The sequence below is a fragment of the Myxocyprinus asiaticus genome, chromosome 3 (genome assembly GCF_019703515.2).
Source record: "Myxocyprinus asiaticus isolate MX2 ecotype Aquarium Trade chromosome 3, UBuf_Myxa_2, whole genome shotgun sequence".
Classification (NCBI taxonomy): domain Eukaryota; kingdom Metazoa; phylum Chordata; class Actinopteri; order Cypriniformes; family Catostomidae; genus Myxocyprinus; species Myxocyprinus asiaticus.
In genome coordinates this window covers 13,111,384-13,183,472 of record NC_059346.1, presented here as the reverse complement: position 1 = coordinate 13,183,472, position 72,089 = coordinate 13,111,384, and positions in this window count along the sequence as shown.

The window sequence follows — 72,089 nt, the reverse complement described above, 5'->3', positions numbered from 1 at the left end:
CTGGATACTTACGGTTTTGTTTTCTGGTTCAATAGTGTTTTTAAATACCCCATCTTTCAATAACAGTTCCTTTGCTAAGCTTGAATCATATTGTGACTGTTCGCAAGCAGTCCACACTGATATGTTCCAAACACACATAATACATGCTGAAATGAGCCAAACACATATAATCTGTGGTGAAATGTGGCAAACACACATAATACAACCCATGTTGAACCATGCCACACACACATTATCTAGGGTGACCATACATCTTATTTTTCTCGGACATGTCCTCTTTGGCCAAAAATGTCCGGGATTAGGCTTTGTCTTCATATTGATGTGCTCTCTACAGTTAGGACTATCATACATTCTGTGTATTTGATACTGCACTAGGGGGAGGGGCGGATCAGTCCTAAATTATTGATATTTCCAATGCTGATGTTGTATCAAGAATATCGATCATCACATAAACAAAATCGAGTCTAAAGGCAATATTGGCCTTGTATCGGATAAATAAGAAAATAATGGTCGAAAGTAAGTATCGCCCATCCCTATACTGCGCATCAGTTTTCATGTGTTTACGTGTTCTTACGTGATTATTCTGGCTTAGAGCGGCAGAACGTGCACTCTTTCAAAGTATTTTTAAATGGCCACTACAGAACCTTCAGCTTTTTCTGCTGTAACCACTGGAGGGTCAACTTGGCCATGTGCTTAGGGTTATTGTCATGCTGGAAAGTCCAAGAGCATCCCATGTGCAGCTTTTGTGCAGAAGAATGCAAATTGTCTGCCAGTATTTTATGATAACATGCTACATTCATCTTGCCATTAATTTTCACAAGTATTTTTAAAGCATGCACGCTATATATGAGTGCGCAAGAGAGAATGCCAGAGTGCTTTGCCACTTAGCCAGAAAAATCAATAACGTAAGTACACTTTTAAAAGTAGTCTGAAAATTATTATATTTGTAGGGCTTTACTGGTTGTTTAGATCAGTGTTACTATCAGAAATAATTAATAATTATTTCTGTAGTTATTAATCAATATTTAAATTAATTAATTGGATCTAACTCATTAAAACCTCATATGGGACTCCAGTAAATGTAGTGTGCTACGTTTAGGAGCAAGTTTGGTTATTAGCAATAATTAATAATTATCAAAGATAATTATTAATTACAAAAATCAATAGAACATTGATGAGAATCAATGTTAGCTTTTTTTAATCCTTTAAAATCAACACTTATCAAAGATAATCGTTAATTGTTAACATCGATGAAACATTAATTACAATTAACACTAGCTTATTGATCATTCAAATTCAATCAAAGATAATTATCAATTATCAAAAATCAATAGAATATTAATAAGGATTAACATTGACGGGGCACCACCCTGGAATCAGTGACTAATAACCGAATATTAAAACAGTCTCAATATTAGATTGTTTTCTTAGGAAAATCGACACCCGAAGAATATCGATTTTCGGGAAAAAACAATGAATGAAGGTTTGAATCCGAGCACTGACATCCCATCAGCATGACACAGGCGTATGCAAAACAAACCAAAACACTTCTCTTTGTAATATAAACAAAGTTTATTTATGCAGTAATATCAATTAATAATTAATACAATGCAGTCAATAAACTTCCGACTTACAACTACAAACTAAACAGTGATATGATTAGATATGGAAATAAAAATAATCCTATAACACATAAGGTGTGTGTGTGTCAGTGTGGTTAGTGAGAGAGAGAGAGAGAGATTATTAAGTGACATCCCGAAAGCTGATTTCGCGATAGCTGGAGATAAAGCAGCCGTGTTCATCACTCAGAGACGCGGTTTTACAAGCGGGGCTCGTAAAAGTCCCTTGTTATTTGACTCTAATGGATGAACTCAGTTGCTGTCTCACCCGCGATGGCGAAAATGCACAACAGTCCAATTTGGTTGGACCACAATACAGCAAAACAAATTTGTGATAATTAATACCCTGAGTATTAATAATGAGCGGACATGGCGGTCCGTAAACTATACAAGCAAAAAACCTTGAAACACAAGAATAACACGCTATAATATTCTATCTCTGCCCAGACGTAACCTCTTACTTGAATCGCATGAGGACACAGGTAGAATGTGTTTTCCTCCGTCCTTTAACTTTGACCCGGTTCCTTGAGGCTCGGGTGATGACGGGAGGCCGTTTTCTCGCGCTGTCGGCGGGCGGTACGGCTGTTGATTGTCGGCGGGTGGTACGGCTGTTGATTCTCGGCGGGCTGGCGGAGAACTCAGAAATGTCGACTTGACTGAAGATGGAAGAGAAATCTTTAATCTCTTCACTTCTGTAGGCCAACGGATGAAGATGCGAATTGCTCGGCGGTCTCCTTCGGATCCGTTAGTGTTTGGTTGAACACAGAGTAATCTCAACTCGTCCAGCGAGATGGAGATTGTATGGCTACAGTTTCAAGTCGGACATTACTTCCTTAAGAAGAACACAGGCCATGTGAGGGGAGAAACAAGCCCTGCATTTCTACTATTCATACTAAATATTATGTGACAAGCACAAAACGTCAGCCAAAGTATAGTTTGTCATAAAAATTTGATCTTCAGGAAAGTATACCTGGGCACAGCAGGAGGACTGAAAAGTGTGAAGTGTGAAGTTATTTTTTAATGGAATCTGATCTTTTCTGTTTTTATTTTCTGTTGTTATATTTTATTTTATGGCCATTATTAAATGTATTAATGTTACTATTCATTAAAAGTGTTAAATACATTTAATAAATAATACAACCCCGGTCCACAGTGACCTCTTTCTGGACAACCACAACATGGTCACCCTACACAATCCTGCTCTGACGTGATCAGGAATTTCAGTCGCTCTGTCCTAATGTTGGGGTGCTTCAACAGAGGCCAAAGCAGAGTCGCTGGTCTTCACAGCCGCAACATCTCACACCTTCCATGTCTGTTTACACAAGGACGAGATGCGGATCTCGCAGCCAGCGGCAGCAGTGGAATGCAGCAGAATGAGATGAGAACTTGTTTCGCTCTTAAAATGTGGTGCACATCGCTGGAAACGCATCAAAGTGGTCAAAGAGGTCCATCTAGTGCATCTTTACATAGACCAACAATTAAAAATAGCGCAGATGGGCGCAAGAATGCATCCAGGTTGCTTTATCCTCAAAACACCAAAATGCTAATCAACAGAATTAAACAAAATGGGGGTGTCATTTTAAGAGTTATAACTTGAAACAGCATCTTTTAAAATCACTTAAAGACATCTGTCTAATGCATGTTTATATAAAAAAAATTATTTAAAAATTGTCCAGATGGGCACAAGAACATTTCTCCTTTAGTGTGCAGGAATAGTAGTCATACCTGTTCTGCTCTCTCACCTTCATCTTTCCAACTGAGCATCAGTGGGCGGCCCAAGGGTGTGATGATCTAAAAGTAGACGTTGATGTCGTCTGTGGAGGCATGTATTGCATGTCATGCATTAATGAGTCCCCATGTGACGTAACAAAGTCGCAGAAGCAGAGAACAGTTCTGAAACTTACGTATGTTTTTATAGCACTCTGTACTCTTATATGTCAAAAGATCAAGGAAAATTTGATTCCTCATGTCATGACCCTTTGAGCAAAAGTCCCCATTTGCTGTCCATTTTATATTGTCATTGTTTAGGAAAAACAACTGAGATATAAAAGGGATCTCAATATTCTTACCATATGGGATGTAAGATTTTTTTTATGTCCAGATGCAGTGACGTTTTATTATAGCACATGTCAAAAACATGGCATCACCATGGATCATGTCTAAGAAAACATTGCAATACCATGGTACTTTTTTGTGAGAAAGATAACAAAATTATTTGTGATGAAGGTAATAAAAGAAAATGCTTAAATGCTGAAAAATAAAAAAATAAAATAATACAGTTGTGCTCAAAAGTTTGCATACCCTTGGAGAATTGGTAATATATGTACCATTTTTAAAGAAAACATGAGTGAGAAGGCAAAACACATTTCTTTTATTTCTTATGGGATTCATGTTCAACTGTAGGCTATAACAGAATGGCACAATCATAAAACAAAACATGGCAACAAAGAAAAAAATGAAATGACCCCTGTTTGCATACGCTTAGTTCTTAATACTGTGATGGCCACTCCAGAACCTTCAGCTTTTTCTGCTGTAACCACTGGAGGGTCAACTTGGCCATGTGCTTAGGGTTATTGTCATGCTGGAAAGTCCAAGAGCATCCCATGTGCAGCTTTTGTGCAGAAGAATGCAAATTGTCCGCCAGTATTTTATGATAACATGCTACATTCATCTTGCCATTAATTTTCACAAGATTCCCTGTGCCTTTAGAGCTCACACCCCCCCCAAAACATTAGTGAGCCACCACCATGCTTCACAGTGGGGATGGCATTCTTTTCACTATAGGCCTTGTTGACCCCTCTCCAAACATAGCACTTATGGTTGTGACCATAAAGCTCTATTTTGGTCTCGTCACTCCAAATTACAGTGTGCTGGAAGCTGTGAGGCGTGTCAAGGTGTTGTCGGGCATATTGTAACCGGGCTTTTTTGTGGCACTGGCACAGTAAAGGCTTCTTTCTGGCAACTTGACCATGCAGCTCATTTTTGTTTAAGTATCGTCGTATTGTGCTCCTTGAAACAACCACACCATCTTTTTCCAGAGCAGCCTGTATTTCTCCTGAGGTTACCTGTGGGTTTTTCTTTGTATCCCGAACAATTCTTCTAGCAGTTGTGGCTGAAATCTTTCTTGGTCTACCTGACCTTGGCTTTGTATCAAGAGATCCCCGAATTTTCTACTTCTTAATAAGTGATTGAACAGTACTGACTGGTATTTTCAAGGCTTTGGATATCTTTTTATATCCTTTTCCATCTTTATATAATTCCATTACCTTGTTACGCAGGTCTTTTGACAGTTCTTTTCTGCTCCCCATGGCTCAGTATCTAGCCTGCTCAGTGGATCCACGTGAGAGCAAACAAACTCATTGACTATTTATACACAGACACTAATTGCAATTTAAAAAGCCAAAGATGTGGGAAATTAACCTTTAATTGCCATTTAAACCTGTGTGTGTCACCTTGTGTGTCTGTAACAAGGCCAAACATTCAAGGGTATGTAAACTTTTGATCAGTGCCATTTGGGTGGTTTCTGTTATCATTTAAAAAGGAGCCAAACAACTATGTGATAATAAATGGCTTCATATGATCACTATCCTTAAATAAAAGACAGTTTTTTGCATGATCAGTCATATTTTCAAAATCAAATGCCAGAATTTCACAATTTCTGCCAGGGTATGCAAACTTTTGAGCACAACTGTATGTAGTACTACTCATTAAAAAAAAAAAAAAAAATCTATGCCCTTTTTAATATCCTTCCAGCCCTGTCTCTGCTGATGTCCAGATGTGAGTTTTTGTGCTTTGTTTTTTGACAAAAAGGTTTGGACCTACAGCGGGAACTTTTTATCAATTATGAATCTCGGCTGGTGCTCGGAGCAATAAATAATTAGAGCCATCTGCTGGGAGTTTGTGTCACTCTGCACTGCTAAATGCTGATCGCTGGATCCAGAAGCCTTTTGAAATTGCTTTTCCTTTCAACTGTCATGATGAAGCAGCTCAAAAGGGCTCCAATGCCGCTGGTACAAATTCAAAGCACTGCTTGGATTCATCAGGTAAATACAATTGTTGGAGAAACATGTTGGAGAAAGTCTGTCTCCATGAGTTATTAAACAGGAAATAGGGGGGCTGCAGCATAGAGGATATCACCAACAACATGTCCTTACATGGACAAATGTGTCAGTGGCAAGTTTCTTTTGTGTCTGTGGCAAAACTCATTCGGATTAAAACTTGAAAGTTATCTGTGTATAGGTTAAAATTATTTGAATTTCAAATTAAAATGCCTGATAAAGTGCTTTTTGACTGAATGGTCAGATTTAATGTTATCTGAGAATTTTAAGATTGCGCAACATTCTGTGTTTTCTTAGGGATCAGAGGTCAAGCTCCAGTCAAATGAGACAGTTATTTCCAACGAGTTGATCTAGCTAGCTAAATGGCAGCTAAATACACTTTTAATCCATCTCAGCAGGATTTTTTTTGTTTGTTTTTTGTGAGAGATAACAGGTTAATGGAGTCAGTAGCAGTTTGCTATCAAAGAAAAGGAGGCAAAAAATGGGTTAAGCAAAGTTAAGCTGATGTCTACTTTTGTCAGTAAAGAGAAAGTTGATCATGAACATTAGCATTTGGATTTGCCAAAACAAATGTACCATTTAGTGCAGGTGATCTACTTTCAGAGAAATTGCAAGTAAAATTGACCCAAAATACTCAAGGTGCACTTATTAATTTTTTTATTATTAAAAAAGTTATACTCATAAAGAAATGAATAGTGATTCTGAAGCATACTGTGTGCATAAAATCATGACCACACACATGAAGACTCCAGTCATATCAGTAACTTGATCAAATCTGTTTTATTTTACATGGACAGGGTTCCCTCATGGGGGTTGCTATGTTAGGATCACATAACTGCCCTGTTATTGGACACTTTAACTCATTGATTAATTTAATGATGGCAAAATGTGAAAAGTGAATTTCTACATTGGCATCTGCAACTGAAAACTGTTGAGTTTGATTGATGCTGCATCCACACCACTAGGTGTCAGTATAAGTGCAAAACGACATACATAAAAAAAAAAAATTGTGTGCACCTTTAACTTCATGGGACCCCACGTCCACATGCGTGGACATTGTATTTTGACTTTGATATATGCAACGTGTAATTTAATGAATAAAAACTGAATGAATACTGTTCACAAGACACTAGATTGTCATTTAAAGGGTTAAATGTCTGCCGCACCGAGTCACGTGACACAACAACATGCTGTTGATTTCCTTGAAGTGCTCCTACAGAAGCAGCGGCAACAAAAGTGCCTCTGGTCTGTTTGGTTGTAAAGAGGAGAGTCTCTAGTTTCATTTGATATGCCGCATTAAAAAATCTGTTCATTTTTTGCATGTCAGTGGCCTGATAAAAATTATGTCCACATATGTGGAAACTCGTTCCGCATTTCCTCAAAAGTAAAAAACAAAACAAAAACATATTAGTTATTTTGAATAACTTTAAACTCGAACACATCTGTGGGTCATTTAGCTTCATTTTAACATACATTTTGTTATATATTATTTTGTTATCACTGTGCAGTGTGATTCTATTCATTAACATTAGTTAATGCATTCCTATATACAGTATTTACTATGCATTTTCACACTGAGAATAAATGGGTTCATCCAAAAGCTGAAAAATTTTGCTTTCAGAGGCTTTAAATGGAGTTAGGATGAAAATAAGGTACAATTCAAACTGTTCTGAGACCAGTGAAGACAGACAGCATACTGGAAGTTAAGTCATTCAATAAACAGGGAGCATCCTATAGCTTTCTATGCAGCTAAGTACATTCACTCTTAAAATCTGACCAAAAGTTCAATTTCAGGCTGCAGATGATGTTTGGACCACTTAACATGTTTGGCAGACATGGGACAATGGTATTCAGTACATAGATTCGGAATTTTATAATACAACATTTTTAACATGGTTGGCAGTGATTGGATGATGCTGGACATTACTTTGAATAAGAATTATTTATTCAGCTTTACAGAAAATCAGCTGTAATGTCTGTAACGTCTCAAAACATGAATAACCAACACTCCTAGAAACATAAACAATTTGATGGAAAAAAAAAACGGACTTTCTATAGCTTAGTGTTTCACAACGTAGTCTCGCTGTCCACATACAGTATGTGGACATAGTTTTTTTTAGGAAAACTATTTGCTCTAGAATTGTTATTTTGTTTCTTTTATTTATTTTTTCTTTATTATTAGGTGCTACTAAACTCAAGTATGAAATGTCCTCTCACTTTCAACTGCTTTTATTTTCAGCAAACTTAACGTGTGAAAATATTTGTATGAACATAAAGATTCAATAACTAAGACATAAACTGAACAAGTTTGACAGACATGTGACTAACAGAAATGGAATAATGTGTCCCTGAACAAAAGGGGGGTCAAAATCAAAAGTAACAGTCAGTATCTGGTGTGGCCACCAGCTGCGAATGAAGTACTGCAGTGCATCTCCTCCTCATGGACATGCACCAGATTTGCCAGTTCTTGCTGTGAGATGTTACCTCACTCTTCCACCAAGGCACTTGCAATTTCCCGGACATGTCTGGTAAGGACCTGCCTTACAACAGGCCTACAAGCCCTCAGTCCAGCCTCTCTCAGCCTATTGCGGACAGTCTGAGCACTGATGGAGGGACTGTGCGTTCCTGGTGTAACTCCGGCAGTTGTTGTTGCCATCCTGTGCCTGTCCCGCAGGTGTGATATTCGGATGTACCAATCCTGTGCAGGTGTTGATACATGTGGTCTGCCACTGTGAGGACGATCAGCTGTCCTTCCTGTCTCCCTGTAGCGCTGTCTCAGGCGTCTCACAGTACGGACATTGTGATTTATTGCCCTGGCCACATCTGCAGTCCTCATGCCTCCATGAAGCATGCCTAAGGCTTGTTCACGCAGATGAGCAGGGACCCTGGGCATCTTTCCTTTGGTGTTTTTCAGAGTCAGTAGAAAGGTCTCTTTGGTGTCCTAAGTTTTTGTAACTGTGACCTTAATTGCCTACCGTCTGTAAGCTGTTAGTGTCTTAACGACCGTTCCACAGGTGCATGTTCATTAATTGTTTATGGTTCATTGAACAAGCATGGAAAACATTGTTTAAACCCTTTACTATAAAGATTTGTGAAGTTATTTGGATTTTTAAAAAATTATCTTTAAAATACAGTGTCCTGAAAAAGGGACGTTTCTTTTTTTTTTTGCTGAGTTTAGTTACAAATCAAAAAGGAAAAGTGAAAATGCACACAGCAGTCACATGGGGGTTTCAGGAGGTTAAATAACACAACTTCAGTTCACACTTCTGTCTGGTAATATCTTTATGTCCACTTTTCATGTGTCTTTGATAAAAATGGCTTTTTAACAAAAATGACACACTGATATGGTAATAACTGAGTTGGAAATGTAAGAATTTGAAACACTTTTCAGGGTCTGTCAGGATAGTGTGTCTCTTTATCTATATTTACTGTAGGTAAAATATGTAAATTGATTTAGTTGTCTTGAATAAATATTTTATACTTTAATTCAGCAATAGTTGAGATTCATGACTGACTGTGAATGTGACGGATGGACTAGTTACGACCTGTTTTTTTCTTTTTTTTTTTTTTTAATAGCTGATGCCTTGGAAATAGGTTATTTTATAGCTGTGACTTACTGGCTTTATTGGACCATGTTGAAGGATGAAACCTCCCTCACCTTCATTCCAATGTTTACCTTGACGCAGAGAGGTGATGTAGTTTTTTACACACAGTAAATTGGTATTTACAGCTTTATGTTGTAGTAAAATTGGTACAGTTACATGTAAATGTTGAGGAATGGTGTCTGTTTAATGATCTCATAGCTCAGTAAGGCAGTCGGAAGCTTGCCCCACAACACCAGAACTAATCTAGCATAAACCAGTAAACTGGGTCAGGGGGAATACCTTGGTAGTATCGAGTTTGTAAATTTGATTTAACCAAGGTTGTGTCCAAAATGAAAAGTGTACATCTAAACAATACTTCAATGGATAAAATAGAAGAAAGCACCATACCACAAAAGCTGTGCTGTGACTTTTTCAGTTTTCTGGCGATTGCTACTGTACAGAGGGCATATCAGTCTATCATGTTATTAAATGCCCTCTTAGCTAAATGAGTGGCCCTCTTTTTCAACTACTCAAGGTAAACAAACTTGCCGTTAGCTGGACAAAACGGTCTGATTGTAGACCTGCAGTGTGTAGCCAAGCTTAAAAAAAGAGACTATTCTTACATAATTGGGATCTTTTGAGAAAGGCTACTGCACAGGCGTGTAAGAAGACCAACTACCTAGGGAGTGTTACTGCTAAAAATGAATTCCACAGTGGTGTGCAAAAAATAATGCACAGGCCAAATCTATTAAAAATGGTAACATTGTTGCTAGGGAAGTTTTTTTTATTTTTTTATTATTTTATTTTTTTAAGATGTTTTTGTTTTTTTCGCTTTGAAAAAAAGTTTTATTCTGCACAGTATTTTGCTCACAACATCATTCTACAGAACATGCAGTTGTCGTGTAGTTGAGGGCATACATAAGCATTTGCCTTATGTCCACCTATTTTTCTAAGGATGTTGCGTATGTCACTGGGCATCAAATGCTCTCAGCCTATAACTGTTCACTATGAGAAACAAAGGTGTTCTTTTTTTTCAAGTTAATGACACGAGTCATGAAATGCAATTCAATTCTAAATTAGAGCTTACCATATAATATGTAAATACCACAGTTATTTACCTTTCCCTGTAATGCATATTTCACTCACTCAGGGGCTGGCTCTGATTATCACACAGTTAAGAGATTCCTACCCAAATATGTCTATACCATTCCCAGATTAAATGCATGAGTCTTAATTTAAATGAAATGTAGCAACGATTCATTAAGTTCATGATTTATGCAATGAATCTTTCTTTTTTAAATCCTTTTTTTCTCCCTCCAAAACCTTCTAATTTAGTAGAAAATGTATGAGACTATTACTTCTGGCCCCAGTGTTGTAACAACATCATTAATAAAGATGACTTTTCCACAGCAAATCATTAAATTACACAGCTTTTATTTTAACAAACAAAAATAAACTATTAAAATAACCATGTAAAAGAAAAATGCTAAGGCAAGCATTACTATTGCATATTATTGCACACACTTAGGGTCAAGGCAGGAGTGGCTAATCGGGAAGATCGGGAGAATTCCTGCTGGGCCGGTCAAAAATTGGGCCGGTTAGGTCCGCATGTTGATTGACAAACTTTCATCATATATCGCATAACAATTGCCAACAGTCCGTAACATCCGGTATTTAAAGGATCAGAACTGGGTTCTGTATTATAGCGGACGCAGTCTGTATTTTATCATCTCACACCCAAACAAATGAGAGAGTAGCCTGTGAGAGACGAAACTGATGTTGCGCCGCTTCACTTGACAGCGCGGGAAGGATCACGGAAGATCCATCGAGAACAGATAGGCTACTAATAGCTGAATGGATGAACGTGCTTCAGGTAGCCTACAAGATCATCACAAGTTTATTACTGACTGAAGTCTCACAATCTCAATCAATTAATCTCTGAAATCCTCTTCCCTAGCAGTGCAGAATGATAATAGCAAAATTATTTATTTTTTTGTGACAAAATAACAGAATACTTAAACGAATACAGATGCAACAGCACAACACGGTACGAAAATAATGGGACTTTACAGCTCTCAGAAGATTAAACTAAATGAAACAAAATGCAGAGAGTGCCTTCAATGTTGTATAATGCGATAAAACTCTCTTAAAGAGACAGTAACCATTTTGCCTTTGTCCTGAACATTTACATTCCAAGTAAAAGAAAAAGTACAAATGTGTTATTTTTAGTCTTTTATTTCACTCTTATCTTTGTAAAATGGCATGTTTTTGAATGGCATGTAAAAATGTAAAAACAATCACTCAACCTTCATTGTTTCACTGCATCTGTTGCTATTTTAATTATCTAAAATACAAAGCACTGACCATTTAAAGTGTGAGCCTGTACATCTTGAAATAGTTATAAACAGTTACAGTTCTACAGTGTTATGTGCCTTCAAAATAAACTTAGTTTACCCAAAAATGAAATTTCTCTCATCATTTACTCACTCTCATGCCATTCCAGATGTGTATGACCTTCTTTCTTCTGCTGAACACGAATTAAGCTTTTTAGAAGAATTGCTCAGTTCTGTTGGTCCTTTCAATGCAAGTGAATGGTGATCAGAACTCAGAAGGTACAAAAATCACATAAATGCAGCATAAAAGTAATCCATACAACTCCAGTGGTTTAATCTATGTCTTCAGAAGCGATATGATTGGTGTGGGTGAGAAACAGATCAATATTTAAGTCTTTTTTACTATAAATTCTCCTCCCTGTCCAATAGGGGGTGATATGCATATGTAAATCACCAAAAACAGAAGAAGAACTCTTAAGAGAGAAGAGCGCTTATGAAAGTGAAAGTGGAGATTTATAGTAAAAAATGACTTAATTATTGATCTGTTTCTCACCACTTCTCATTTACTTGCATTGAATGGACCAACAGAGCTGAGATATTCTTCTAAACATCTTCATTCATGTTCTGCAGAAGAAAGTCATACACAACTGGGATGGCATGAGGGTGAGGAAATGATCAAATATCCCTTTAACATTCACTTATTTTTACAACACATACAATGTAGTCTTATGACATAGTGAAAATCTTAGTGAATGCCGTTTGTGGTATAATGACATGGAGAGCTTAAATAATTTTCAAGTAATTGCATATGTTTGCTGTGATCTTGTTTTATTGTTATCATCTTCACCTCCAACCCCCCTTTTGGGTGTGGGCTGACTTGGACATGACATCCTGGGCTGAATATGAATCCCACTCTGGCCCTGCTTAGGGTAAAGGATATGAACAAACCACTGACTCAAACCGACACAAATACTATCCAATCTGGTCTCATAGAATCACATTACCTAGATTTTTGCAAAATTATTTTTATGTGGCTCGTTGTACATATGGCAGCAGTTCCCTTGTAAAATTAACACAACAGGTGCTTCATCAACAATGTCCTTTATTCACTTTCACACAAATCACGGGTAAAATGGCAGATTATTAATTAATAAACACTTACTTTTCGCCCTGTTTCTCACACGATGCTATCTTATGACATCAAAACACTTTTACTCACTAAAAGCCATATGACTTGTAATATATGATACATGACAAATGTGTTTTTCATGAAAAATGTGCTTTTTATTACACTATCGGTTAGGTTTAAGGTAGGGAGATCGGGTTTGTTGATTTAAAATTCGGTAGAGTATTAAATCTAAAAACCTCACCTGTTTGGAAGAAAATTTAACTAGCTTTTTGCACCACACAGTTGGGTTGCGTGTTATAGCTGAATTCGTACTAACGAAATATTGTGGTACCAAAATTTTTTTAAACAGTATGATATCATCTTGTTGCTAAATTTGGTACCATACTACAGTGTGGTGCTATTAGCAAAACTTTACGGGATGTGACATTTTTTAGAATAAATCAATGACAATTTGACAATTAATGAAATTCAAATCTTGATATGGCCAAGTGTGATCATTAAACAGCGGAAGGATGCCATTTAATTAAATAATATGCAGTCTGAACGCGCAGGAAGCTTCAGAATGAACGAGAGGTGCTGCTGTGCTCCGTGTCATACTTCACACACACATACGCAAACAGATCGCACTTGATGCACATCATGTGGTGTGTTTAATGTATGAGCCTCTGTGAACACTCACACAAACTCCTCCTGTGCTGTTGTAATGATCCTACTTCCCACTTCTGAAATGGTAATTACGAGTACGTCGTGTTCAACTGCTTTGTTATTGGAAAGAACAGGAAACATGGATGACGCCATGTTCATTCATACATATTTCTTGAGGAACTTTTATTTTGACCCCATAATACATATTACTCAGTTAGCTTGCTGACGATAATGGAATTTTGGTCAAATACAAGCAGTGTAAAAATGCACAATATGCATAGAATGCTTGCTGAAATACATAAATGAATATGACCAAAAATGCAAAGGCTAACTAGCTGTATTTAGAAATTTAACAAAACCTGTCATTCAGTACAGAAACTGTACTCAACTCCACCATGTTGAAAGTTTAGGACTCCTCCCATCTCAGAAACTCAGGTATCAAAATTATCTCCACAGCAGGAACTCATTGCTCCGTAAAAATACAATTTCCACCAAAATAAAAGCTCTGTTTAACTGGATGCATGAAATTGAAGACATTACGACAGAAAAATCTTACCATTGTGTAGAAAAGTGTAATATTCAAAGTAATTGCAATCATTATACTAATAACAATAATTTAATAATTAATGGTTTCATTATTATTATCCTAATTATTTATAATTATTATTATTACAAAAAAGTTTACTGAATATCAACACACTGTGATTCAGCCGTAGCAGCCTTGTACCACAGGTAATCAGATTTTTTTCATGAATGTTTTCGTTTATATTTTAAGCTCTGTTTTATTTGACAAAAAAAAAAAAAAAAAAATCCTATTTTTTGTGAAAAAAATATTTTATTTTATTTGATTAAAGCTATATTTATTTATTTTATTAAACACTGTTTTGATGATAACATTTAATTAAAACATAAGACATGGAAATTAAATTCAAAATGCAGAATTTGCAACTGCAAGACATTATGAAGTTCTATTCTGTGTGATTTCATCAGTAATTTGAGGCTATTTATTTGTTGCCGAAGTATCGATTTAGTATCTATACAGAGGTACTAGGGCTGGTATCGTTCCAAAGCAAAAAACGGAGCAACCCTACTAAACAGTGGACATTTAATCTTGGAACTGCCAAGCTACGAGTAAGAAACCACGTAATATCATTTTGCAAAAATGTTGCCACATAATTTTTTTTTCGTGGGATCTGGTTGATGATATCTCAAATAATGTGGCTTGTAGAGGAGAGGTGTGGCGTTACTTTTCTAAGTGATCAGAATTAAAACTTTCACCTGTCTGACTATAAAACGAGTGAAAACAAAATCCATAGACTTGCATTAAAGTAGTGACTCAAACCATATCTAGGTACCAGACAACCTTAGAGAACTGGGGTTGGGCTCTTTTGACTTGGCCCGTTAAGCAACCAACTAGCAACCACCCATAAGCCCTAGCAATCGCATAGCAATGCTTTGACAAGCACCCACAACACCCTAGCATCGTGGCAGCGAGTTTTGCACGGCCAAGTACCATTCACATTTTCTTAGGACAATGTAAAAAATATAGTTATATATTTAGTATTTATATGTGGCATATACAGATATCTTCCATCTCGAAGCATGCAGTGGAATTCATTTAAATGTCATCCGGGGAATACCTGAGAAAATCATAACCTGTACCTTGAACAGAAAAATTAGTTTTGACCTACTGATGTTATATAATAAATGCCATTTTCCTGCATTTCAGAAAGACGCCCCTGTTTCATGTGACCCAGTGCCTTACTGTGATCTTTTAAAACTATCTGTCTGTCTGTCAGAGAGAGAGAGAGAGAGAGAGAGATAGAGAGAAACAGAGCTTCAGATATCAGAGTGGATTTGGCATCTCCCTCCTCTGTCTTTATTCCTTCTGAGAAAGACAGAGAGCGAGAGATAAAGGTTAAGTGACAGGGCCAGTCTGCATAGATATTTCAATGAAAAAAGTGAATCAGAGAAATAGATGGGGGAAAAAACAGAAATCATTGGAATTCTTTGACCAGGACACAAGGCCGTAACAGTGCTGTTACGTGTGTGTGTTGAGGCTGGATAAGCATGAGATAGATGACGTGGTGAAGTGTGTGTGACAGGTTGGTAGGTGTGGGTCCGTCCACATATGTGTGTGCAGGAGAGTGAGACTTTTGTTTGAGCGGGTGCCGATCCCATCCATCTCACTTAGCGAGCACACATCCACATGTCATAGTCAGCGGTGTGGCAGTCTGCCCCAGAGGCCTTTGTGAGAATCTGATAAACACATCCGGTGGGGACCCACGCACCCACGTGTGTGCATCTGTCTGTCCTGCCAAAGTCATCAGGGCCACTAGAAAATAGCATTCAAATGGCATCAGATGAAACGTCTGTTCATGGAACGCTAGAATATTCATTCATTAGGCAGGTTTAAAATGATAAAAGACTTCCTGCAATTCAGACTTCTCAATCCCTGCAATCTATCTCTCATAGACCAAACATGTGATATCTTTATCATTAAAAACCAAATGAAATCAAAACTGGCAAAATGTACTTTTATAAGGAATACACTTTTAAAATGTGTAGTCTTTCTCCTCTGGGAAAATAGATTAAAAAAAAAAAATATTAATTACACATAATGCAGTACACAGATTTTTGTTCAGTTAATTGCTCCCTAGATTGAGAATTTATCTGCTCCTAATACCACCTGCAACAGTAAACAAGTCTATTGGATTTAAAAAAAAAAAAATTTACATTTAGAAACATACATCAACACAAGAAAAGAAAACTGTACCTGTCAAGTGACTTTATGGGGTTCTTTAATGGGGTTGTAAATACTGATCCAGTTTGGCTCGATACAACGTCATATAGAGTTTGACCGATTAATGCAATCATTTTCACCAAATAATCGGCACCAATAGCTGTTTTTGTAAATATAAAACACTTAATTTGGTGAATACTTACTTACTTGGACAGAGCATTGTAATGGAGCCAAGTCACCGTCACCGTCACTGTTTAGGTACTAATTCACAATTATTTATATGGGATCATATAAATGGTTATTTACATAACCTTTATTGATTGTTGAGTTGGTGTTGATTTTGACTGACTGTGTCTTTAGAGAAAAGGGAAAAAATCTGTTTTTATATAATACCAGAATACAGGACATTTATGACAAGTGATTGCTGATGTGATTGCTAAACTATTTTGATGAATGATGATCTACTGTTGAAGAATTACTGCTCATACTGCTTTTATTAACTCATACTGTATTATGTTTATTTATAGTGATTATATTGTAATACATTGTTGATGATTGTAAGAGTGCATATTTTGCTTCCTTTATGGGTTTTTTTGCTAACTGGAAGCACAGACATTTCAAAATAAGAGCCCCCCGGTATTTTTCAGTCTAGTTTTATGGTTAAAAAGTCCCTTGTTGTAAATCTCAGTGTTTTTTTGGTGATTATTGGGATTTTGGTTGCACAGTAAACTTTATTCATTTTGGATTCTATGTCTTTGCCCATCTCAGAAAGGAAAGATTATGAACATTTATTAACATGTAGTAAATAGATTTAAAGAGCACCTATTATGGTTTTTCAAATATTACCTTTCATGTAGTGTGTTATATAGCTGTTTGTGAATGTAAAAAAGTCTGCAAAGTTTAAAAAATCAAAGTGCACGACAAATGGAGTTATTGACTCGCAAAAGAAAGAACCAATTCTGAACACCTGAAACGAGTCGTCAGTAATTCCAGACTTACTTCCTGTACTAACCTATGTAATTTGGTAACAAAAAACCCGCTTCTGGTCTTAATTGGCTGCTCGCAAACAGCTTTGGCCCACCCTCAGACACTACACTAAGCGGTAGACCAATCACAACAGACAGGGACATCTGACCAATCAGAGCAGAGTAGGCTCTCTGAAAGGAGGATGAATCCTTTAGAACGGATCATTGAACGAGTCTTTTTTGACACTGGGAAAAAAAGGTAATGCTGCAATTTAAATTATGAGCAAATTAAAGAGTTTTTTGACCTTGGATGCATGTAAATCTATTGTATGAGACCTTTAAAACAAAATTAGGCACGTTTAAAAACCATAATAGGTGCTCTTTAAAAAAATCGGCCTGATTCATCAGCCTTTTCTGCCACCATAGATATTGGTATTGGCAAAACCCAATATCAGTGGATCTCTAACTACATGATCATCTTCAATTAAGCCGATCAGAGAAAGAGAAAAGCTGAGAGTGTGATTTTTTTTTTTTTTTACACATATGTATGTAATATGATGAACACACTCAAACTTTATGAAGGAGGATGCTAATTTCCTTCCTATTTGAAATACAAACACAATACATGCCACTAATTTACCATATTCCCAGCAATCTTATATGCATTTAGAGTCTGTGACAACTATGCTTATAGTTTAATAGCTGGCTATGCTGTAGATTAAACACTCACAGAGTAGAGACACATATTTGATACACCTACGCTATTTGCTTATCTGTTTGGATTGCATTAATACCCACAGATATTTTTATCTCTGATTGGCACTTGGTTTGTGTCAACAAAGTGCCATTAGTAATCAGCATGAAATGTTTGATGTTAAACAAACAAGTATGTTTCAGAATATTAAAAAAGATGTTCAGTGCTAGAGCTTCTCTAGGCTCCGGAAACCAGACATTTGACCACTGGCATAAAGTCTGCTCCACTTAGAACCAGAACCACCCACTAAGACAGGAAGAGAACATGACCACAGTTTTGTTTGACGTGTAAGGTAGATTGATCCTGAAATCAATGATACCATATTAATAGATCTGTGTGCAACAAAGCAATAACTCATTCATATAATGCCACAGAATTCTCAGTGAGTGGTTGTATAACACTAGAGAAATGCGGAAAATGTAGATTTTGTGATCAGAATTTCCGTCCATCCAAAAAGTTATAAGATATGCTCGAAGATACTGTTTAATTTCTAAGTGCCTCAAACAAATCTCTGTATCTACTGTATACAAGACTTGCCACAAACCTTGCAAACTTTGCCAAACCCAATGACCAGTTCTTCCTCAGACGTGCTCACTGAAGCAGCCCAGTACCTTGTAAAAAGGACTTTGTTTCCCCACAGACCAAAAAAAACCCACCTTGATTCCTGGAAAATGCATAGCAGCCAACCAATCAGAACAGAGCTTGCCAGATTTAGATAGATCTTGACATTGTTACGCAATACAGTGTACATAAAAAAACAAAAAACAAAGATTGTTTAACAGACTGTGGGTGGTCACCAGGGGCAGACTGGGAAGAGAAATCGGCCCTGGATTTTATATAGAAACCGGCCCAAAATTTGTTGAGCGAGGGGGGGGGTTTCTGCATATCGCGGTGCCATTCGGCATAACGTGGAATCCCGTTTCAGCTTATTGCCACCTGTTCGGCCCCATTTCGTGGTTGGCCCACTGGGAAAAGTCCCCGTTCTCCCTATGGCCAGTCTGCTCCTGCTGGTCACAGTAAAATTATCATATTAGTAGCATCACTTGTATTCGTCAGATGTATTTCAAAGCACTCTGTTGATTTGACTGGTTTTACCTGAGGTGCTCAGCATCCCCTGACTCCCTAATTTTCACTTCCTCACCATCTCCACACAACTTCCACAAACATCTACTGTACACTGGACCAGGAGCTCTCAAATAATGCCTCATCCTGTCCTAACCAGAGTAATTATGGTAGTTTTGAACTTGTTGAATAGGAAGGGTACAGCAGGGTAAAAGGCTCCTTAGATTTTATTTTCTCACTAAACACTAAATAGCAACAAAAACTACCTAAGCACTTTCCTAAACACCTGTTTGTCACAATGCACTGCAATTTTCCTGATCCATGAGATCTTTGTGTTTGTTGTCTGAAGCTTGAGTTTTAGGCAATTTGATCTAATTCTTTATATTTTTCTAAATGTTACAAATTTATGTATCTAATGAAAATCCCTGAAATTAACATATATTTTGAGACAAAATACATATTTATCATTTTAAGTTTGTTCAAGGTCATTAAAAAAAAAAAATAATAATTATAACTGTCCAGTAAGTGGACAGTTACTATAGGGGCTATAGGTATTGTTTTTTTGTTTTGTTTTTTAAGTGGGGGAATATATTTATTCTGAAAAATGCTCAAAGTGGGCTTTGTCACTCAACTGAGATTAATTGTTTATAGAATACTTGAGCTGTTACAAAATGCCAAATGTTTTTGAAATTAACAAGAACCCATGCACCCTTTTCTAAAGTAGTTATTTTGAGTAAGCATTATCTTAATTTGTTACTCAAAAAAGCAACTTGCTAATTCAAAATTATTTGCTTTAGTTGACAAATTTTGCCCCATAACTATTGCCCCATACCTACACAATATCACTTTAAACCTCCTAGGTGCCTTTTACCCCAAGTGTGTGGGCCTTTTTCTCCATTTGTGGGGTAAACGGCTCCCTCACCAAAAAACCAAAAAAAAAAAATAATAATAATTGTAATCAAAACAACCTTCAGTTATTATTTCTTTTTGCACAAATTATATTGCTCCATTAACATTCAATAATATATATATATATATATATATATATATATATATATATATATATATATATATATATATATATATATATATATATATATATATATATTTTTTTTTTATTATTTTTTTTTATTTTTTTTATCTGGATTCATTTTGTGACCTTAAAAAAGCAAAATCTGCCCCGTTGTTTCTGTTTGAGTTTTTCAGTATATTTAGCTTTTATTTTAGGTTTATTTTTAGTGTATTAGGGCAGCCAAATTCAATGTCTCATAGATAATTTGCCTGAGCTGGCAAAGTCGTAAGATATTTTTAGACTTAATTTGAAGGATTAAAATTTAAAATTGTGCTGTGTATCAAATATTAAAAGTAATTCATGGATATTTTTATTTGAGTTAGTTTCACTTTTTCTGATTTTCTTTCTTTTTTTTTTTTTTTTAGTTAACGAAAGTGTTTTCATTTAAGTTGTTTTCATTTACATTATGAACACAGGTTCTAAATGCCAACAACATCTAAAAAGCAACAACATCCAGCTCCAGCTTCTGGCCACTTTTATTGTAATTTCTCTCCTCTTCAATAAACGTCTCTTTGGGATACTTTCACTGCACTCACCATATTTCTTTATCCCCCGGCCACAATGAGTACAGCTGTGCCAAATGTCCTCCTCTATAACGTCACTAATTCCGTTCCCTCTTCTGCTAATCAGGAGATGAGAGTGTGTCAAACTGATTCGGTTTAATTGGTCTGACGGTAAATTTCTGATATGTCATGCCCAATTATTCCTTATTAATTTCCATTTTCAGTGACTCTGTGGTGCACAGCCCTCTCAGCAGCTGGTGTCAGAGTAAAATTGGACGGATTTAGAGATTTTCAGTCTTGTTACTCATCCCCTTATCAATATTTCATCTGGAGATTGGACACATCAGAACGACTTGAGGGGGAGAAATCATCTACTGCCATGTTTGCCTCACGTCAAACTCTGAGATTGGCTGTCTCAGATGCACAAATATTAAAACGTACAGAGTAGAAGAAATTATTGGAGTGTTGTGCTGTGGTTTTAATGAAGACTAATCCCTTTGTGATTATTTATCCCAATTCAATTGAGCTCAGCACAAAGGCTCAAAAAGACACCAAGAGATATCAAGATGTTGATGTGATGGAAGATTAACAATGATTTCTTTATTATCTACCTAATTGTGAGCACTGAACGCAATTAGATGGAATGGGTCTTAACACTGTACAGCAATCAATAGATAGCTCTGTTGCTAAATGCTGAAACTGTAGTTTGAGCATGTGGTTTGTGGGAAGAGTGCTGATTGGGGGTGGGGGTCTCTTGAGAATAAAATTATTGACACATTTTTGGGTTGTATAATCTAAAATCGGATATATCCCTGAGAATAAAGTGGAATATGCAGGTGAACTCAAGGATACATTGTTTACTTGCTAAGTGTTTTTTCTTTCAGTGATTCAGTTCCATTAATCTGGAAAACTATCGCAAATCCAGTGACTAGTTCTTTCTCAGAAGCACTCATTTTTGCAGTGCAGGAACTTTTAAACAATTTAGAAGTCTTTTGTAGACTTTATTTCCAGTCAAACAAATAAAAACCTTTGCACCTTGACAACAGGAAATTGTGTGTAGTCAACCAGTTAGACTGGAGCTATCCATTTTGAGAAACCTCTTTCCATTTTTTGTGCGATGTCCATCATTCGGTCAGTGAACGTGGGTGTGTTCTCTAAGACCACATAAACCCAGAGCTGAACCGAGTAATTCAAGTTTAAACAAATAATTAAGTACACTGTGTGCAATCATTGCGTGCAATGCATGACCTGATTATACACTGATTTTATATATATATATATATATATATATATATATATATATATATATATATATATATATATATATATATATATATATATATATATAATCAAAGTATATTTATTGATCACAATGTATAGTCAGAACATTAATAACTTGAAAAATTACTATTACAATTTGAAAAAAATGTTCAGAACTTCTTAAACTACTTCAAAGAGCTCTCATCAAAAAATCCTCCATGTGCAGCAATGATAGCTTTGCAGATCCTTGGCATTCTAGCTGTCAGTTTGTCCAGATACTCAGGTGACATTTCACCCCATGCTTCCTATATCTTGCCATAAATGTGGCTGTCTTGTCGTGCACTTCTCACGCACCTTACAGTCTAGCTGATCCCACTAAAGCTCAATGGGTTTAAGACCCATAACACTCTTTTCCAATTATCTGTTGTCCAATGTCTGTGTTTCTTTGCCCACTCTAACCTTTTCTTTTTGTTTTTCTGTTTCAAAAGTGGCTTTTTCTTTGCAATTCTTCCCATAAGGCCTGCACCCCTAAGTCTTCTCTTTACTGTTGTACATGAAACTGGTTTTGAGCAGGTAGAATTCAATGAAGCTGTGAGCTGAGGACATGTGAGGCGTCTATTTCTCAAACTAGAGACTAGAGTACTTATCCTCTTGTTTAGTTGTACATCTGGGCCTTCCACATCTCTTTCTGTCCTTGTTAGAGCCAGTTGTCCTTTGTCTTTGAAGACTGTAGTGTACACCTTTGTATGAAATCTTCAGTTTTTTGGCAATTTCAAGTATTGTATAGCCTTCATTCCTCAAAACAATGATTGACTGATGAGTTTCTAGAGAAAGCTGTTTCTTTTTTTGCCATTTTTGACCTAATATTGACCTTAAAACATGCCAGTCTATTGCATACTGTAGCAACTCAAAAACAAACACAAAGACAATGTTAAGCTTAATTTAACAAACCAAATAACTTTCAGCTGTGTTTGATATAATGGCAAGTGATTTTCTAGTACCAAATTAGCAATTTAGCATGATTACTCAAGGATAAGGTGGAGTGATGGCTGCTGGAAATGGGGCCTGTCTAGATTTGATCAAAAATGACTTTTTTCAAATAGTGATGGTGCTGTTTTTTACATCACTAATGTCCTGACTATACTTTGTGATCAGTTGAATGCCACTTTGGTGAATTAAAGTACCAATTTCCTCCCGAAACAGCAAAATCTGTACATTATTCCAAACTTTTGGCCACCAGTGTATATACACAGTATATATATATATATATATATATATATATATATATATATATATATATATATAGATAGATAGATAGATAGATAGATAGATAGATAGATAATTGCATAATATTTTTGTTGTTAATTGCGATTAATTGCAGATTTTAAAAGTGCTGAAATTTGCCACAATATAAACTACTTTTCCTGTCTTAGGAAAAAAAAAAAAAAAAACCTTAGGAAGGAAAACAAAACAATATGTAACAATATAATGCTTTATTTACGTTTTCCAAACAAAGCCTTCCACAGTATAAAGATAGAAATCCACAAAAATAACACCAATTCAAGAAACATTAAATGTGTCCCAAACTCTAATTGGGAAGTTGACTAATTGAAAGAACTAGTCCCCAAATAGGTTACATATTCATTGCAATTGGCATTACATTTCTTAAAATCTCATCCTCCACATATTTTTGTTTGCTACAGCAATCGTTCGTGATTCACATCAGGGCGTCAGTGCCAATGAATATAGTAATCATTCAGTACCATGGTATTGAACTGGTAACACAACAGTGCTTCAAAGTACTAATCTTTAATTAGTCTCATCACTCTTCTCTTCACATTTATCTCTGCTCCCTCACTTTATCCAGTCATCTCTGCTGCTTTCACTCTTAACTCATCATCCTCTTTATAGAGCAGACAGTTCCTATAGTTTTTTCTCTTCTTTTAATATTACTATAATGTAATTTTACTATATTCTGGAATTAATATTTAGGACCATACACCAAAAATGTGGCGGAACAATGGTACAGTGATGGTGTTAAGATAGCAATACCATGGTTCTGAATAATTACCATGGTAGCCTACATGTAAAAAAAAAAAAAAAAAAAAAAAGGTAATTCAGTGGCACTAGTGATTAGTCTAGTGGCTTATTAGTTTTAACAAAAAACAAACTGGTTTTGGTTGAATCAGACAGCTCCTTCAGTTTATGACGTATTGAATTTCTTTGTACACTGAAAGCAACGTGACTGCTCCCATTATAATTATTAAAGCTGTCTTCACTACAAGTGTGAAATGTCTGAAATGCGGTACTGATCTAGTTTTATACTTTTGATGAACTTACAATACAATACATAAAGTGGAATTTTAATCTGACATTTTACTCTTCTGAGGCAATGCCACATAAATGTTTTGGGGTGAATTTCAAACTGTGTTTTTGCTGCCTTGAAGGCCACTGCTTCGGGAAGGTGACGCCCTTCGAAAACTCGTTCCAAACGGAAGTGAGAAAATACATCTTTTCTCAAAGGGCCCTTCCACAAGACTGTAAGTGAAGGGTACATTCATACTGTAATGCAATGTTACCTTCAGAGTACCCACTTCAAAAGTTTGGCACTTCGAATTAAGTAGAGAGGATCACTTGTGATTGGAATCCTCCGCCTATTTCTTTTTAATGCTTTTGCGATTTACAAAGTTATTGTTAGCTTTTTGATTTAAATTTAGTTTAATCTAATTATTTTATTTTTATTATTAAGATTTCTCCCATTTTTACGACCAGAAGTTGTTGTTTTTTAAGTTTTGAATGAAAAAATTTGCAGCCTACAGCCCCTCTTCTGGGAAACGACACTGATGTGATCCATTGACTTGATACCATTTATTTGTATGCTTGTGTTTGTATGTCCACATTTCCCAGACTCTAAAGGCTGAGATATACATTGTGCAATATCCTTAACCACACACCAACAACTGTAAGCATGCAGAGTCTGTGTTTACAGTCAGCAGGCGTGTGCTCACATAGCACAACTCATTAAAAGAGCATTAGCGCTTGTATTTGTCCAGCACTGCTGCACGGGTTCCGTAGGCCTGCGTTCAGGGGAAGCAGATGGCAGGAGGGTTATAGAGATCCGAACACTCCAAATCTCATTAAGTCTCATTTCATCCCTGTGCAGTTTACTCTTGTGAACACACACTGAAATGCCAGAGTGCATTTATATCAAAAGTTAGACTGAGATTTGTGTCCACTGGTAGGGAAAAGTGGCACAGGGGAAAGCGGAAGGCCGCAGCTGGTCTTAAAGTAGCAAAATCCTACCCAGACCTGTCCAATAAACAATGTTTATCATACAACTGCTAAACTGCCATTTTTTGTGCTTTTATACAAGTTTCTCCTGTTTAGAGTGATAGTTCACCCAAAAATGAAAATGTGGTGATCATTTAATCATGTTTATGTAGTTTCAAACCTGCATTACTATTTTTATGTATGACGAGTGCATGTAAAAAAAACAAACTGGTTCACAGTGGCATGTATGTGGCATTAATTATGAATGTCCTGGTTACTTTCATAACCTCCGTTCCCTGATGGAGGGAACGAGATGTTGTGTCGATGTAGTGACACTAGGGGTCGCCCTTGGGAGCTCCAAACACCTCTGATCTTTGAGAACAGATGTCTGCTAAAGAAGCGCCATTGATTAGGGCCCAGGAGGCTGCCACACTCCTGTTAGAGTGTGCTCGTAGCCCCAAGGGGGAGGCACGCCCTGAGCGTGATATGCCAAAGCGATGGCATCAATGACCCAGTGGGCAACCCTGTGTTTGGAGACAGCACTCCCTTTCCGCTGTCCTCCAAAGCAGACAAAGGGCTGCTCAGAGCATTAAAGCTCTGCATGTGATCCAAATAGATGCGCAAAGCACGCACTGGACATAGCAATGACAAGGCTGGGTCTGCCTCCTCCTGGGGCAGAGCTTGCAGGTTCACCACCTGATCCCGAAAAGGGGTCGTGGGAACCTTGGGCACATAGCCCGGTCGTGGTCTCAGGACCACGTGAGAATATTCCAGACTGAACTCCAGGCACATGTCGCTGACAGAGAATGCCTGCAGGTCCCCTACCCTCTTGTGGACGTGAGTGCAGTCAGGAGGGCAGTCTTCAAAGAGACCGTCTTTAGCTCAACTGACTCCAGGGGCTCAAATGGGGCTCACGGCAGGCCCCGGAGGACCATGGAGAGATCCCATGAGGGAATGAGGCACAGTCTGGGAGGATTCAGCCTCCTTGTGTCTCTAAGGAACCTGATGATCAGGTTGTGTTTCCCAAGAGACCTACCGTCAACTGCATCGTGGTGCGCCGCAATAGCAGTCATGTACACCTTCAAGATGGAGGGGTACAGCCGCCCCCCCAGCCTCTCTTGCAGGAAGGAAAGCACCGACCCGATTGCGCATCTCTGGGGGCTTCGCGTCGGGAAGAACATCACTTAGCAAACAGATGCCACTTCAAGGCATACAGGTGCCTCATAGAGGGAGCCCTAGCCTGAGTGATCGTGTCTACCACCGCAGGTCTTCTGCTACTTAGGTCGTCTGCGTCCCGTTCAAGGGCCAGACATGGAGATTCCAGAGGTCTGGTCATGGGTGCCAGATGGTGCCCCGTCCCTGAGAGAGGAGATCCCTCTTCAGGGGAATTTGCCAGGGAGGGGCTGTCCCGAGGAGTGTGAGGTCTGAGAACCAAGTCTGGGTTGGCCAGTAGGGTGCTACTAGGATGACCTGCTCCTCGTCCTCCCTGACCTTGCACAGAGTCTGTGCAAGTAGGCTCACTGGGGGGAACGCATACTTGTGCAGCCCTCGGGGCCAGCTGTGTGCCCACACATCTGTGCCGAGGGGAGCCTCGGTCAAGACGTACCAGAGCGGGCAGTGAGGGGGATTCCCGGGAAGCTAACAGGTCTACCTGCACTTGACTGAATCGACTCCAAATCAGCTGGACAACCTGGGGGTGGAGTCTCCACTCTCCCCTGAACGTGACCTGCCATTACAGCACGTCTGCCCAGGTTGTGAGTGGCTCGCAATGAGAGGAGTAGATGGTGGGTGAGTTGCGACATGCAACGTGAGCGCAAGCTGGGGACCCCTGCCCGCAGAAATGCAAGGTCCGTCCAAGGACTGAACAAGTGGCAGCAGATCGGCCCATCTCGGGACTCGAGTCTGAAGCCAGTGCTGAAGCGGTCTCATATGCATCAACCCGAGCGACCATATGCCCCAGGAGCCTCTGAAATTGCTTCAGTGGGACCGCCGTTCACTGCTTGAATGACTTCAGGAAGTTCAGGACCGACTGCACGTGCTCGCTCATGAGGTGCGCCATCATAGGGACTGAGTCTAACTCCAACCCGGGAAAAGAGATGTTCTGTACCGGGGAAAGCTTGCTCTTTTCCCTGTTGACCCGAAGCCCTAACCGGCTGAGGTGCCTGAGCACCAGGCCCCTGTGCACACACAACAAGTCTTGAGAGTGAGCTATAATCAGCCAGTCATCGAGATAATTGAGAATGTGGATGCCCACTTCCCTTAGCGGGGCAAGGGCTGCCTCCGTGACTTTCATGAAGACACGAGGTGACAGGGACAGACCGAAGGGGAGGACCTTGTACTGGTACGCCCAGCCCTCGAAGGTGAACCGCAGAAAGGGCTTGTTCCAAGGTAAAACCGAGACTTGGAAGTACGCGTCCTTCAGGTCGTGAACCAAACCAAGCCCGACGCTCGCTAAAATGCGTTTCTGCGTCAGCATCTTGAACGAAAGTCTGTGCAAGGCCCGGTTCAGTACTCGCAGGTCCAAGATTGGCCGCAACCCACCGCCTTTCTTGGGCATAATGAAGTACCTTTCTTGGGCACTGTAGAACCCCTTCTTCATCTCGGCTGGAGGGGCAGGCTCTATCGGTGCTGGATCTTGATCCGCACCTGGGCAGGATATGCTGGATGGCCTCCATCTGCTTCTTAACCACTGAGAACTGCTGTGCAAAGTCCTCGATGGTGTCGCCGAATAGGCCAACATGGGAGACGGGGGCGTCAAGAAACTGTACCTTGTCAGCCTCCCTCATCTTGACCAAGTTGAGCCATAGGTGGCGCTCCTGGACCACCAGGGTGGACATCGCCTGCCCGAGAATCTGCACCGTGACCTTTGTCGCCCAGAGGATGAGATCGGTCGCCTAGCGCAGCTCCTGCATCAATCCCGGGTCAGAACTACCCTTGTGCAGATCTCTCAATGCCTTGGCTTGGTGCACCTGCAGGCCATGGCGTGCAGGGTGGAGGCGGCCTGTCCAGCGGCACTGTAAGCCTTAGTTGCCAGTGATGACGTAAACCAACAGGCCCTGGACAGGAGTCTCGGACGGTTCCACCAGGTGGTGTCATTTTGAAGGCACAGGTGCACCGCAACCACCTTATCCACCTGGGGAATCACCGAGTACCCCTGGCAGCCCCACCATCAAGGGTAGTGAGAGCGGAGGAGCTCAGAGATCGGATACGGGCAGTGAAAGGTGCCCGCCACAACCTTGTGAGCTCCTCATGAACCTCCGGGAAGAAAGGGACCAGGGCGGGGCGGGGCGGGGCATGGCCGTGAGCAGCGCTCCGAGCCCAGGAACCAATCATCAAGCCGTGAGGGTTCAGGGCGGGGCAGAGGGTTCCACTCCAGCCTGACGCTCGCAGCCACCTGGGCAAGCATGGCCGGCAACTCTGCGTAGGCCTAAGACTGGGCGACCGTTTCCGAAGGTGGGAGCCCAGTTGAGTCCTCAGCGTCAGACTGGACCAGCCCGCTCTCTGATGCTGCGATCGACAGCTCATCCTCTTCGCGAGCCCCGAATGAGACCGCAAACTCACCCTGAGACGAGCCGGCGGTCTCATCCCAGAACTCGACCGGGGCGAACGAGCGTGCTGGGGAATGGGAGGTCCGTGGGGGATTACCTGGTGGAGCGGCTCCCATTGGGGTCCCCAAATCGCCCCAAGTGCTAACCGACGCAGCCTCATAACCGTAGGTAGAAGGACCGAGGCGGGGAGCTGCTGAGATGGCTTTCGCTCTGACGAAGGAAAGCCGCGACCGCAACGATGCCATGGTCATGTTCTCGCAGTGAGGACATGACCCGTCCATGAACACTGCCTCCGCGTGGGCACTGCCCAAGCACGTGAGACAGCAGTTGTTGGCGTCGGAAGACGAGAGGTAACGACCACAACCAGTAATGAAACACAGATTTAAAAAGATGCTCTCCGTCAGTGCCACTCTTTTAGTAGGAAAATATACTCTTTTATTGGAAGAATATACTCTTTTAGACTGCTGAAGCGCCCAGGGGCGTTCTCTGCACACAACCAGCGCACGAGGGGGAGAAACCACTGTAATGCACCGTAAATCCAACAGCTTTCTATCAGAGATGAATGGAACGGCAGAGGGATTCAGCTTGCTGAACACAACTGCTCGGCTCCGAAGAAAAAATCTGAATGAGTGGTTGCGATCCAGCTCCTTTTATACCCGTATGTCCGGGTGAGTGGCATGCAAATTCCACTCGCCAATTCCCAATGGCCTTTTCTCAAAGATCAGAGGTTTTTGGGGCTCCCAAGGGCAACCCCTAGTGTCACTACATCGACACAACATCAAGTGAGTGACAGATAGGGAATGAGCTTTATCAAGATTTTCACAAAAAATAAATACAAATATTAATAATAATAATTACTTACATTTCGGGTTGTTTCTCTCCAAAAATGGTATGACTTCATTGTATCCATATTGACTAATTTTATGATACTTTTAGGTCCTCAGAATTTTCATTTTTTGGTTGAATTATTACTTTTAGATTACTTATCTAAACCTGATACCATGGTATGTGACAGAGGAGTTAAAGGGCCTATTCTGATCCTTTGTTATGTGTGTTTGTTAAAACTGTGCTTGGGCAGGTAGGTTAGTTTGATATTAGTGCCTTGTAGGGCCATTGCAGCCCTCTGCCCCTGGTGGGAAATGATCAACACCTTTTACTGGAACCTGAGAGGCTGAGTGATCCATGAAGTGTTTGCTGCTTATACAATAGGTCTACAACAGAGGCCAGATAGGGTGAAGGAGCATTTTAACTTAACTTTAGTCTTGGCTGGTAATGCTGTATGTGCTGTCACTTTTTATTTTGCACGAAAGTAATGCTACAGGCACATCCTAATTACTGCAATCAACAAGGTGTCACAACATACATAGCATATTGGGATATTCATAGTAAAATTTGATTATGATTTTTTCAAGTTTAGTAAGTAGTCATTTATAAATTTTTTCATGCAAAGTGGCTAACAGTCAGAAGTGTCATACCCATTCATTTAGCATCTGCTAAATGATTAAATGTAAATGTAAATGGAACAAAGATGTCACTTCCTCAAACATCATACTGTATGTAATTACTCTTTTCCACGGTATTTCAATCTAGTTAAAATACAATCTGGAATACCTTTTGGAAAAAGTAGTTAGCTACACTATTAACAAAACAGACCTCACTGCATTGAAGCTTTTTAAGGCCATTTTTTTTTTATTTTTTTTTTTATTTTTTTAATTATAATTACATAACTATCACATAATATTTAAAAAAAAAAAAAAAAAAAAAAGTCGGAGCAGTATTTATGTGGCACAAAAACAATGAGGATCTGAATTAGGGCAACAGCATCAAATTTCAACACATACATTTGAATTATAAAGTAATACCATAAATGAAAAAGTAGGCAAGTAGATTTTGAATGCAACTTAAAAAAAAAAAAAAAAAAAATGTTTTGTATCTTTGGTAATTAAATTACAGGATTATTGCAGGTAAAAAAGTATTTGTCTAAAATGCTGTTGCAGAAATCAACCATTCATGTCCAAATTTGGTCAGTCCACTTGAGTCACACCTTCTATAGATCATTGGCAAAAAATTCTGTCATCTGCCCACTCTCATATTGTTTAAGAATCATATGATATTGTATTGCCCTGTGGAACACAAAAGGAATTATGTTCAAAATGTCAAAGCTGCTCTTTTCTATAAAACAAAAAATGCATGGTGATAACTGGCTGATTACCAGTTATGTGCTTTAGCCCACTACGCCACCACCACTCCGAGATACAAAAATAATTTTGTTTATTCCAACCCTAATCAAACACAACTGCCTGTAATTTTCAAGTAATCCTGAAGACCATGATTAGCTTGTTTGGGTGTGTTTGGTTATTAGGTTAGAACCAAACTCTGCAGGACAATGTTCCTCCAGGACTGGATTTGAAAACTTATATAAGGTTGGGATTTGAACTCTGGTCCACTTGCATGATAAACAAAGGGTACTTTCACACTTGGTTTTGTTGCTTAGTTCGAACCCGAGTATGATTCCTCCCCCTGCCCCACACTGTCCTAGTGTGTGATAGGTCCTAGTGTGTCTACTAAACTGCAAAAAGATGTAATTTAATTAAATACATACTGTATACTGTCTGCATATACTGTCTGCATGTGCCTTACAGTGAATGTGTGAAGCAGCTTGTATGCTAAAACCACCTCATTAAGAGCATCACACATGCTGTGCATGTTGTTATACAGTAGATGATACAGTAGAACAGAGCGCTTATTCACTATGAAGTGCATAGTGCCTGCAGACTATAATTAAATCAAAGCATTTTGCGCTTTAATAATCACGCTGAGCCATTTAAACAGCTGCTTATCCGGAGGTGTGAAGCTACCGTCAAAACACACACAAACTGGAAAGCATGTCATTCATGTCAAAATAAAAGCTTGATTCAATTTCCGATAGAAATATTCTAATACTCTACATTTATATATATATATATTCACAATAATAATAATTAAAATAATAATGTTTAAGCAATATCTCACAAGCAAGAGTACTGAAAAGTCAAGTCATTTTTATGTAACAAATGTTCGCTTCCGTACATCTCTGTGACGAGCGCTCATGAGAGGGATGACGTAAGCTCGTTGGTAAGGTCACGTGTCATGTGGAGGAGGAGTCAGGAAGAGCGTCATTGTTTACATTTGTTTTTTTTTTATTATTATTATTATTTGGAAATCATTTTTTTCTTTTCTTTTATATTGTTTTGAAATTGTTTTGGACTGTTTTGGTTTGTGAACGGCACAAGATTCTCTAGTAAACAATGATGTGCTTCCTGACTCCTCCTCAACGTTACCAACAAGCTTACGTCATCCCTTTCATGAGCGCACGTCACAGAGATGTATAGAAGCAAACATTTGTAGTTAAAAAGTATATAAGTATTGTTTTATTTCTAAAAATAAGCAATCGTTTGCGTTCAGAAGAACTTTATTCGTCGACTGGAGTCGTGTGGATTATTTTGATGCACCCTAAATATGCATTTTGGACCGTCAAAAAATGGAGGACATTCACTTGCATTGTTTAGAGGAGGAGGCCTGAAATGAAATCCTAAAAGTCTCAAATTCTGTTTTGATGAAGAAAGAAACTCAGATACATCTTGGATGGCCTGAGGGTGAGTAAATTATCAGCAAATTTTCATTTTTGGGTGAACTATTCCTTTAAACTGAGTGAGTGTGTCTGCATCTCGAACAGTGTTAGGGAGACTTTTCCATAGTTTAGGAGCCAAATGTTAAAAGGATCTACCTCCTTTTGTGGATTTTGATATTCTAGGAACTATTAACAGGCCATAATTTTGCGATCGTAATGAACATGATGGAATATAGCATGGTAGAAGGTCACTTAAATACTGCGGAGCTAGACCATTCAAAGCTTTGTACATAGTTAACAGAATTTTTAAATTAATACTAAATTTAACAGGTAGCCAGTGTAACGATGATAAAATGGGGCTAATATGATCGTATATCTTGGTTCTAGTAGCACTCTGGCTGCTGCATTTTGAACCAATTGAAGTTTATTTATTGAACTTGCAGGACATCCTCCCAGTAATGCATTACAATAATCTAGTCTTGAGGTCATGAACGCATGAATTATTTTTTCGGCATCAGCAACAGAGAGCACGTGTCGTAATTTAGCAATATTTCATAGGTGGAAGAATGCTGTTCTACAAACATTGGTAATTTGATTTTCAAAGGACAGATTGGTATCAGATATAACACCTAAGTTCTTCGCTGTTGAAGACAATGTAACAGTACATCCATCGAGAGTCAAATTATATTTTAGCAGCTTGTTTTTAGAGGTTTTTGGTCCAATAATTAGTACCTCTGTTTTGTCGGAATTGAGTAGAAGGAAATTTCTGGCCATCCAATCTTTGATTTCATTGATACACTCTGCTAATTTGGAGAATTGTGAAATTTCATCAGGTTTTGAAGAAATATAAAATTGGGTATCGTCAGCATAACAGTGGAAACTTATTCCACGATTCCTGATAATATCTCCCAGGGGAAGCATATACAAGAAGAAAAGCAGAGGCCCTAAAACTGATCCTTGTGGCACTCCATACTTAATTTTTGTTTGGTTTGACAATTCCTCATTTACATAGACAAAGTGGTAGCGGTCTGCTAAATAGGACCTAAACCATGCTAATGCAAGTCCACAAATGCCAACATAATTCTCTAGCCTATTCAAGAGAATGTCATGATCTATCTTGTCGAAGGCAGCACTAAGATCTAAAGCACTAAAAGTTAAATGCAGCCGCGATCAGATGATAAGAGCAAGTCATTTGTAACTCTGACAAGTGCAGTCTCTGTACTGTGATGGGGCCTAAATCCTGACTGAATACTATTTCTCTGTAGAACTGAACATAATTGAGAGGACACTACCTTTTCTAGTATTTTCGACCTAAACGGGAGATTTGAAATCGGTTTATAATTAGCCAGTTCACCAGGATCAAGTTGTGGCTTCTTAATAAGTGGTTTGATAACTGTCATTTTAAAGTTTCTTGGGACATGTCTTAAGGATAGCGAGGAGTTAATAATATTAAGAAGAGGTTCTGAGATTACAGGGAATACCTCTTGAAGAGCTTAGTTGGTATTGAATCTAACATACATGTTGTGGCTTTTGATGTTTCGATAAGTTTTGTTAGTTCTTCATGACCTATGACAGTGAAGGATTGAAGTTGCATGTGAGGAAAATTGAGACACTGTTTTCTGAAGTACTGTGACAGATGATTGCATATTTCCAATTTTATTTCTGATTATTTCAATTTTATCAGTGAAGAAATTCACGAAATCATTACTATTGTGCTGCGACAGAATATCTGGATCAGCTGAGGCTTTATTCCTAACCAATTTAGCCACAGTACTGAATAAACACCTAGGATTGTTGTGGTTATTTTCTATGAGTTTGCTAAAATATGCTGACCTGACAGCTTTTAGTGCCTGTCTGTAGCTACAGACACTATCCTTTAATGCAACGCAAAATAAATCTAATTTTGTATTTTTCCACTTGCACTCCGTTGAAAAGTTTTCTTCAGTGTTGTCATTTATACTGTGATGTTCTGTTGTGCAGCACTTTATTTGACAAAAAAATAAAATAATAATAAGACCAATGTTGTGTTTTAGATTATGCTGTGAGGATCTTTACAGAAGCACTTTATTTGATAAAAAAATAAAAATAAAAAAATAAATGCAATGGAATGTTGAAAAGTAATTGTTCTATTTTCACTTTATTAAAGTTTTATGAATTTATTTATTTAGACACCATTTTTATGCTGAAGTTGAATTAAACTTCAAAATAGAAAATAAAATTTAAAAGCAATGTTTACTTTATTGATAAACACTTGATGGAAACATGCAGTTGTTTTAATATATTGTTTACATAGATATTTAACTTTTTAAATATGCTAAAATTGTGTTCAATAGAATATTATCAATTTTGTGGTATAAAAATTGGTATCGAGAATTGTGAAATTTTACTGGTATTGGTACCAACTACTGAAATTTTGGTATCGTGACAACCAGGGGCGTAGATTCGACCAACCGACCCCCCCCCCCAACATTGTTTATACCATGATCAATGGACACCCCCCCCCATCCCCCAACGTTCAAGCTAAATCTACACCCTTGGTGACAACCCTAGTTGTGGATCTCTTTAGTAAAAGTAACGCTTACTCTTTTGGCCTGTGGATACACATGTGTGACAGAGCGCAACAAAGAAAGAAATAAGACAAACAGAGTGAGAATAAGGGAAGTGATTTCTTTGATGTTCTCATACTGACTGTCCCCTGCAAGTCCCCATATTTATATTAATTTCTTTGGTCTATCTAATTTATTTTTTGTTCAAGCACAGGCAAAATGGCAAACTTCCAGAACAACTTAACAAAAATTGAAATGGCAAGTTCACCTAAACTTCTCACACTGACCTCCTTCCTCTCACCTCCACTACTAGACTTATTTGTGTTTGATAACTTAATCAATCACTAAATAAAAGGGATAGTTCACCCAAAAATATATCTATTTTCATCATTTACTCACCCTCATGCTGTTTTAAACCTGTATGACTTTCTTCCATAGAACATAAAGGAGATGTTTATAAGAATGACAATCTCAATCACCATTCACTTTCAATGTATAGAAAAAAGATGAAAGTGAATGGTGACTGAGGATGTCAGTCCTTAACATTTTGCCTGACATCTCTGTTTGTGTTTTATGGAAGAAAGAAATTCATACAGGTTTGGAGCTACATGAGGGAGAGAAAATGATTAAAAAGATGCATAAGTTGCACTTAAATATGCTTTATCAAATTAAAAGTCATGATGTAAACTGAACAGAAATAATAGCATCTAGCTTCGCCACCACTGGATCTACAAAACATATTTTACCCGAGTTGTGAGTTTTCAGTTTGAATTGAATGTGATAACATAAAAAATATTGGATAACATGGAAAAATGCCAAAACATTGTATCTTTCAACTGCATTGTTTTCACTTGATGTACTCAAAAACAAACATACAGTTCAAACTAGTGCAGTCTGATTTGCTACCAAATAACTTATGAGCTGGTTGTTTTTAAAAAAATTGCTCAAAAAGAATCAAACCCACAAATATTGGTTTGAATCAGTCTGATGAATCCTTCACTAAATGAATTCACTGAATCTTTTAAATCAAGATCATTACTTACTGGTTATTCAAATGACAAATTGTATTTAAGAATACAGCAGTTTTTTTGTAATAAATATCTTTAAAAATGTTCTGGCCTTTAACTGATGAATGACTTGGTTGCAACTAAGAGTTGAAACTCATCCATGTGGTGTCATCTGTCTAATGAATCCACTTGGAGGTGAAAGTCTTGAACAAGGGAAACAAAGCCCATTTGTCGATCAATAACCTCTAGACTTTCAGCTGGTTGATTGTTTTGTTTGTGCATGTACACTCTCTGTTTAATATCTTTTAGTAAGGACCTTCAGCAAAATTTGTGTGTTTAGAGGTTCATTGTTTCATAATTGAGTGAATCACAAGAGTTCAGAGTTTCCGTGCTCAGAACTGCATGTGTTGCGTTGCGTTTCCATGTACTTTCCTCCAATATTCAACAATCATGCATGCATGCATGCAGCATACTTAATATTACCTCATGAAGTCAGCTCTTTTTTTTTTTTTCTCTTGTAATCCTTGCAGTCCTTAACGGGGACATTAAAAAGATGGGATTACACAGTTTTACGTTATTCTGTTCTGTCTGCAGTAATTATGGCATTTTGTGGCATTTTATGCACTTTAATGGCAGGATAAGCCATCCTGTAGCATCTGTTTTAAAGAGTTTCACAGAGAATGACATCTCAGACTCCTGCTCTACTGAGACATAGGTCACCAGAGCATAAATTTAGAGAGCGAAAACTAGGCCATTTACAAACACAAGGAATGACAATGTCTTTGACTCTAAAAAAAAAAAAAAGAAAGAAAAATTATTCACTGGTGACTAATCTGTGTGTTTATTGATTGTAGGTTGTGTGGCGTTCTGTGTATTTGACATATACTCATTGACCTAAAAAATTTTATTCTGGAAAAAGTAATTAAACGAAAGATATTAGCAGTGTGTAATTATATTCAGTCTGTGTGTGTGAAAGAAATGCAAATCAACCAGCAATTCACCAATATTGAAAGCTCTAAGCAGAGGGCCTTTTGATGCTTTGACAGCTTGTGGGAAATGTTTTTTTTTTATTTATTTTTTTACATATGTTAACTGTTACTCTCTTTCAACTGGAGTCTTGCACTGAAGCCTCCTAATAGTCATTGCTGCATTTAATGACATCTAAGGGTTCTTTAAATTTTAAACAGCTACTTTGAGAGGCATTTTAGCAATCCAGCCCACACTGATATCTCATGAGCAGACATATGAAAAACGTTATGTTTTTTCCTTAAATATGGCCGTGCATGTAGTTCATATGCACTTTAGAAGATGTATGGTAACCAACACCATGCAATTTGTATGTACAGTGACCCCAAAAAAATCTTTGGAGGCTTATTCCAAACTTGTATGAATTTCATTGCATTATAAAACAAAATATCAAATCAAGTAGCATTTTTAAACAAATGGTGTTAGACCTTTTCTCAGAACTAATGTCACTTTTCATGGCATTTTTACATTTACTTTTAACCAACTAGTCCCAAGGTCATTTTTTGTCAATGTATGAAATCAGTTCCCCTCAAGTTCAAACTCATCACATTAACTATGGATTGCAATTTTCCAAAACGTTTGACAGCCAGAAAGTTTACGAATACTTTGTCTTAATTTTAACAGTATATCTGTTGTTTTATCTAAAACCTAACTAATTCCTTTTTCCTCTTTTTGGGCAACATGCCCATCGCACATTGTTTTATTTTCATTTTGTATTGTTTTAACAAGATCCAAAGACACGTCTATAAAAATATTATAATAAAAGCTTGGCTTCCTGGCTGGCATATATAAATACAATTTCACTATCCCTGTTATCCAAGAGTAAGAGTCTTTAAACCTGCTCTTCTTTGAAACAGTCTCTTGGGAGTAATTAAAATATTGTCTCATCAAGTGAAAGTGTTTTTAGAAGTTTCCATGGCTGACAGATGGTCCATAGGTACCACACTGTTAAAGATTTTCCCATCAAAAAACAGTAAAGAACTGGCAGCAGGGTTGCCAGCAAGTTACTGTAAAATGGTGTTTTGCTGTTGCTGAAATTAACAGCTAGATACTGTTTTTACAGCTACAGTATACAACTGTAATTTAGCAGCATAAAGCTGTCAAATTTGTACTGCGGAATGAAGGAATTACTTAGATTTTTTACTATTTACTGGTTTATTTTGACGTTGTTTTTGTTGCAGTCTAAGTTACTTGTATTTTAATGTTCAGCTTTTACTTTTTTACGTAAAAGTATGTTTGTTAATTGTCACCATTGTTGCGTTTTGTATGCCGAGAGTTGATTTCTGTGTGTGTCTTGTGAACTCAAGTTACGCTGTAAATTTATCAAAAACTTCAAACACTCAATTTCCTGATATAATTTTGCTGAAATATCCTTTAATATTTTTGCTTTTATGTGTAATCATTATTGCCACATATAGTGCATTTGCAAGGTAGGATCAGGCATTCAGGCTGACCTTAGGTTTTGTCTTCCAAGTAGCACAGTTCAACAACTTGTGTTTTACTTAAACACAAATTGACTGGCTGGTAGAACATAATATAATAATAAAGAAGGTCCAAGGTGCCAGCTCAAGAGAACACTAATCACCATAATTTTTCACACTTCAATGATGGCGCCACAGATGGCCGCCTCAGTGTGGAGCGCTTCTGTTGTTTTGTTGTTTTTGTTTGTTCGTCCTGTGTTTAGTAATCTTTTTTCAGTCAGTTTTACCAGAGACGAACTGCTGAACATTCGACAGCATACACCAGTCAGTCTTTTCCCGGATTTTGAATATTCTGACGTTTTGTTTGACATTCTAGTCGGAGGCGCGGCTGTGTTGTTTAAACGCGCTAGAAGACGCAGGTGAGGAAGACGAGCAGGCGCGCTGGTCAGGCTCCGTCGGCGCGGCTTTCGAACAGCGCTGCCAAGCATTCATCTAGCGAATCTCCGCTCTCTCCCTAACAAAACGGACGGACTACATCTCCTCACCCGCAAAAACAAGGACTTTTCAAACTCTGCTGCCTTGTGCTTCACAGAAACCTGGCTGAGTGAAGCCATTCCGGACAGCGCGTTACATCTGCCGGGCTTTCAGCTGTTCAGAGCAGATCGCATCACGTAGTTAACGGGGAAAACGAGAGGCGGTGGAACATGCATTTACATCAATGAAAGTTGGTGTACAGATGTAACAACGTGAGCTGCCCAAATACAAACAGCACATTACATGCCCCACCAGAGACAGAAATATACTGGATCACTGCTACACAACAATAAAGGATGCATATCGCTCTGTCCCTAGAGCAGCTTTGGGACTATCTGATCACTGTCTGGTTCATCTTCTTCCAACCTACAAACAGAAATTAAAATCTGCTAAGCCTGTATTAATGACTGTAATCAGAGTGGCTAAAAGAAGATACTCTGAGAAGCTGAAAAACAAGTTTTCAGCTAATGAACCTGCATCATTGTGGAGTGGCATGAAACAACTTATGAATTACAGGACTCCTGCCCCTAACCCTGTGGTGGACCAACAACTGGCTAATGACCTGAATGTGTTCTACTGTAGATTTGAAAGGCCCAATCTCACACCCCACACCCACTCTGACCTTCACTCAAACACCGACACCTCCTGCAACCCCCCTCCTTCCCCCTCCTGCTACTCCACCTGCACTTAAGATCTGTGAAGATGATGTGAGCCGCATCTTTCGACAACAAAGGATAAGGAAAGCACAGGGCCCAGATGGCGTTTCACCTGCATGTCTTAGATCCTGTGCTAACCAGCTGGCCCCCATCTTCACACAGATCTTCAATAGATCACTGGAGCAGTGTGAAGTCCCATGCTGCTTTAAACGTTCCACTATCATCCCCATCCCAAAGAAACCAATAATCACAGCACTTAATGACTTAATGAGATGACGATGAGTCTGCATACAGAAGGGAGGTTAAACAGCTGGCAGTCTGGTGCAGTCAAAACGACCTTGAACTGAACACGCTCAAAATGGTGGAGATGATTGTGGACTTTAGGAGGAACACCCCAACACTGACCCCCCTCACCATTCTAAACAGCATTGTGCCAGCAGTGGAGTCATTCAGGTTCCTGGGCACTACCATCTCACAGGACCTGAAGTGGGAGACCCACACTGTCTCCATTGTGAAAAAGGCCCAGCAGAGGTTGTACTTCCTTCGCCAGCTGAGGAAATTCAACCTGCCACAGGCGCTGCTGATACAGTTTTACTTCACTGAGTCTGTCCTCTGCACTTCAGTAACTGTCTGGTTTGGTTCAGCTACGAAATCAGACATCAGAAGACTACAGAGGACAGTTCGGACTGCTGAGAGGATTATTGGTTGCCCCCTGCCCCCCCTTCAAGAACTATACACTTCCAGAGTGATGAAAATGCTGGAAAAATCACTCTGGCCCCACTCACCCTGCCCACTACCTTTTTGAACTGTTGCCTTCTGGCCGATGCTTCAGAGCTCTGAGCACCAGAACCGTTAGACACAGGAACAGTTTTTTCCCTCAGGCTGTCCATCTCATGAACAGCTACATTGCCCCATTGAGCAATAACTATGTGCAATACACAGTTTAGTCTTTCTTATATTTATCCAACACATCCAACCTCTTCTGCCATTTTTCCGCTAAAATAAAAAAAAAAAAAAAAAAAAATTTGCACTGTACATAACAGATTTGTATTTACAATGTACATAACAGATTGTATTAGATTTGCACTACCCATGTGCATGTGTTTATGTATGTGTGTGTCTGTACGTATGTGTATAATTTTTTTTTTATTTTTTATTATTATTATCTGTCTTGCTGCTGTTTTTGTATTGTTTTTGTATGGTTGTACACTGGAAGCTCCTGTCACCAAGACTTGTATGTGTAAGCATACTTGGCAATAAAGCTCATTCTGATACTGATTCTGATATTGGTGACTTCAAACAAAACAAAACAACAACAATACAACATAAACAACAACACTAAATAAAACTAAGACTTCTAAAACATTTTGTACAAGGTTTTTTATTTTTTATTTTGTAACCCCAATGCATTGCCAAATCATACATACTTATTCAAGTGCAAAGGCTTATGGGTATTTCACCATTTAACCCACAATGCAGTGCTATACATTTATTTTACTGTGTGCAGGTCTTTTTTTTTTTCATAAAAAATATACTGTTCAATCCTGGCAACATTTTACATGAATATGTACATTACTTCAAAGGTTGGTTTATACTTTTTTTTAATTTGAAGTATCATTAGACAGAAAAGTGAAGGCTGATGTGAGATGATAAAGAACAGAGGAGTTGTTCTGAAACATAATGAACACTAAGCATGTGCCACAAACTTGAAGTTTCATGGTTTTTTTTAAAATATACGTTTCAAAATGTCATTAGCTTTCACCAAGATGATATCATGATTTTGAATGTTCATTTTCCCCCAGTGCCTTGCAAACAACAGCTATTTACTATAAAACTAGTCACTTCACAGTGAGCCTGCTTTTGATCTCTCAGAATGCAACATTTTTAACAGCAAACTATTTTATTTAAGGATCATAGTAGATTGCAGTAGGAATGTGGCCGTAAATTTACTGCAGTTTTTTTGCAATGCACAACAAGACTTTTCGTTTGTCTTGGACGATTGAACGTTTGAAACAAATGGCACCAAACAATTGCCAAGAATTAGGCACACAATTAACCAGTAACGAAAAAGGGTGGGTTGTTGTGGGGAATTCATATAGCCAGGAAACCATTTTATTAGGGTAAGAACTATGAAGCAATTAAAGAATGATTTCACAAATATCCATAAAACTAAAAGCTTCAAAATCATTAGCTATACTTTGGGAATATATGTAGAAGTACTACAGCATTCATTTGGCTTACTCTGAAGTGTGATTTGAGGATTTCTCTAAAGAATCTTCCTTGGCAGAGGTGAAAATCGCACAACCACAATAATCCACAGCCCATGTTTTAGCAAACAGAAATGAAGCCTTCAAGCATGTTGGAACATAAGCCAACATGTTCAACAAATATGCAAAATAATACAACAACTGTATGGCTATTAGAGGTATTTGCTCTTAGTATTCAGTCCAGGTGCATAATATAGGAGCCTAATGTCTTAACCATAAGGTTAACCATAAAAATGATATCAGCCATGATTTTGCCTCTTCACACTGTAAAATTGAATACCTTACAGAATACCAAAGTTGTTACCTTAAAGGAATATTCCAGGATCAATACAAGTTAAGCTCAATCAACAGAATTTGTTGAATAATATTGATTACCACAAAAATTCATTTTGACCGATCTCTCCTTTTCTTTAAAAGATACAAAAATCTGGGTTACAGTGAGACACTTAGAATGAAAGTGAATGGGGCCAATCAGGAAACATTAAAATACTCATGGTTTGCATTTTCATCAGCAAAATATATTTGTATTACATTTGTACATTTAGCTTTTTTACGTAGTTAAATTAATTAAATATACATTTTAAATCCATTTATTATATATATATATATATATATATATATATATATATATATATATATATATATATATATATTAAATTTACTTAAGTTAATTTTGATGTTACTACATGAAGCAATTATTTTTTTTTTTGGTTAGAATATCAGTGTAATGAAGTTCAGGAATGAGAAAGCAGGAAACGGTGATTCCAACTCAGGAATTTCACTCTTTTATTCACAAAAATAAACACGTTCGCTTAAAGTGCAACAGTGAAGCTTCAAGTCACACACTCAAAAAGTTGCAACACGGCAGCGGCCAACAAACGGGCAGCTTCTCAGCTGGGCTCTCTCTCTCTCGACTGCCGCTCTCCTTAAAAGCCCCAATCACTCCTCTCTGAAACAAGAAAGGTATTAAACACAGGTGGAAATATACACCACTCATCTCCCCTGCTTCACTTTCCACAGCACGGCACTCGGCCCTGCCTCCGCCTCCACATACCCCCACCGCCTGACTCAGGCCGGGGAACCGTCCGGTCTGCCACTGACTCCCCCTTTGCTTTGGGAGAGGAATTCAGCCACAGCCAACTGCCCCCCACCCCCCCGGCATGTGGACCACCTTGAATTTAAAGGGCTGAAATGCCTGATACCAATGAGTGATCCATGCATTAGTATACTTCATGTGGTGGAGACATTGGAGTGGGGTATGGTCTGAACATAAGGTGAAGGCCTTCCCAAGCAGGTAGTACCGAAGAGTGAGGACCGCCAACTTGATGGCCAGACACTCCTTTTCTATCGTGCTGTACCTAGTCTCTCTTACCGAGAGCTTTCGTCTAATGTACAGCATGGGGTGCTCCTCACCCTCCACTACCTGGAACAACACAGCCCACTACCCCCTGTCCGATGCATCCATCTGTAAAACAAAAGGGGGAGAGAAGTCAGGGGAATGTAACAGTGGATCACCACAGAGTGCGGCTTTTACTTTTAAGAAAGCCTGTTGGTATGGCTCCGTCCACTGGACCGGGTCTGGCGCTCCCTTTTTAGTAAGATCAGTTAGTGGGCTGGTGACGTCCGAATAATTAGGCACAAACCTCTGATAATAGCCAGCCAACCACAGGAAGTGTCTCACCTCCTTTTTGAACTTGGGCCTCGGACAAGCCGCAATCGCTGCTGTCTTATCAATTTGGGGACACACTTGTCCGTGACCCAAGTGGAAGCCCAGATATTGTACTTCCACCTGCCCAATTGCACATTTCTTCGGATTTGCCGTGAGTCCCGCCTGTCTCAGTGACCTCAGGACAGCCCTCAGATGCTGGATGTGCAGCATATGCAGTGTGTGGGCAAAGGACTTTGTCCATGAGTCGCTGAAATGTCGCTACATGACATGAAAGTAGTGCCTTGATCCGTGAGGATATCTTTCGGAATCCCCACTCGGGAGATTATTTTGAAGAGTGCCTCCGCAATACTCCATGCTGAAATGTTGCGTAGAGACACTGCTTCCGGATATCGCGTTGTGTAGTCCACCAGAACCAACACAAAGCGATGTCTGCGTGCTGTCTGCTGTAATGGCCCAATGAAGTCCATACTAATTCTTTCGAAGGGGACCTCGATCAAAGGAAAGGGGCGCAAAGGCGCTCTTGAGGTGGCTTCGCCAGCTGACATTAATGGCATGCCGGATACCACCTGCGAACATCTCCGTGAATGCCCGGCCAGTAGAAATGGCCCATTAGATGGTTTAGTGTTTTAAGCTGGTTTATGTGCCCCACCATCGGATTATGATGAGCTGTCTGGAATAACATTTCCTGACGGCTCTTCGGTATCAACAACCGGGTTGTATCGACTTTTGTCTGAGCGTCCTGCATCGCTTGATACAACTGATCATTTATAATAGCAACCACCTCCGGCAGGCATCCCGGAGCTGCTGGGTGAAAGCGAATGGGTGGCCGAATTCCCCATAAGTCATCGTCCGAAAGCGCTGAAGATGTTGCTCGGGGTTCTGGCTGACCCGCTGTAGGATGGCCTGCTTCAGATCCGGCTTCTCCAGCAGGTTAGCCACCGGCAGTTGTTGGGCCGCAAGCTGAGCCTCCCTGACAAAAGCAGCAGCAGGCAGACTGCCCACTGCATCTTAGACAGGGTGATCTGAGGTGGGGGTCCCGTGGCCAGTGTCGCTGCTGGAGTACCACATGGCAGCAAGCTCTGGAACACCTGCCGGTCCTCCGCCTGGGCTTGTAGGATTGTCTCAACGTTGCTCTTGTTCTGCTTCAGGAGGGCCTTGTGTTGAGTGGATGCTAGCGAGGGTCTTGATGATGTCCGCCAACGGCGAGGACTCCATGACGATGTATCTCCCTCAATCATGGGTTTCAGCACCAGTGTAATGAGGCTTAGGAATGAGGAAGCGGGAGATGGTGATTTTAACTCAGAAATATCACTCTTGTATTCACAAAAATGAACACGTTTGCTTAAAGCGCAACAGTGAAGCTTCAATTCACACACTCAAAAAGTTGCAACATGGCAGCGGACAACACAAGAGCAGCTTCTCAGCTGGGTTCTCTGTCTTGACTGCCACTGTCTCCTCTCCTTAAAAGCCCCAATCATTCCTCACTGAAACACAAGTCAGGTATTAAGCACAGGTGTAAATCATTCACCACTCACCTACCCTGCTTCACTCTCCACAGCACAGTGCTCGGCCATGCCTCCGCCTCCACAGTCAGTGAAGGTAGTGATGGTGGGGTGGACATATTTTGTATTTGGACATATTATGACTGGATGCATGTTGGAGCTGAACTTTCTCAAGCTAGTTCCTAATAACTAGATTCAGTACACAAATCAGTTTCTTTACAGTAGACAAAATCTTTAAAATAAGTTTAAATGACTGAGATGATCAAGAGATTTGTTTTATAAAAGTTGTACACCAATTCTACAAAGTGCAGTGGTTTCAGTACCATGGACAGAGACTTAAGTACTAGGGACAGAATCCCAGAATACAAAGGACACAAAAATATTCAGTCACACTTTACAATAAGGTTCTATTTGTTAACATTAGTTAACAACATTATTTAACATGAACTAACAATGAACAATAATTTAACAGCATTTGTTAATCTTGGTTAATGTTAGTTTCAACATATACTAGCAAATTATTAAAATCAAAAGTTATATATGTTGACATTAGTTAATGCACTATTAACTAACATGAACTGACAATGAACAATTGTATTTTTATTAACTAAAATTATTAATAAATGCTGTCAATAATATACTGTTCATTGTTTGTTAATGATACCTAATGCATTAGTTAATGTTAATTAATGGAACCTTATTGTAAAATGTTACCAAATATTCAAACTGATGCTGATGTTTTCTCTATGTACTGCACTGAAGAGACAGTTGCATTGCATTGTTATGGTACATGTTTTGTATTTTCTACAGTTTATTCTGAGGCATGCATTCTAAAAGTTTACAGAAATGTAAAACACTTTGATGCACATATCCAGATAAAAAATGTGAAAAAAATAAAGTTGAAATTTGAATACATTTCGATATTGTACATTTATGCAACTAGGTGACTTCTACATTTACACTTAAAGTTATTGGCTGTAAGGATACCCAGCTCCGTAGTTAGAACACCATGTACTGTACATGAAGATTCAGGATTAATTATGTTTTTGCTCTTGACATTTTGCCTTTGAGAAAGAACTCTTGTCTGCCTTAGAGGTACTCTGTGACTACCAATGTGCTATGACTTTGAGAAGGATTACAGAAAAACACAAGAATCAATGAGGCCCTGAAAGAAGTTGACGATATGTCACTATATGTGGAGTTGAGTGAATTATCGAATTTATCAGATACAGAAACAGACCACTTCAACATAAAATTAAATAAATAACAGGGCAGTAGCAGTCTTTAAAATAGGGGATATGTTCCCCTATTAGGTCTTGATCAATCGGATTGTTATCTGATTGGATATGCACATTACATTTCCACTTGGCCACATAAATATGTATCCTTAATAGATATAAATCTGGTATAAATTCTGTTTGGGAGTAAAGCTTATTTATATGGCATTTACATTTGACCAGGTCACGTCTTGTATCTGTTTTGGATTGTTATCTGTCTCAAATGCGTCTTGAAGGGCGTTTACACTTAGTCTTTTCATGATCAGATGGCTACTCAATCAATAAAAACGTACGAAGTGACCAAATGTAAATATCTCCATTACTTTCCAATGACCCATGCCAAAATGTGTCTTCCCCATTTTTTAAATAGTTCCTACACCCCTGCGAAATAGTGACCCAGTAGGCGTGATCAAGGCTTTGCCCTCGATTATACAGAATATAGGGCGCCCTGGAGGCCTTACTTTGCATGTTTTTACTGCCCCACACAATGCTTATGATGAGCACAGCACAGCTGGAGTTTGATTAAGAAGGAAAGGTGCTATGCATCATATTGTAACATAATGCCATATTGGCTCACACTGGTAGTCTGTTTGAGAAGATCTGCAGATAAAAAGAGACAGCAATTGTAAACGATATTCTTACAAACAGGCCCTTACTGCAGTACACATTCAGTATCCTGTCCATTTAAGCTACAAGCATCTATTTAGCTCAAGTGTCTTGGATAATGAGCCTAGATTGGGCCTTAGAGCAAGTTAACTGACTGCATTCAAATCTAAAGAGGCTGTGTGAGCCATACAGAAGATATCCGCAGGAGGTCTATGATGAATCAGAGCTAGTCTATGTGTGTAGGACAGGAGGCATTGCTGACATTCATTCTGAGTACAACAGGAACTAGTGCACAATCTATTAAATCATCCCTGCTCTGCTGAGGAAAAAGCAAATGAAAAAAATACAGGGAAAAAAGGGGAAATGTGATTACTTTGGCTGGTGAAAGAACTCAGACTGCCTCTCAAAGTGAAGGTGGATCAGTTACTTACTATATTGATTGGCATTTAAAGTAGAATGCATGAAACTGTAGTAAAATAGTAATTGATAACAAGACAGCATACTGCAGATTCCACAGAGTGTTTGAACGAGCGTGGCACAGTCGTCCCTTTTGTTAAAAGCATTTGTATATTTTATTCAGGCCTTAACAAAGGTGGTTTATGAAGTACACAAATATTTTACTTGAGTTAAAGGAATAGTTCACCCCAAAATAAAATTCTGTCATCATTTTCTTACTCTAATGTCATTCCAAACCTGTATGACTTTCTTTATTATGCGGAACACAAAAGGAGACATTTTTTAATGAATACCCCAGTCTGTCTGTTCCATAATACAGTTTAATAGTGACTCACTTTAAAGCTTAAAAAAGCACCCAAGAGTATCATTAAAGCAGTCCATGCAACTCATGCGTCACATTCCAAGTCTTCTTAATGCATATGATCTGTTTTAATGAGAAACAATCCGAAATTTTCCAGTGAAAATCTTGATGTCCATTGCACGTTCATAAGTGCTATGAGAGTTTTTATGGTTTGGAATGACATTTGAGTGAGTGCATTATGACAGAATTTTCAATTTTGGGTAAACTGTCCATTTAAAGTAGATAACCTTATAAAATATTTCTCCAGTAAAAGTATTAGTACTTATTCTTCATTTCCACTTTAAAAGTACAAAAGTTATTTGGCGAACTGTGTAATTTCAGTGCATTTCAATGTAAAGCAATATGCTTTTTCCACTTGCCCATAATACATATTTAAAGGAAGAGTCCACCCAAAAATTTAAATTCTGTAATGTGGAATGTTGTTCCAAACCTGTATGACCATCTTTCTTCTGTTGAACACAAAAAGACGTTAAGCAATATGTTAGTCCAGTCTCAGTCACCATTCACGTTCATTGCATCTTTGTTTTATACAATGAATGTGAATGGTGATTGTGGCTCTTCTAATCCTTTGTCTTATTAGTGGAAACAAGGCAACATGGCTTGAATATTCAAACAGTTTCCAAACACAAAAGCCAAAATGACAAATTCTAAGAGCACCATTCATTAAATGTTTAAAGAAAACTGTTAAAGTATTGAGAAACAGTCAAGTCATTTTTATTTGTATAGAGCTTTTCACAACACACATCTTTTCAAAGCAGTTTTACAGAAAATTATACTTTCACAGAAAATGAAGCTGTAATGTCTTAAGGTCCTCATTTTGCGGTTTAAATAAATAAATCTATCATAAATCATGCCTTAAAATGATTGTTGTTAGGCCCCCAGCGAGCAAGCCAAAAAGCTTTTTGCTGTTTCAGTAGCGTGGGAAGAAGACTTCTTTTTTTTTTTTTTTTACCTAAAAGACACCTATCTCTGGCAGTAGCATTTCTAAGCTGAAATATCCCTCACACAAATATAATGTACTGTCCTTGACACTATTGACTTCATCACTCATTGAGATTTATGCTCATATAGTCTTTAAAAGCTTTGAAAGACCATATTTAAATTCAATGTATCCTGCATGCTCATGTCTGCCATAACTTGTTTGTTCAGAGTATCTGCTGTACAGTATTTGTCGTTGAGCAGTCAGAGATGGATGCATGCTCTTACATATTATTTTCTGAGCCATTATCCAAAGGCTCTGCATGCCATTTGCTAAGCAGGATAGAAAAAACATGAGCATGTTGAGCTATTCATTACCAAAATTGATTTATTTACGTCCCAAAAGAAATCCTGTGGCCTGCTCCTCTCCATATAGATCTGATCTGGGGGCCTGAGATAGCAGCTACATAAATATTGAACAGAATATTAATGTGGTCATTACTGCACTGCTCAGTATTGGGGTTTGAAGAGTTTAGATGGAAGGATGAATCACTCAGACACATCAGCCATCCCTCAAAGGCATGCAATGATAAGAGGCACAGCTGCCAGACAGGAAAAACTGCATGCTCCTCTTGCTAACAGTAACATGTGTCATTGGCGATAACTGACCAATTAATTTAAAGGTATTAAGAGCTTTAGAACAGGTAACAAAATCATATTTTGTTAAACAAGAATGGGCAAGTCGCCCATTGCTGGAAGGTGCCGGAAATTGTTCCTGGAAGGCGTACCAGGCCCTAACCTGCCACCACCCCTAATACTAACCATATAGAGCCTTAAGGCTGAGTAGCCTGCCGGGCAAAGCTCGGGGCACCTTTCAGGTATCTGGCTAAAAGTCCTGGAATAAACAGAGTGATAAAAAATATTTGCTTATATAATTGTCTGAAGTGTCCACTAACTTTTGCAGTTAATAGATTGTCAGTGATTTAATTGGGCTAAGATTGATATGGTTGGGAGTTATTGCTGAAAAAGCTAAAATGATCTGAATTTAATTGAACTGAACTCAAAAGATTTGAATTTAACTGAATTGAACCAATCTCAAAAGATGTGAATTGAACTCAAAATATTTGAACTTAACTCTACTTAAATATATTTGAATTGAACTGAACTAAAAAGATTTGAACTGAACTGAACTCAGAATAATTCAACTGAACTGAACTCAAAAGATTTGAATTAAACTGCACCCAAATAATTTGAATTCAACTAAACCAGACTCAAAAGAATTTAAATGAACTGATCTCAAAATATTTGAACTAAGGCCAACTCAATTCAAAAAGGTTTGAATTGAACTAAATTAGACTCAAAAGAACTTGAGTGTGCTGAACTCAAAAGCTTTGAACTGAACTCAACCCCACTCAAACATATTTGAATTGAACTGAACTCAAAAGATTTATATTTTGAGTTCAATTCAGTTTAAATCTTTTAAGTTCAACTAAACTGGACTCAAAAGAATTTAACCAAATTAAACTCAACTCAAAAATATTTTAATTGTACTAAATTAGACTGAAAAGAATGTAACTAAATTTAACTTAAAAGATTTTAACTGAACTGAACTGAACTCACAAGGTTTGAACTGAACTGAACTCAAAAGTTTTGAACTGAACTGAACTAGAAAGAATTGATCTGAACTCAACTAAAAGGATTTTAAATTAACTGATCTCAAAACATTTAAACTGAATTAAACTAGACTCAAAACATTTGGATTTAAAGGAACTAATCCAGGCTTGAAAGATTTGAACTGAACTGAACTCAAAAGATTTGAACTGAACTCAACTGAACTTAATTAAATTAAACTGATATCAAATAATTTGAGTTAAACTAAACTGGACTCAAAAGAATTTAACTGAATTGAACACAATTCAGAAAGATTTGACCTGAACTAAACTGAAGTCACAAGATTTGAACTGAACTGAACTGAACTCAAAAGATTTGAACTAAACTAACCTGGAAATACTTGAACTGAACTCAACTAAAAGGATTTTAAATTAACCAAACTCAAAAGATTTTAATTGAACTGAACTAGAAAGATTTGATCTGAACTACACTAAATAATAATAATAATAATAATAATTTGTACTGAACTAAAATGATTTGAAATTACTCAGCCTGAAACTACATTGGGATTATCTCAGACACATCCAAAACTTTAACAGATTTACTTTCAAATAACTATAGGGACATCCCACAATCACAACTTAAATTCTTTTTTTGGATTTGAAAATTTGTTTTCCCAAATTCAAAAGGAACATCAAAAGAAATCATATCCACATTTGGATGTTTTAGTCAGAATAGTTCCCCTGTGTAGATGTTAGAATTTGTCTGAGTGTCATAAGAGGAAAGGACAGTTTCAGAGCGGAAGGGAGAGAAGGATAAATGCCTTGGCGATTATCCTGGATTCAGATCTTTAATTAATGTTAGTTTATCTTTCTTTCAGTTAAGTAGGAAAGTAAAGAAGGATAGATTGTAGTTCTACTACGTTAATTGTAATTTCAGCTGAATGTTCCCTAGTAAACACTAAGGCAAAGGAAAATCAGCGCTGTCTGATTGCTCTCTGTGATTCAAGATCCCACCTGATAAAAACACTGTGAAAGCGGTATTATGTGTTTTGGATATGTTTCTCCTCGTGGGACAGGGCAGTTGGGGCCAAACCTGGCAATTCATCAACTTCTGCAATGGAGAGATTGTTGTTGATTGAACTCTTAATTTCAAATGACAGGGAAAATAATGTTATGAACTATTCTTTTAATGTATGATCTAAAAGTTCACACACCAGCATTAAACCAACATTCCAGAATTCATAGGCTTTGATCACCTGGATTCAGAGGTGGCCTCTGACTGGTGGAATGCTACACAATAACACAAACCCAGGATTTTATCCGAAAACGTGATTTTTCGTAGCCATGGCTTAGTAGGGCACAGAAAATCTAAATGTTGCCTGGTCAGCAAATAGTTTTAGCTGGTAGAATCTGCAGGTACTGTATCTTTGTTATGAATTCATTATGAGGGGCCTCAACCCAGTCCAAGGCCAGACAGACAATTCTCTCTTTCTTTCACTCTCTTTCCTTGTTTCTTTCTCTATTTCTCTGTCTCCCCCTCTGTTGAGAGAAAATTCTGCTGACTCCAATAGTTTACCTCCAAGAAAAATGGGGATCCAAAAACAATAGCGGAAAATACAATTTGCATCTGTGCCTCTGAGCCGGTGGGATTTAGTGTTCACTCACGAAACTCTAGCAATTCAGCCTTATTTATACTACAGCCATACTCTCTCAACACTGCACATTTGACCCCGTCTCACTCTATGAGTCTGTGTTTTGTTTTCATAGCACATACCTTAAGTAATATCACAGTGTTGTTGTACAGTATAGGATGTGATTATTTACTAGTAAAAGTCTTTTTGATAACTTCTGCAAGGAAGAACAAAGAGCTACTATTATTTTAACCTGCAGTTAAATAGTTTTGAGTAGTAAATAGATTTATTTTTATCTGTCTCTCCATCCAATTAACTTTTCACAATAATTTCTGTTTTATGAGTTTTCAAAGTTTCAACTTGATTTTTCATGTCATTAAGAAGGGACGCTTAACCCAAAAATGTCCACTCTAATGTGTTTTCAGATGAAAACGCATACTTTTGAAAAAGAATGACTTTAGGAAACTGAAGATGAAGTTTTCAAGCGAAAATGCATTATTGTGGATATGACCTTAGGCAGAATGACAGCCTCAGTCAGTGACAAAAAGTAATTTGGGTTAGGAACAAAATGAGCAGGGTTTGAAATTAACACCCGCATTTGGCGGGTATTTCATACGCAGTGGCAGTCAACCTGTAAGACGTCTAGGAGTGACATATGACAAGAAATACTGTTATATGTCAAAGACACACACTTGAAGAAACACACTTGATTATAATTTGAAGAACAGACGAAAGAAAAGCCGTTGATGCACATGTCTGATTCGCTGTGTGCTTAGAGCGCTTCTCGTGGAACAGGCGGATCCTTAGAGTTCTGACTCTTCTCTGTTTCAGTCATCTAAAAACAGTTTACAAGAATAGTGTTGTCTATGAGAACGCTGCAAATGATCTCAGACCATCTCAGGAGGTGCACTGAGTTTAGTTCCCTTTATTTCCATAGAGCAGTTCGCGTTTTACATGCATTGTGAACAACTCTGCAGGCTCACTTTATTTTTATATTGCCTAATTTCAAATATTTCTGGCTGTATACACTGGTGGCCAAAAGTTTGGAATAATGTACAGATTTTGCTCTTATGGAAAGAAATGTGTACTTTTATTCACCAAAGTGGCATTCAACTGATCACAATAGTCGGACATTAAATAACGTGAAAAATTACTATTACAATTTGAAAAAAAAAATCAGAACTTAAACTACTTCAAAGAGCTTTCATCAAAAAATCCTCCACGTGCAGCAATGACAGCTTTGCAGAACCTTGGCATTCTAGCTGTCAGTTTGTCCAGATAATCAGGTGACATTTCACCCCATGCTTCTGGTAGCACTTGCCATTGATGTGGCTGTCTTGTCGGGCACTTCTCATGCACCTTACAGTCTAGCTGATCCCATAAAAGCTCAATGGGGTTAAGAACCATAACACTCTTTTCCAATTATCTGTTGTCCAATGTCTGTGTTTCTTTGCTTACTCTAACCTTTGAGTCTGATGCACTTCCCTTGTTTAGTTGTACATCTGGGCCTTCCACATCTCTTTCTGTCCTTGTTAGAGCCAGTTGTCCTTTGTCTTTGAAGACTGTAGTGTACACCTTTGTATGAAATCTTTTTTCAAGCATTGTATAGCCTTCATTCCTCAAAACAATGATTGACTGACAAGTTTCTAGAGAAAGCTGTTTCTTTTTTGCCATTTTTAACCTAATATTGTCCTTAAGACATGCCAGTCTATTGCATACTGTGGCAACTCAAAAACAAACACAAAAACAATGTTAAGCTTCATTTAATGAACCAAATAGTTTTCAACTGTGTTTGATATAATGGCAAGTGATTTTCTAGTACCAAATTAGCAATTTAGCATGATTACTCAAGTATAAGGTGATGGAGTGATGGCTGCTGGAAATGGGGCCTGTCTAGATTTGATCAAAAATGACTTTTTTCAAATAGTGATGGTGCTGTTTTTTTTTTTTACATCAGTAATGTCCTGACTATACTTTGTGATCAGTTGAAAGCCACTTTGGTGAATTAAAGGACCAATTTCTTTCCGAAACAGCAAAATCTCAACAGTCATCACAACTATGGAAATATGTGAATTATTTTGTGATTAAAAAAATCCAAAATAAATCAAAACTATGTTATATTTTAGCATCTTCAAAGCGGCCACACTTTGCCTAAATTTTGCAGAAATGTACTCTTGGCATTTTCGCAACCAACTTCTTGAGGTATCACCCTGGGATGCTTTTTAAACAGTATTGAAGGAGTTCCCATCTATATGCTGGGCACTTAGTGGCTGCTTTTCTTAATTATTCAGTCCAAGTCATCCATTAAAAAAAAAAAAAAAAAAAATTAAATTAAATTTTGTTTTGTTTTGTAATTAAATAAATTAATATGTTGGCACAATTATATTTTTGTCTACAAAACTAATTTCAAACATTTAAGTATACGCCTTCAGATCAAAAGGTTTTTAAGATCGTGAGAAACATTTCAAGCAAGTGACCCCAAAATTCTGAAAGGTAGTGTATATCTATACACTCACTGGCCACTTTATTAGGTACACCTGTACACCTACTTATTAATGCGATTATCTAATCAGCCAATTGTTGGAAGCAGTGCAATGCAACAAATCATTCAGGTATGGGTCAGAAGCTTCAGTTAATGTCCACATCAACCCTCAGAATGGGGGGAAAAAATGTGATCTCAGTGATTTCGACCGTAAACACTGTTATTTGTTACTTTGACACAACTTAACTTGATTGGACTTAACTTGAAGGCCACAATTAAACTTAAGTTTCAAGGTGAAGTTAGTTAAGCATCAACATTAAAAGGTTTGTTCCCATCAAAGTTAGACAGTTGGACATTCTAAGAGATGTGCAAACATGCCTGACAATGTTTTCTTGGGCTATATCTCTCATTAATATAAGAGCAAGCTGGACATTCCATCTTTTTCCAACCGTGTGCAGAGGCAGTGTGTTGAGTGAGTTAATCAAAGTTGTGGACACTATAAGTCAAAAGTGTCATTTCTGTACATGAAATGTATGAGTTATGTTAGTAAAACCAACATACATCACTCCATTGACCACATCAAAGTGACTGGTGTGTAAAATGTAATTTCAATGCAAAATGAATTCTTTACCATAATGAAACAGCCTCATGGGCATGTGTCCTCGCTAACTCTGTCCTGCTGTGAGACGTCTCTCAAGGAGACAGATGGTGTGAGTCGGCTGGCTTTACATTGGGTCTATGGGTCTAATGAGGACACAAGGCTTCCTTAAAACAATGGAGCACCATCTGGGAGCAGTAAGGGGGACTTGTTAGCTGGCTAAGGACCCTGTACTGTGTCATCATGCCTCCCATCAATGAAGTTAATGACCACACACAGCGTGCCTGAGAAACACCTCCATGTTTTTTATTAGATTTAGCTTGGGCATCCACAGGAGCTTCGACTGTAAATGTTCTGTGTCCTTTTAGAGCAGAGAAACATTTGACTGCACAGACAGAATGTACTTTAGGTTTGATTGTCAAAAGAGGTCTTTAATGTGTCAAAATAATCACAGTGGGTTTCATTCACTAGAATTCTTACACTGCAAAAATAATTAGAATAGTGTTCTTTTTCGGTTTTGTCTTGTTATTACAGTTAAAAATAAAAAAAATAAATAAAAAAAAAGGTAACGCTGTAACATCTGAGGTTGTTACCACTCCTACCAACCACCAGAGGGAGCCCTCTCCCGAATACTAACTCTGTACCATTTCTTCTTTTGTAACTTCCTGTTTAAACTATATAAATACCATGCTGTTCCATTTTGACTTTGCAAAGTATTGCCAGTTTACCCTGCCTTACCAAGCGTTTTTCCATTGTCTTTGCTGATTGTTTTCATGTTATGACCATTGCCTGTTTTCCTGGATTTACTGCCTTTTGGAGACCCCTTTGTTTTGTTTGCCTTGTTGGACTGTCTTTTTAGTTTATTGGATTATACCGCTTGCTTAACGACTACCTCTATTTGCCTGCCAATTTGGATTGTTTGCTTGTGTTGCTTGTCATACTAGCTATTTATATGTTTTGTTTTTAGCTAATATTTTTATTATGACAAAAGCAAATGTAAATGGGCTATAAAGCAAAAATAAGAAATCAGCCAATAAAGGCTTAACAAATACTTTATAATGCCAAACTAATCCATAACAAGTCACTTACAAGTGTAATTATTAGTCATGAATTACTGAGTTACTAATTTATGATCCCTAAAATAAAGTGCTACCAAAAAAATCTAAACATCCTTAAAACAAGCCTACATTTATTTGAGAAGCAAATTACATAGGATATTAAATGTTGTTTTCAGCTAAAAATAACAACATTTAGTTAGGTTTATGGTAAAAAAAAAAAAAAAAAAATGGAGGGTGAGAAAAATAAACTTGTTTTCTATTTTAACTAAGTTTTTTTTTCTTACCCCATTGGTAAATAGGTCACACTTTATGTGTGTCTTTAACTACTAGGTACTAACATTAAAATACATACAACACAATGTACTTACTGTGCAATACAATGTATTTACTGTGTAACTACATGTTGTTCTGCAAAAGTCTCACAAATTTCACATTTCTTCAGAGAAGTCATTGGACACATGGCCCATAGAGCCTATGGTGGATACTTGAACCATTATATTTTCAAGGAGAAAAGATGTTAAATGAACAATAGGCTCTAAACATGCCATTTTTGGTCCTGCCCAGACGTTGTGCATCTCTAGGAGTCTACGGAAGCTTCATGAGCATTATTTGCATTGGAAAAAGGTTTTTAAATAATATATTTTTGTCCTGCTTAGAAGCCCAGTTTTGCTATGATGACTGGTCATGCTCTCAAATGGGCGGAACATGGCGACAAACGGAAAATAATTGAAACTGTGATGCACGTGATAGACACCATATGATATGGAAAAGCACTGTTATCGAGTGTTTGGCGGCTCGGAGATACATGTGCAGTTATATTCAGTCTGACATAACACATTTAGTTCAACTTTCAAAATCATATATTTTGCCTATTTTGTTGCAGAAACAAAACGAAACAGAAATTGTATTGTTTGAGTAACAGTTTGAGCAGCTTTTAGGAGCATCATTTCAAACAAAAAAAAAAAAACAATAGTCTGTGCTTCCCCACATTTGAAAAGCACCAGCCGCCACTGGTCTCCATATAAGAGACTTCCGCACAAACTTTCCAGTACTGCCATTTGTCACTCTCTGCAAACGTATCCTTACGCTCTTTTATGATTAGATATCATCAAGATTTTTGAGTAAAGCTAAGTGTGCCATTCTGAAAACCAGTTGAAACACAATAAACACCTTTTATATAGGTCTAGACTACAAATGATCAGCTGCACTTTTACGTAGAACCTATTCCAGGGCCCGTATTCACAAAGATTTTTATCTTACCACTAGGAGTTCTCCGAAGAGTTCCTAGCTGTGAGTTTTTGCTTGAAACCTATTAACAAAACTGCTAAGAGCAAGGAAATATTAAGATAAGAGTAAGGCAGAGTTGACCTCCTTGCTATGGAATAACGTCACGTTTTATTAGCACAATCTTTTAAATCGCTATGAATTGTCTGACAATGTGCGGTCTGGAAAGGGCATATATAGTTTGATAGATTATACTGCAGTGCTGACGAATGACAGAGATTCACAATACATCTGCGCTACACGGTTTAATTTTGCCTGTGGCCATGGAGCAAAGACATTTTAAAACCTTTATCTCCGGTGTAATTGGGTTGTTTCGGTTTGTGGGAGAGGTAACTGCATCTCTAAGTTTACAATAATAAAAACACCCACGCAATCCCGGTGATACCTTTTTTAAAGGTTAATGTCAACGTTAATACTATAATATTATAATATTAAAATACATCGACTCAATTGTGATTCAGGCGATAACTTTTTAAACAGTCAGTGTCATAATAATATTCTAATATATTGTTTTTAATGTGGATTGATGACAGCAGTCATGCTTCGGATCGTTTGTGAGTCACTCTTAGGGAGTTAGAAGTCCTCAGGATGACTTCTAAGCTGTCATGGGTTTAGGAGATACTTTTAGCATTAAAATGCTTCATGAATTACTCTTAGATGAAAATTTTACAAGTTCTGAAATCAGGAGTGACACGCCCCTAATTTTAAGAGATGATCCTTAATTTCCACATTACAAGCTACTTTTAGCCTTAAGATTTTTTGTGAATACGGACCCAAGTCTATAAAAAACATAATTTTTGTTTATTATTGTAGGGTCACTTAGTTATTCAATTGCTAATAATATGAGTGTGAAATTATTTATGAATCGCAATACACGGTTAGTGAATGAGACCCTCTATAGTCTTAGATGATCTTTTTTCTCGCTGTGTTATTGCTCTATTCATAGAAAGTTTCTTTGGCAGAAGCTGGCCCAGACATAAAAGCAGGTGATTGTAATTATATGACTATAAAATTTAGGAATGGCCATTTTATTTATTTATTATGTTAGGAGTGTTTGCTTTTAAATTGTTGATGAATGCAGAGGGATGCCATGTGCCAAGCACCTCTCAGGGCTTACAGAATACTTTATTGAAAATGGAGAAAATGGCAAAGAAAAGGATGACCTACTTCTTTCAGTAATTCAAGATGTGCTCAATGGCTCCAGTTATCAGTGTAGAAAAGAGAAGGAAAAAAGGGGAAAATCTTAATTGAAATGGTGTTTTGTGCCATTCATTTGTATGAGGGAGTTTCAATAGCTGTCACTGAGTCAGGCAGGGAGAGTTAAGGAAAGATAATAAGAGTGAGAAAGGGAAAGTGGTGTGGATCTTAACCGGTCCTTGAAGTGAATGACAGAGCACACTGCAAAAAATCATTTCCTTACTTTGTATTTTCATCTTGTTTTCCAGTAAAAATCTCTAAACATTCTTAAAATGAGACATGTCCCTCATTTTCTTAAAAAAAAAATAAAAATAAAAAAAATAAAAAATAAGAAATCGTGTTTACAGTGAAAGTGAATGGGGCCCATTTATGAAGGGTTTAAAGGCAGAAATGTGAAGCTTATCATTTTAAAAAAGCACTTATTCTGTCAAAATGTATTTTGTTTAGCTGTAGAGTTGTTTAAATCGTTGTTTTTTTAAGTGTAAGGTGTTACGGCATCACAGCAGCCAAGTTAAGCAGCTAATTGAAGTGATTTCATCACACTAAAATCATGTTAACATACACATTGTTTCCATCTTGTGGTTATAGCTTTGTTAACGTTTAAAGATTGGCCCCATTCACTTCTAAGTGCCTTACTCCAACCCAGATATTTGCTTTTTTATTATTTATTTATTTTTATTTATTTATTTTTTTAATGAAAACGAGGGATGAGTTTAAATAAATTTTTGTTGTAATCAATATTATGCCACAAATGCTGTTGTTTAAACTTCACTTGTACTGAACCCAGAATATTCATTTAAATAAATGTATCTTGTTTTAATTATGTTTATACTATATATTTTTATTGGAAAACAAACCAAAAATAGTAAGAAAATTTGAAAAAAAAATGTTTTTTTTTTTTTTGCATTGTAAAAACTGACCCTCGAAATCATTGCCCAGTGATTAATGAACAATCCACTCCAGGATGACTCAACGCTTGGTACCACCAATCACAAAATAAATTATGCCTTCTGTGAGCATAGTGGAATAGAATGAACATACCAGTTCAAATAATAAATATTAACATTTACATTTATCCATTTAGCAGACACCTTTTATCCAAGCAACTCACAAATGAGGAAAAGTAAAAGCAATTTATCATGCAGGATTTAACAATGAATGTCATAAGCTCAAGCAGAAGTTTATTTGCAGAAATGTAGAGAAAAGAGAGACAGACAAACACAATTTCTTTATGTAATTGTATATTTATTGTTATGGATTATATGTGTTCACGGATGATGGGTTTCTTCAGATTTCTTGAAGGTTGTGATGGTCTCAGCAGATCGAATAGAGGTTGGAATATTGTTTCTCAAATTATTACCTCATTTTTGTCTGTGAGATGAAAGGAAATTATGGTTAGGGGGAAACGTGATCTGGATGCAACGATTACAGCCCTGCACATTCTGGGAATTCTGTCAGACAACTTCATGAGCTATTCGGCTCTAAACAGTATTGAAGTTCTTGTTGGGTTCTGGGCACTTGGTGTTGGTTATTTTTTTTTGGCAGCATACGCCTTTAAATGAAAAGGTTTTGAGATCATGCGGAACATTTCAGTCAAGTGTGTCCAAACTTTTGATTGGTAGTGTACAAATAGGTAAGTTGTTTTTGATTACAATTGAAACTGGAGTTTAATTGATGGTGACTGTTGTAAGCTGATGAACAGAGGAAACCCTGAAGTATTGGAACATTTCTACTGTCTCCTTCCTGGAATAAAGGGAAAACACACACACATACTGGTGCTATCAAAAGGCAATTTCAAGTCCAATGTTTGATGACTCCTCTGCAGAAGCAATTTGAGGGCACTCGGGAAGTAGTTTATGGCTGATCATGGAGAACAGGTGCTCAGACCACAGAAACTTTTGCAAAAAACAAAACAAAAAAAAGTGCCAAACACAAATAATAATAAATGCAGTTTCAAAGCTCAATAAACTACAGGGCTGCTTCTTATCTTCCTTCCCCAAGAGGAGTCAAAGACTCAACAATATAAATTCCTTCTGTAGCACAAAATATATACAAAAGCCAGTACGCCAGTTTTTCTTTCTCGGCAGCAGCAGTTTCTTCATGCCATGTAAAAGTTTAAATTCTTAATATTTTCATAATGATGTGGAGATGTGAATCATGCTGAATGTCTTGCAAGAAGTAAATCGCGCCAACTCTCTCCAAGCTTCAACTATTGGCTGTTGGTGGCAAACGTCACTCATTCATGTGCACGAGCTTCAGGGTTAACCACGAACTCGGGATCAAACTCTGAGTTGACAGAGAATGTTTGTACTTAGGTTTGGCTTATGGAATATTTTATTTAATCATTCAGTTAATAATTGAATTAATATGTATGCAATATGCAATGATCTAAAAATGACAATATGTAATCAATGTACTATGAATAACTGCATTATGAATGTTATTCAATATGTTAGATATTTAATCATTCATTTATTGATTTAACTATCATTTACTCAAATGATAGTTAAATAATAATCAATAATAATCAAAGTGCAAATCAATGGAAAAATGCAGCTTGATGGAGAATTACAGCCTCTCTGTTTATGACCCTTTCTGTGAATGACCCAGAAAATATGTGTGTATTGATACCAAAGGGATGATCTAATGTTTTAATTAGAACAGAGCCAGGCACTGTCTGGTACCTGCCTGAAAGAGGCAAAGGGTACATGTGCATTAATTAGTGCTATAAACAAGATGAAACGAATGTATGTGGTTGTGTACACATTTCCCATCTTACAGGAATGTGTGTAACCAATGACTGAAATGAGGAAAATCATTTAATATACTAACCAAATTAATGCAGAAAATAATGATACTTAGTTAATATAAAATATGTAACCATATGAAGTGATTACAGTGTGTTTTATGCATATGAAATTAAATAGTCATGCTTTTCTCACTATTGAAGCAAGTTGGGTCAGGATGACCAGCTTGAAGGGAGATGGTGATGACGAAACAAGGGGGGCAAAAGATGATTTTATTGGATGAAGAGGCCATCACTCAAAGAGATAAGGTGGAACAGTGTGACGAGCCAATCAGGCTAATCAGCCGAGGAGAGGGATAAGTGCAGCGAATGCGGCAGTTCGGGAGAAAGAGAGCTACATGCAGCTGCCATGTGTGTGTTTATGTTGTGTGTCTTTTTGTTTAAATTAAATATTATTTTGACGGTTCAGCCGGTTCCCGCCTTCTCCTTTCCCAACCTTAACCCTTGTTACATTGGTGCCGAAGCCCGGGAAGGAGGAGGGATGCGCTGTCGTGGAGTCCTCGCCACTACTAGCAAACCCAAAGGAGCACCCGCAGCCATCCGCAGGGGGACGGAGGAGTTGCTGCCGACCGCCTGGACGCGGAGGAACAGCCGCCATCCGCAAGGGGAGGAGGGGCTCACTGCCGGCCGCCTGGAACGGTGCAGCTGCTGCCAGGGTCGGAGGAGTTCCCTACCGGCTGCTAAAACGCAGAGGAGCGTTCCATCCGCTAGGGGTCGGAGGACTTGCTCCGGTCTGCCCGGGGAGGAGCGGCTGTCATCTGCCAGAGTTGGTGAGAGGCTGAGGGCTGGGCGACAGCGTATCTGGGGGCCGGCGAACCTAGGTTATTCCTCTCTCTCCTCTCTCTCTCTCGCTGTCGCTCCGCTTTACCATTTCCCTTTCCCTCTCCTCTTTTTTTTTTCCCTCCCCTTGTCGCCCTCCCCATTCCTAGAGAGGCGGGGAAAAGCCTGGGGCCAGAAGGGCCATGGGGAAGGTGGGGGGGGGGGGGGGATGCACATCATGCCGGGGGTTCCCTGGCCTGAGGCAAAGGAGGGAGGAGTGTGACGAGGAGGAGGGCGAGGCTGGACCGTGACTACTAATGCCCTGCCCCCAATTGGGCTAATCAGCTGAGGAGAGGGATAAGTGCAGCAAATGCGGCAGTTCGGGAAAGAGAGAGCCACATGAATCTGCCATGTGTGTGTTTATGTTGTGTGTAATTTTGTTTAAATTAAATATTATTTTGACGGTTCAGCTGGTTCCCGCCTCCTCCTTTCTCAACCTTATCCCTTGTTACAAATAGAAACTGTATAAAAAATACATGATTCTGAAGTGTAATTTTAGATGCTCCACGGACCACCTCGGCTTTGTTGTTTTTGGAATCAGAACTTTGCGCCTCCGAGAAATCTTTGACTCGACTGAGCTTCGATGGCTGTTGTGGGGAATCTGCCACGACAGGTTATATCTGGTTTTCTCAACCTGAAACTTACTCTGCAACTCTGAGTTTGTTTAACTAGCTTCATGCAACAGGCCACTGAATTTGCTCCTGTGCTCATTTGTCCCAAAGTGTGAATATGGAAATTGTTATGACTCTGCAGTATTTGTTTGCGTTTGTATTATTTTAAGTAGTATTTGTGCATCAATGCTAGAGGGGGTGGGGAAAAAATATATATATTTCAAAGTATTGAGATATTGTACCTAGCAATGCTGCATCAATATTTTTCATATAAATTTATTTTGGGGAAAAAGACATATTGCGGCATTAGATCAACAAACACACAGTTATTTCAGTTCAACTAAAATGCTAACTCAGAAGGAGACAACAATGTAAGTCGAGCTAACAATATAGTCTAGATAGTCGAAAGGCCAAAATATACTTCGGTTTTCATCGTGACACAATATTCATCATCAGAACAATACGCACGTCTCACCCGCATGTCTCGGGTGAGAAACAGACTAAATTTTAAGTCCTATTCACTTTCAGACATCCAGCCTGGTTTAAACACAGTACAGGCTTTAAGATTGTTATTTTATTTTATTTTGTTTGCTGCATGTGGTTTCTAGGTAATCAATTCTGGTATCATTGTACATCAATCAGACATTGCATTTTCATTATTTATCATCAACTTTTTGGCAACATTGGTACCTTTACGAAGTATCCCAAAAAAAAAACTCAACCAACGACTTTTCTTAACTTGCGTCTGCATTTTTAAAAATAGCCCAGCTGGGCGTGAAAACCACAAACTTGGCAACACTGTGCCTGGTTTGTGTACAAACCATCACTTCAGTCTATTACGATGAACTTCAGAGGATGAACTGATGCCAACTCCAACCATAAGACACGGGCAGGGTTGGGAGGGTTACTTTTGAAATGTATTCCACTACAGATTACAGAATACATGCTGTAAAATGTAATTTGTAACGTATTCCATTAGATTACTCAAGGTCAGTAACGTATTCTAAATACTTTGGATTACTTCTTCAGCAGTGGTATATTTTTTCACTTGTTTTGACAATAAAAACTCTGCCAGTACAGTAAGACAAAATACATGTCAAAAATACATTCTCTGAAAAACCTAAATATCTTATGCAGTGTTGTTTCTAAAACAAGATAAATCAAATTGATCTTGTTTTAAGGATTTTTAGATATTTTTACAGGAAAACAATAAAAAAAATTATTATCAAGAATAACATTTTTGCTCTAATATCAAAGGTCTTACTAGAAAAAAAGAAATTATGATCCAAAGTGAATTTTCTTGATAAAAAAATATGATCGTGCCTGGAAACATGTGCATGTAAAATGGCTAGAAATAGCATTTTAGCTTAGCGTAAAGCTGACAATTTACACAAGGTTTATTTCTATTTCTTCTGCTCCAAACTTACTTCAAACTTACTTCTCTGTCTGCTCGTATGAATGTAACACATCATTAGAAAGTGTTTCACCGCTGTTCAAATGCACTTTGGATCGCATCATTTATATGTACAGGTGCATCTCAATAAATTAGAATGTCATGGAAAAGTTCATTTATTTCAGTAATTCAACTCAAATTGTCAAACTCGTGTATTAAATAAATTCAGTGCACACAGACTGAAGTAGTTTAAGTCTTTGGTTCTTTTAATTGTGATGATTTTGGCTCACATTTAACAAAAACCCACCAATTCACTATCTCAAAAAATTAGAATACATCATAAGACCAATAAAAAAACATTTTTAGTGAATTGTTGGCCTTCTGGAAAGTATGTTCATTTACTGTATATGTACTCAATACTTGATAGGGGCTCCTTTTGCTTTAATTACTGCCTCAATTCGGCGTGGCATGGAGGTGATCAGTTTGTGGCGCTGCTGAGGTGGTATTGAAGCCCAGGTTTCTTTGACAGTGGCCTTCAGCTCATCTGCATTTTTTGCATTTGGTCTCTTGTTTCTCATTTTCCTCTTGACAATGCCCCATAGATTCTCTATGGGGTTCAGGTCTGGTGAGTTTGCTGGCCAGTCAAGCACACCAACACCATGGTCATTTAACCAACTTTTGGTGTTTTTGGCAGTGTGGGCAGGTGCCAAATCCTGCTGGAAAATGAAATCAGCATCTTTAAAAAGCTGGTCAGCAGAAGGAAGTATGAAGTGCTCCAAATTTCCTGGTAAACGGGTGCAGTGACTTTGGTTTTCAAAAAACACAATGGACCAACACCAGCAGATGACATTGCACACCAAATCATCACAGACTGTGGAAACTTAACACTGGACTTCAAGCAACTTGGGCTATGAGCTTCTCCACCCTTCCTCCAGACTCTAGGACCTTGGTTTCCAAATGAAATACAAAACTTGCTCTCATCTGAAAAGAGGACTTTGGACCACTGGGGAACAGTCCAGTTCTTCTTCTCCTTAGCCCAGGTAAGATGCCTCTGACGTTGTCTGTGGTTCAGGAGTGGCTTAACAAGAGGAATACGACAACTGTAGCCAAATTCCTTGACATGTCTGTGTGTGGTGGCTCTTGATGCCTTGACCCCAGCGTCAGTCCATTCTTTGTGAAGTTCACCCAAATTCTTGAATCGATTTTGCTTGACAATCCTCATAAGGCTGCGGTTCTCTCGGTTGGTTGTGCATCTTTTTCTTCTACACTTTTTCCTTCCACTCAACTTTCTGTTAACATGCTTGGATACAGCACTCTGTGAACAGCCAGCTTCTTTGGCAATGAATGTTTGTGGCTTACCGTCCTTGTGAAGGGTGTCAGTGATTGTCTTCTGGACAACTGTCAGATCAGCAGTCTTCCCCATGATTGTGTAGCCTAGTGAACCAAACTGAGAGACCATTTTGAAGGCTCAGGAAACCTTTGCAGGTGTTTTGAGTTGATTAGCTGATTGGCATGTCACCATATTCTAATTTTTTGAGATAGTGAATTGGTGGGTTTTTGTTAAATGTGAGCCAATATCATCACAATTAAAAGAACCAAAGACTTAAACTACTTCAGTCTGTGTGCACTGAATTTATTTAATACACGAGTTTGACAATTTGAGTTGAATTACTGAAATAAATGAACTTTTCCACGACATTCTAATTTATTGAGATGCACCTGTATAAATGTTTTCCATCTGAAAGGACTATATATTAAATGAAACAAATGACAATAAAATGCAACGTAATCTCTTCAGTAATCAAAATAGTTTTTGAATGTAACTGTATCCTAATTACCAATTATTTAAATTGTAACTGTAGTGGAATACAGTTACTTATATTTTGTATTTTAAATACGTAATCCTGTTACATGTATTCCGTTACTCCCCAACCCTGGACATGGGATATTTCATATGTCATGTCCTGAACCTTGGATTTCGGATAGACCTCACCGAAATTACCGGTCGGTTGAATTGCGATGCACCTAACTGATCTCTGCCTGCATCACCTCGGTCTAATGATGGACTACACTCTTGAAATGAAATATATGGACTACCAATTAATTGCCAACAAAACCCTTCATCAGCCAACTAACAAGGACAATTGCATCTATGTGAACTTCTGCAGTTAATCCAGGATGGACATCAAAGACATTAGACATTAATCTTACAATTCATACAAAATCTTTGTTTAAACACTGACCTTTAACACTTAATTAGTTTAATAATTTTAAATCATGACTTCACTATACATAAGTAATATAGGCATTATATTCATGATGTTAGCCAGAGGGGAATTGGCCCCCACAGTGAGCCTGGTTTCTCCCAAGATTATTTTTCTCCATTGACCAACATCTTATGGAGTTTTGTGTTCCTTACCACAGTCGCCTTCGGCATGCTCACTGGGGTTATAAATACAATTATTATTTAATTACTTATTTTTAAACACAATTCACAATCGTATTTTATCAAACTACACAATGAAGACTCTAAGACATTATAGATATTACAGTTTCATTTTCTGTTAATGCATGATTTTCTGTAAAGCTGCTTTGAAACGATGTGTGTTGTGAAAGGCGCTATACAAATAAAAATTACTTGACTTGACTTGTACAGCGTACTGCGTATGCAGGCGATAAGGACATACATTTATAAGACATATATTAAACCACTCAAGTCGTATGGATTACTTTACGACATATAGCTCTGAACTTTTGTATGGACTTACATTGTATGGACAAAAACACATCATACATCCTTCAAAAAGATGGCATGAATGTGAGTAAATAATGAGAGAATCATCATTTTTGGGTGAACAATCCCTTTAAGGCTATAAGTTGTTTAATTTTAAGGGTGTGTGTACAGATCCTCCATAAAGCTAGACTGCAAAGGTTTTGTGTAGTGATGAAAGAAAAAAAAAAAAAAAAAAAAGAGCTGGAAACTAGGTACAATATTCCATCACATTTTTATTTATTTTTTTTACTGACACTGACACTCTATGCTATTTAAGCAGAAAGTTCAGAACTTGTTGCACAAAGAAAAATGAAGAGTAATCGAGAAGCAAGTGAATAAAAGATTGCAATATATCAATTATTCTGAATCGCGATACACTAGACATAAAAAATTTAAATATCACTGTATCATGACCCAGTTGTTATAGTGTCACATCACCAGGTCCTTGCTTATTGCCACTCCTAGTCAATCCATTTGTGTATGTGTGTGTATATGGACAGACAAGGCCTTTTATCAAAGTCAAAGTTGTTGTTATTGTCAAATACAGGTTAAAAAAGAACAGATTTTTTTCCCACCATCTGGGTGTGTTCTGCCCTTCTCCCTCAGGAAACAGCACAGCTCGATTAGTTCTAGGGCTCCCCTGCTGTATCCTCTCCCTCCCAAGGTTTCTTCCTCTGTGTCTTCGATTTGTCACTTTAAGGCGGTTCCAAGCTTGTTAATAGATAAAAATTCAACCATAAATGGAGCCCTGTATACTGTACATGGAATTTGTGTCCATCAATTTTCATGACACACTTTATGTCAATGGTTAAATTCAACGTGAATTCCTGCTTGCGACCCACTTTTTTACCTTTGCAAAGTGTCATCTTTCCAAGTGAAAGGGATAATCAACAAGAAAAGAAATGTAGGGCAGGACTTAATTTTATTTAGTGTAAATTGATTGGATCATGAAAAGTGGGTGTTCCACACCAGAAAGGAGCATAGACCTGAATGCGAGTTTGCTAAAAGATTAGCTGGGTTTCCATTTACGTTTTTTTATTTGCAAATTCTGGGATATTGCATAAAAAATGCTGGATGGAAACACCAAGATATGAATAAAATCTCCAAAATGCACATAAAAAAGAGGTATATAATTTTTATTCTATAAAAATACATGTGCATAAACTACAATGGAAACACATTTACCAAATATATTGCTATAGAATTTATATAGATGCATATAAAAAATATATATATATCTTTGCCTCAACAAACCATATGAATATGTAATTTGCTCAGAGAATATCATTAATATCACTGTACAGCATCTGATTACATAAATGCCAGAATATAATCATGTAAGTGAACAATTTCAATGCAGTACAAACTGTTTTGCAGTTTTACTGTAAATTCACATAAATGAATCCCTTCTAAAATGCATATCTCATATCAAAATCTCATATCAAAAACAGAAGGAGGGTTTTCTAAATATAATTTATTTTCTTGTGTATAATGGAATCCAGTTAATCAAGTCTTGTATTTCCCACAGATGTGATATTAATAGCAGTCTCTGAGCCCTGCCTGTTGCAAGGGGGTTTCTGGATAATGAACGGCAGCTCTGCTGGGAACAGATCCAGTAGAAGAATCTCAGACCAGACAACTGCTCAATCATCTGTCAACAGTGACCTTATAGCTCACCTTTATCAGACTAGACAAACCTACAGATGTTCAAAAGCCAATCCACATATATACACACCCAAAACTGCTCACCTGCATGGATGCACACAGAGGCACGTACACAAACAGACTCGCTTTCATTTACACAAGCATGCAAGTGTGCAGTATAACAGGCACAGAATGAATTCCTGCACTTTGGTTGTGAAAGAAGCATCCAGTTATTCCAGCAGAGTTCTGCTTGTGCCTTGGACTAGCGTCAGGCGTCTTGAAATGTCGTGTCACCACTTATGCCACACTGCACTTCACATTTGGTTTTTCCTCAATCTGTGAAAGAGGGAGGATGATTTCTGTGTTCATAGTGGATGGAGAAGTGAATGGATTTTGTGTACTGAATACAAATGAGGGGAGAAAAAGTTTCTGTAGAGAATCACTGTTGCCCCTCTGTCTCTCATCTATCAGAGACTTTGCATAAACTTCACATTTAATGGTGCACCAGTGAAAGGAACAAGTGTTGTAAAGGCTTTTTAATATCATGATTTTGTTGTTTATCCTAAAACAGAAAGATGCCAACTATGCAAGTGCTCTTTGTGATGTTTGCTTAGTTTTGCCATACTAGACATACACTGTAGCTTGGCAAGTAAAAACAAACTTTACTTGAAGCCTGTATAGATTATGCATTATGAAGGTATTCTCAAAGCTGAACTGTTTAATTTCTGCACCACTAGCATCAAACAGAATGGCAAAAATAATGTTTGTTTGCAAACAGTTTTCCCAAACACTCCCACATCTGCCACTGTTCAGACAAAAAGACAGTCCCGCCCCAAACTTATGCCATTGTGTTGGGCTGGTCGGGATGCTTAAACAAGCAGAGCGATGTTTTGATAGTGCCACAGTGTTCATACTTTCCAGGAAAAATAACCTGAAAATTGCTTACTTAAAAGGATAGTTCACCCAAAAATGAAAATTCTCTCATCATTTACTCATGTGTATGACTTTCTTTCTTTAGCATAATATATATATTTTTAGAAGAATATTTCAGTTCTGTTGGCCCATACAATGCAAGTGAATGGTGGCAGATCTTTGAAGCTCAAAAAATCACATACATTTTTTTCTTTTTAAAGTAATCCTTATGACTCTATTAGTTAAGTCTATATCTTCAGAAGCAATATGATAGGTGGGGGTGAGAAACAGATCAAAATTTAAGTCTTTTTTTAACTAAATCTCCACATTTACATCTGAAAGTGAAAGTTGAGATTTATAGTAAATAAGTATATATTGTTCTGTTTCTCACCCACACCTGTCATATAGCATCTAAAGATATGGATTTAACCACTGGAGTCATATGGATTACTTTTATGCTGCCTTTATGTTATTTATTTAGCTTCAAAGGTTTGGCCACCATTCACTCATATTGCAAGGACCTACAGAGCTGAGATAAAAATCTAAATTCTAAAAATCTTCTTTTGTGAAAGTCATACACATCTGGGATGGCATGAGAGTAAATGATAAAATAATTTTAATTTTTGGGTGAACTATCCCTTTAAAGTTGTCTTTGCATATTACTCTGTGATAAGTGAAAGTATTTTAACTAAGGATGTCCTGATACGATACTGGTATCGGAATCATAAAAATGCTGTGATATCAAAAACTGATACCATCTGATGTACGAATGTCATTGCGTAAAAATTCAGCGCGCACACTAAAATCAAGTTATGTCCTAGTATGATTATTAAACCGCAAAGGCTGCTATTTAATAAGATAAATATATAGTTTGCATGTGCTGTGTGTTTCAAAGTAAACAGATCTTGTTTTAAGAATGTATAAATGTAAATGTGAAGCCGGCTGCTCATACCAAGGAGCTCTAAAACACCATCATGAGCATCACACACTCTGTTTTTTGCATATGACAGTGAGCAGAGCGCTAATTCACTATGTAGCACACAGTACATACAGACTACATATTTATTTAGTGAAATAGCAGCCTTTTTTGGTTTAATAATCACACTGGTCACATAGCAACCTGCTTTTCTGGATGTGAAAAGCTTCCATCAAAACCACAGAAATGGAAACGGCTTCACTTCAAAATAAAAGCTTCCACCAAAATAAAGGCTCCATTTAATTGGAAAAAACTAGTACAGAAATATATCTCTACTGTATATAATTATTCAATTATTAGTCATATTCACTGTAAAACTACTACTACTAATAATAATAATCAGGGGTGTAAAGTAATTGAGTAAAAATACTTTATTATACTTAAGTATTATTTTTTTTAGTGCAATTTAAACAGAATACTTGTACTTTTACTTAATTATATTTCCCCCAAAAATAGTGGTTTTTACTTCTTACAATTTTATTTAAATTTACTTATTACATTTTTGCAGATCATTTTCTTTTGTCTTACTGGACTGACAAACAACAGAGGACAGACCAGAGGTCAGTCATTTCAAACTGAGAGTCGCACTGCTGTGTGGAGTTCCGACCATTTGCAGAGGCGGAATTTCGGATCTGATTTGAGCACGGATACGTTGAAATATTTGTACGACTAGACCGTATGTGACCGCCCTATTGAATGTGATGTATTCATTCAAAACTATGAGCACGAAGTGAGAAACACTGATGGTTTTTGTTCTAAACTTTATTCTAAATGTCTGCTACTTCTACAGTTTGGACAGTTATGGAGTCAAAAATGATTATTCACGTTACAAATATATATAAAAACAAAAGGCTTTTGTAATTACAGTAAATGTGTGCATGTCATTTATTTCTACACTTGACTTCATATTTAAATTATATCTATGAATTTCTACTCCCTATTTACTGAATTATTATTGTTGTCATTGTTGTTTTTGTTGTTAGGCAACTATTAATTATAATAATATCTATAAAACCAGCAATGATAATGATAAAAATAATGATAATAAAGATAATGGAATCTGAGTAAATATTAATTATCTGCTCAACAGCAAGGTTTGGTAGCAAACCTCAGAAAACATTTCACAAAACCAACAACATTACTTCCTTCAAAGCTTATTAAGATTTTTTTTTTTTTTTTCCCCTGTATGCCTTAAGAGGCTGGGTGCTCTGACATTATAATTCGTGAGTGCTTTCTGCCATGCAATGAACACTGAGTGACTGTGGCACCATTTTTGCACAATAAAATTAAGTGGTTCATTACAGGTCTCAGGGCAGTTCAGAAGTGAAATGTCCACTGTGTGGTGCTAAAATCGAGTGAAATGTTCTACCGAACAGATGAGGTTTTAAAGTTAATGTTCTATAGAGATTTTGTAAAAAAAAAAAATTTAACAAAATCAACAAAACCTACCTCCCTATAAATCTTAAAACTAAACATAACTGATAGTATCATAAAAAGCAAATGTGAGATGAAAAACAATTTCTGAAGCAACCACGTCATTTTGTGGTGCTTGTTCTATAACACTTTTGGCTTAAGTGTCAACTTGTGTGGTCTTTAGGACTCATACCCCAGTCCTTTACATCACAAGTGCAGCAGACATCAGTTGAGCTACCGCACAATTTGATCACACATGAATAAGCACGTGTCAATGTAGTTGGTTATGTAATGCAAATGTTAAAATGAGTCATACACTATCCACAATATTCCTGAGTCCCATTATACACACAAGTTCAATGTTCTCTGTAAAGCAATTATAAAACAGTATGTATTATTAAAAGCACTAGATGTATAAATACATTTAATTGATACTGAATTAATGTCCACACGGTTTTCCAAATCACCTTTTCCCCTT